Genomic DNA, 69,641 nt, shown 5'->3' on the forward strand with positions numbered 1-69,641 from the left:
CTTTGCAAAGCTAGAGTCAGTCAGTTTACCAAAGGCTACTCCCCTGCAGCTGAAAAAACGGCAAAGCATCCTAGAGGACCTGTTTCTTCTTTCCTCGGACCCACACGAACCCAACACCAGAAACAATAGTCTTCATATTGAGTTGTTCCCATAAACAGTATAAAGTGACCTTCTTTCCCCTGGCTCGCTACTTTTTGCTTTGAACTCTGTATTTCCAGGTATTAGGACAGTGACATCTGCTTGTCTTATCGATCCAGTTTACTGGGAACATCTTCTCCCACCCTTCTGCCCTCACAGTGTCTGTTTTGTGTGTGTGTGTGTGTGTGTGTGTGTGTGTGTGTGTGTGTGTGTGTGTGGCGTGTTGAGCTTCTTGTAGGAAACCAATAGATGGTTCCTACCTTATGATCCAGTGTACTAGTCAGGGTCTTTTTTTTTTTTTTTGTCTTTTTTGAATTTTCGAGACAGGGCTTCTCCGTAGCTTTTGGTTCCTGTCCTGGAACTAGCTCTTGTAGACCAGGCTGGCCTCAAACTCACAGAGATCCTCCTGCCTCTGCCTCCCAAGTGCTGGGATTAAAAGGCATGCACCACCACCGCCCGGCTTAGTCAGGGTCTTTTGATTGGGCATAGAGACCCCCCATGTCCACAGCTAGAATTGAAAGCTACTTCTTGCCAGGCAGCGATGGCTCAAGTCTTTATTGCCAGCACCACACGCCTGTGTGTGCGTGTGTGCGTGCGCACACCACATGAGTACCTGGTCACTGAGGTCAGAGGAGGGCATCAGGTCTCCTGGAACTGGAGCTGCAGATGGTTGTTAGGCTTCATGTGGGTGCTAGAAATTGAACCTAGATCTTTGCAACAGCAACAAGTGGTTATTAACTACTGAGCTGATTCTCCAGCCCCGGTTTCAGAACTTGAAATACACCATTCCAAGTTGTTCTGGCTTTTCAGTTTCAGGTAAATAATCTTGTGATACTCTGATGGATGAGGCTTTCCTTTTGAATTGGCGTTTTTTTTCTCTTGCCACTTCCACATGCTTTTCGCTGTTCTGTATATGTGATGTTTTAACTGTAATACGAGGAAGGGAAGTTCTGTTCTGATCTTGTCTCTTTGATATACTAAATTCCTACTGGTTAAATCTTGATTGACATCTTGCTTCTTATCTCTGGGAAATTTCCCGTGATTCTTTTGGAAGTGTTTTGCAGGCTGTCCTGGAACTCACTGTGTAGACTAGACTGGCCAGGAACTCAGAGATCCGTCTGTCTCCTCGTGAGTGCGGGGGTTAAAAGCACCACTCCTGCCTGGATGGTTATAATCCTATGAAGTTCACAATTGAAATTAATCATCAACCTCACTGGGTAGACTAAGATGGCCTTCAAATTCACGACAATCCTTCTACCTCAGCCCTCTGACTGAAAATGAAAAGTTTTGAAGTAGAATAAGGTAAAAACACCAATTATTAGATTCTGATTTGTTGATTTATCTGGTGATTTACTGTTTGTACCTACTTATTTGCCTAGCACGACTTCCCTTGCTACCTGAAACAGAATGACCTGCTGAAACAATGGGTTGTTGCTCTTAGCATCCTGCTGACTGCCATGTATGTACTCTTATGTAACATCTGGCTTGCGTGCCTGCCCCACCTGGTTTTAGATATAAAGCGAATATACAGTCTGGCCCCAGGATCGGAACCTTTCCGAAGCAGTCCCGGTTTAGGTTTACAGGGACACCTCCCCCTCTTCCTCTCTCATTAGTATTGGAGTGCTTATTCTAGAAGGATTTCCGCGACCATTGCATAAGGTGGTGCACACCGGTAATCCATCCATCATAGCGCTTACGAGGCTGAGGCCGGAGGGTCTGGGTCCAAAGCTAGTCAGTGCTGCACACTGAGACTCTCTTTAAGAAACAGTACACACACACACACACACACACACAAAAGATAAACAGTACATTGGGTGATTGCTGACGCACCCACCAGAAAGAGAAATTTTATTGTAAACTTTCTGAGTTCTGGTAGGCCAATTACCATCGAACTGGAGGCCCTGCCCTCCTGGGGAGATGTTAAAGAAGTAAGTTACATTACTAGGGGCTAAAGATCAACAGGGAAAGTAGAGTGGGAAAGCCTGCGCCCCTCCAGAGCGAGAGTGCGAGGGCTCAGTGGATCGTACATCGGCTGTGGTCTGTTTTAGCCTTTCTTTTTTCTTTTCTTTTTCTGTTTTTTTCGAGTTAGGGTTTCTTTTTGTAACAGTCCCGGCTGTCCTGGAATTCACTTTGTAGAGCAGGGTGGCCTCGAACTAAGATCCGCCTGCCTTTGCTTCCCAAGTGCTGGGATTAAAGGCACGCGCTACCGCGCCACCACCACCAGGTTTGTTTTAGCTTTTCTGACGGCAAAAGCTCGAAGGGAGCTGATGGCCGGAAGTCGGAAACCTGCCTTGAGGGGCCTGGGCCAACACGAGATTGCAGTTCCTCCAGATCCTCCGTTGCCGACCCACGCCTTGAGCAGAAGCACACCAGCGTTTCCAAAAGCAGGCGTCTCTGGCCACGCCCTTCACACAGGGCGTGGGCGGAGCTCCTGGCGGAAGGGCAAGGGAGGAGGAGGTGACGCGGAAAGCGGGCGCCGGTATCGCGCAGCGGCTGGCAGGAAGCTCGGCAGCCCCACCGGCCGCGAGCAGGCCGGAGTCCCGGTGGCTGGTCGGGCTTCTCCGGGTGTGGGCGTGGGCGAGGCAGCGGTCCCGGCGGCCGCAGCGTTCGTCCAGGCAGCGGGTTAGGTGCCGGGAGCCAAGCACCTAGGTAAGCGGGAGCGGGGCAGCCCCGGCGTCCGCGGCGCTGCTGACCAGCCCTTCCCCACGCCAGCTCAGCGCCGCCCGAGGCCCGCACACTTCCCCACGGCCGCATCGCAGGCCGCCTAGTGGGCGCTGGTCTCCGGGGACCGCGGCCCTTCTTCCTCTGTAGCCAGAGCCTTGAGATCAGACAGCTAGAAAACCCGCTCCCCGGGCCGCTCCTTCCGAAGCCAGGGGACGCTTTGCCTGTAGATCGCTGTCAGGCTCCCAGCTCCTGCCTTACGGAAGTCGAGGGGTTTGAGTTTATCCGACAGCTCTGCTTGCTGCTTGCTTTGGTTCCTTCCCATCACGCTTATGCATGGCATTCTTGGGCTTTAGGTTGGTGGGAGGCTACTTTTTTATTATATCCGGGCTGGGCAGTATTAACCCCGATTTCCACTGTGAGGCCATTCTGTTGGGGAAAGTGAGATGCTGAAAGGTCATGGGAGTTTGTACTTAAGAATCCGGAGAAGCTGAATTGAATTGCTAGTCTGCTATTTGGTACTGTTTTTAACTCACCGCCAGAACGTAGGCATGTTCTTATACCTGTACAGATTAGTTGGAATAATTGAATGACATTTTTTGAGGCTCTGGTTAAAGCGCCATTTAAGAATATTCAGGACACATGGTACATTCCTGATTATGCTTTTTGCCTTTTGTCCAGAATAAGCTTAGTATCGAGAAGGGTGCCAGGAGAGATACCAGGATCTTGTGTGGTTGGAACTTAGCTGCAATCTGTGCTTTGAGTGTGCAGCATCCAAGAAAGCTAGTCACTCAGATGCTTGTGCTTATCAATAGAGCACTGGTATGAGGATAAGTCATCAGTTTCTCCCATTCGAAGATAGCATTTGTGCTCTGGGCTTTGAGAGAAGACCTGGGAGATGCCTCATTTATGTTTCGTCCTATTTAGGAGTCCTTTGCTCCTATATCTCGGATTCCCGATACTCTGCTCCTAAAACATACCAGCTCAGGCTGAAAGGCAGTTTGCTGTGTAGATTATGCTGGCCTTGAATTTACAGTTATCCCCATCTCAGTTATCATCTCCCAAATGTTGAGATAACAAGCCCAGTTTATACATCTTTTCTCTCTCTTTTTTTTTTATTAAATTTTTTTTTTCGAGACAGGGTTTCTCTGTGTTGCTTTGGAGCCTGTCCTGGAAATAGCTCTTGTAGACAGGGCTGGCCTCGAGCTCACAGAAATCTGCCTGCCTCTGCCTCCTGAGTGCTGGGATTAAAGGCTTATGCCACCACCACCCAGCTTGCTCTTTCTCTGTTGCCCCCCCCCATCTTTTATATTAAAAAAGCGTGCATGCATATTTTGTCTGCATGTCTGCACCACATCTTGTTTGGCGCCTATGGGGAGCAGAAGAGGGCGTTGGATCCCCTGGAACTAGTGTTATGGGTGATTGTGAGGCACTGTGTGAGTGCTGGGGGTAGAATACGTACTCTTCACCACTGAGCCATCCACCCTGCCTTTCCATTTCGGTTTTCATAGTAACCTTTGCCTTTCTCTCCCACCTTTAATTTTACTATTATTATCGTTATTATTTGAATGAACCCAAAGCATCACACATGCTAGGCAAGCACTGAGCCTGGTTCCCATGTCTTTTTGGTTTACTCCCTGATTTTGTCCTGGTACTTCTTATCTTGTGGACTCTTTGAGAAAGGTATATGGGAGGTATATACTTTGATAAATCACCTGTCTGAAAACCTTTTTTCCCTTTTCAGTCATTAGTTCTTAGGCGGGCCTAAGATTCTCTTGTTAAATAATTTTCTGTCAGAACTTTGAAGCCTTGAAGGCATTTCTCCATTGCTTTCTAGTTTCTAGTCAAGTGGGGTGTGGCTGCGCTAACCTGTGTGGGGTCTCTTCCTGGACCGTTCTGCACTCTATGTATTGAGACAGAATCTCTCATTGAATGTGAACTGCCCATTTGGCTGGCTGGTTGACCATCAAGCTCTAGGGATCTGTCTTCTGCTACTACCCAGTTCTGGGATTATAGGAATGTGTTGTGCTCAGTTTTTATGTGGGTCCTGGGACCCAAAAATCAGGTAGTGTGGCACCTCCAGCAAGGGGCTGGAGATTTAAACACACACACACACACACAGACAGACAGACAGACAGACAGACAGACAGACACGGGCCATCCTTGAAACATGAATGCTAATTTTATTGTGTTCCTGGGCAGCTTATATAGGGCTGTCTTTGACTAATGGGCACGCCCTAGCTCTCAGGATTTTTCAGCTCCAAGCCCACCAGAAACCACTCCCCTACCATCAGGAACTCATGAGGGTCTCGTGCCCAGAGCAGCTGCAAGCCCGGGAAAACAAGTTGTTTACTCTGGCAGGCAAGGGGTCATAGAAAATTCAGGGTCTGAGGGTCTGCAATCCCCAACAGGTGGCAAGCATTTTTCCCACTGAGGCATCTCCCAGCCTCTACACCCCCAACCCCCACTCCGCCTTTTTTCTTTTTCTTTTTTTCTGAGATCTGAGAGTCTGGCTACTTGTGACCCATCTGCCTCAGCCTTCTGAGTACTTGGACTGTAGGAGGTGTAGCTACACCTGGGGCGTGGGCAGTCAGTTCTTAGCAGATCTTATTCTTTTCTATTTTTCCCATTCAGCCTGTTTTTGTGTTTGGTTTTTTGGGGCAAGGTTTCTCTGTGTAATAGTCCTAACTGTCCTGGAACGTACTTTGTAGACCAGGCTGGCCTCAAACTCAGAGACCCACCTGCCTCTACACCCCAGTGCTGGGATTAAAGGTGTGCGTCACCGTATCCTGTTCATTCTATATTTTTTTATTTGAAATTATGTATAAAGAAGATGTCTCTTCTGCCTGTTTTGTTACCCTTTAAAATTATACAGGGCATAGTGATACATGCCTTTAATCCCAGCTAATCTCTGTGAATTCGAGATCAGCATGGTCTTCATAGCAGGTTTCAGGCCAGCCAAGACTACATAGTGAAACCTCTCTCTGTGTGTCTCTCTGTCTCTCACTCACAGAGTATTTATGTGTATGTTCTGGCACCACAGTGACATTTCAGGTTCATAGGTTCAGGCTGGCCTCCCACTGGACTGTGTGACCATTGATGGCGTTGATTTCCTTGTGCTCCTGTCTCGGCCTCCAGAGGGCTGGAATTTCAAGTTTGAGTCACTGTGCTACTGTTTCTTTTGAAACCAAGGTCTGGTTGTTAGGGTGCTTACTTTTTACTGGGATTGTGTTGCTTCATTGACAGTCAAGAAATATTTATCTGTGTATGTACATTGCCATATCTGTATCTGCATTAAACTCTGAGCTCATAGTGGTACCTCCAGTTTTTCTCTCATCATTTCATGCTTCATTGTTTCTCTAGTGGTGGAAAGTCCAGCTTTAATTATCCACAGCATATTTTATTTGCTTAACCTCAGGATACCAATACTATCAGAATTGACTCCTACTTGTATGAAAAGACAGATTTGCTGTGCACTGTGCAATATCTGTATGCACACTTTGTCTTTCTTTAGCGCCCGAGCATGTTGTCCAAATACTGTTTTCTGAAGTTGTCTGTTAATTTTCTCCTTTTGTGGTGTAGTTGTATTAATCATTTGAAATACAGGGGCTAAGAGATACAACACAGTGGTGAAGCCGCCTGCTGGGCATTCAGGAGGCCCTGGTTTAATCTCCAGTATTGCAGAGAGGAAAAGCAAGCACGCCAGGTTCATTTTTTTTTAAAGATTTATTTATTTATTATGTATACAACATTCTCCCTCCACATACGTCCACACACCAGAAGAGGGCACAGATGGTTGTGAGCCTCCATGTGGTTGCTGGGAATTGAACTCAGGACCTCTGGAAGAGCAGCCAGTGCTCTAAACCGCTGAGCCATCTCTCCAGCCCCAACGCCAGGTTCATTTAAGATGTGAAGCATTAGGTTTGTCTAAAGCCAGACTGGCAGAAAAAGACATACAGAGAAACAGCCCTTCCCTCATCATTTCTTGCCCCTCCCTCCTTTGGAACTCATCTGAACTTTGCCTTCTTCATCTAAGGATGGATCCTGTAAATCACTGCATGCTGGTTGCTGAAGGAATCCTTGCCCCATTGAAGCTTCATTCAACCTGTAGATAAACTAGTTTATTCAACCATGCTCTTGCTGTGGGTAGTGGTGGAATATTTGCTTTTATAGACAATGTTGCAACATTGTCTTTGCCTTGTCATTGTCCTAGCTGCATTTTCTATTCAAGTTGCTTAAAGTAAGGTTGCCAGATCAAAGGATAAATACTTCTGTGGAATTTATGAAATCTTAACCAAATTCTCTTCCAAAATGATTACGTCAGTTTGGAATTCCATCAGCAAAGTTTGAAAATGCCTTTTTTAGTCAGGTGGCAGAAGCAGGAGGATTGCATATTTGAGGTAGGTCTTGGCTACAGAGTAGTACCTTGGAAACAAAGTATCTTTTGGCTAGAGATATACCCAGCTGTCAAGAAAGTAACTCGAGATCTCCAGGAGACTGTCTTACTGTTTTTCTATGTTTAAGGGCTATTTAGAAAATTTTATTTATGAATTGCCTCCTTATATATTTTTTCTCATTAGGTTATCAAGCTTTTTGACTTTTATTTCCTAATTTATGAGTTCTTTATGTATTAGCAATATTAGCACTTTATATGTCATGACTTTGTTAAGTTTTTTTTGTGTGTGTATATAGTTTTTTCTTTTTTTTTTTTAAATATTTATTTATTTATTATGTATACAATATTCTGTCTGTGTGTATGCCTGAAGGCCAGAAGAGGGCACCAGACCCCATTACAGATGGTTGTGAGCCACCATGTGGTTGCTGGGAATTGAACTCAGGACCTTTGGAAGAGCAGGCAATGCTCTTAACCTCTGAGCCATCTCTCCAGCCCTATAGTTTTTTTTTTTAACAGACTTGATTCACTTTTATTTTTCTTGTATAAAAACCCTTATGTGACAGCCACAGCTGGAGCCTGGGTCCTCTGAACAGAGACTCTGGTGTGGGTTTTCACAAGATGGTCAGTGAATTCCTGGTAAGGAGACACAGTCTCTTTCCAGAGGTCGGGGGTCAGGTAGCTGTAGGTCTTAGAGATGGCATCAAAGGTGGCCTTTGCAAAGTTGCCCAGGGTGGCAGTGCAGCCCCTGGCTGATGTGCAGCAGTCATCAATGCCAGCCATCATCAGTAGTTTCTTGGGCACAGGAGCGGAGACTATGCCAGTGCCTCTGGGGGCAGGGATGAGATGCACCAGCACAGAACCACAGCGGCCTGTCACTTTGCACGGAACAGTGTGGGGCTTGCCAATCTTGTTCCCCCAGTAGCCTCTCTGCACAGGGACAATGGAAAGCTTGGGCCAAGATGATGGCCCCTTGGACGGCATGGCTACTTCCTTGAAGCACTTAACACCGAGACCTACATGACCGCTGTAGTCCCCAATATTGATGAAAGCCTTGAACCTGGTCCACTGGCCTGCCCTAGTTTGCTTCTGCACTGGCATGATCTTTAGAACCTCATCCTTTAGGGAAGCTCCCAGGAAAAAAAAATCAGTAATCTCGGATTCCTTAATGGGCAGGGAGAACAGGTAGATCTTCTCTACTTGATTTTCATGTCCTTAACTAGGCGGCCCAGCTTGGTGATGGGAATCCACTCCTTGTTTTCAGCTTTACCTCTGCCAGCCCTGCGACCACAACCACGGGCAACCACGACCGTGGCCAAATCCTCCGGGAGCCCCTGGGTCCTCCGGGCCCTCCTGCTGCACTGGCGTCATCCACCAGTTAGTGTTTTCCAGCAGCAGCAGCAGCAGCATATATATATATATATAGTTTTTTAGAGACAGGGTTTCTCTGTAGTTCTGGCTGTCCTGGAACTCACTCTGTAGACCAGGCTGGCCTTGAACACAGAGATCTGCCTGCTTCTGCCGCCTGAGGGCTGGGATTAAAGGCACCACCCAGCTTTTTATAGAATTTTTCACTGATTGTATTTTCCAGGCTCTTAATCTTTGTGGTGGCCGTCACTTTGTGTTTGTTAGTGTGTTAGTTGATGGAAATGCATGGCTGGTCTTTATTAGAAGAAACATCATATCACATTCTGAAAAGTCAATGAAGTGGGCTAGCTGGGGCTCCGACGTGGAGGAATATCTGTGTGTTGACTTATGGATTTTCTTACAAACTAACCAACTTTTCTGGAGGATGAACCAGTGATTGCCACAGTCTCAGAGGATGAGTTGAAAAGAGTGCTTCTTACTGACTGTACCATTCTCCTTCAAACTGGCCTTACAGAATATCTGTTTTACCATTTTTTAAAAAAACATTTATTTTTATTTTATGTGTATTGGTGTGCATGGTTATCTGTGTGAGGGTGTCAGATCTTGGCATTACAGACAGTTGTGAGCTGCTGTGTGGGTGCTGGGAATTATACTTGGGCCCTCTAGGAGAACAGCCAGTTCTCTTAATTGCTGAGCAATCTCTCCAGCCCTATTTTACCCTTTTTGAAGGTTAAATTTCTATTCTTAGGGACGAAAGGGACAGTGCATTTCTTTGATGTCAGAATACACTGGAGAATAATTGTTTGGCCTTCTAGGGGAGCATTAAATATCTACAATCTTTAAATGACCTCTCTTGTCCTGATAGGAATTGTCTCATTGACAGTGTATCCTTATAAAGTGTTGGTGAGGAGGGCAAGTCCACAGCGTGAACTCATTCCTCTCAGCTTGCTCTGCACTGTGCTTCCTGATTTATCTTCGCCAAGAAAGGGAACAGCTTCTCTCTCAGGGCAGGAGGGAGGATCTGGGGTGGAACTTCCTCTTCAGACTTCCTGGGACCTTCCTTTTTCAGCTGTCCATATTCCTTACCTTCATAGGTATTTGTTTCCTCTAATTTGGGACCTTTCTGAGGTCATGTAGCTTACTTCATGGCATTGCCCTTTCTGACCTACTGAGTGTGTTACTCGTTCATCTGCTTTTGTTTTTTGAAACAAGGTTTTGCTGTGTGGCCTTAACTGACCTGGAACTTGTTATGTAGACCAGGCTGGCCTTGAACTCATTAAAGATTTGAACTTGGAGACAGACCCTCTAGTCTCTGCTGAGATTAAAAGTGTATACCACCTAGTGTGACTGTTTCTTTTACAAGTTTTTTGATCTTCTTTCATTATCTTTGTCTGTGGGGCTTTTACTCACTCATCAAGCACATGTTATTTTTGACAGGGTCTCATTGTAAATCACCAAAGCTGGCCTTTAACTTGTGAGCCATGCCTCAGTCCCCTGGCTGCTAGGATTATCGGAGGATGTGCGTACCTAGTGGGGTTTTGCCTTTTTAAAATCTAACTTCCAGCCGGGAGGTGGTGGCGGCACCTGCCTTTAATTCCAGCACTTGGGGTGGGTGAATCTCTTTGAGTTCCAGTCCAGCCTATTCTATAGGGCGAATTCCAGGACAGCCAGGGTTGTTACACAGAGGAAAAACCACCCAAACACACATGCACAAAATCTTTAGCTGTGCATAGTGGTGCACACATGTAATTCCAGCATCTGTGAAGCAGAGGCGGTAGGCTTGCTAATTCAAGGCCAGCCTGAGTAATTTAGAAAGATCTTGCCCCTCCCCAGTCCAGTGTCGAATGTATCATTGGGCTTTGGAGAAGAGACCAAGGTAAACATATATTTAGCCCTCCATGTGTTTTCCTCACAGGAAAGTGATGTATAGAAAGGTAACATTGAGGCTTGGCAGTTGATGCGCACATCTTTAATCCCAGCACTAGGGCCAGCAGAGGCAGGCGGATCTGAGTTTGAGACCAACCTGTTTACAGAGCTAGTTACAGGACAGCCAGGGCTACAGAGAAACCCTTGTCTCAAAAAATCACACAAGAGGGGGACGGGTAATGTGTGTGGGGGAGTGGAGAAGATGGGAACCTTTTCTTACTACATTGTTAGCAAACTTGATTCCACGTTATCTGTTGGTTTCTGGTTCATAGTGTATCATGTGTCATTTCTTCCACTCCTTACGGTGGCTAGTGTCTACAGAACTTTTAGTAATACGAGATATCATTAACTTCTGAAATCATGTGTTTGGCTTTTCTTTTTCGTTTTTTGAGACAGGCTATATACCCCAGGCTGACTTAGAACTCGTGTGGCTGAGGATGACCTGGACCCTTCCCTCCTCTTCCTTTATTTACTTGTTTCACAGTTTTATATACATAAATACAGTATTCTTTGACTGTATTCATCTCTCATTCTATTATCCCCCCTCATAGAACCCTTTCTTGCCTCCAAGCCCACCTCCTACTTCATCTCTCTCTTCTCTTTTTGACTTTTGAGAAAGGGTTTCTTGGGCTGAAGAGATGGCTTAGCCGTTAAAGGCTAGGCTCACAACCAAAAATATAAGAGGAAGGGTTTCTCTTTGTAGCCCTGGCCGTCCTGGAACTAGCTCAGCAGAGCAGGCTGACCTTGAACTCACAGAGATCCACCGCCTCTGCCTCCTGTGCTGGGATTAAAGGTGTGCAACCACTCTCTTTTTCTGGTGTCCCACTACATTTAGTTGTTGCTTGCAGGAGCATGGGGGACGGGTTATTACTTGAGAAAGAATAACTTAGCCAGTGGCTACTCTACTGAAGAATATGATTCCCCCTCCCCCAGTAACCTTTGATTGTCTAGAGCTCCTCAGGGAAGAGTAGGTGAGCCCTCCATGATGGAATGTTGCTGGGCCCAGTCTTGTACAGGTCCTCAGTAGACAGCCATCGCTGCCGTGAGTTCCTGGGCACAGACTCAGTAGACAGCCATCACTGCCATGAGTCCGTGGGCACAGCAGCCGGGTCACACCCACACAACAGCAGTCCACAGCATTTTATCTTGCGCTCTTCATTCTTGTCCCTTCTTCCTTGTTCCCTGAGCCTCGCAGGGTATATACGCTACCGATGTCCCTTTTAGAGCCAAGCATTCGAGTCACGTGTTTATACCGCTTTGCTCAGCTATGAGTCTGTATTAACTGCTGCTGACTCTGTACAGAGCAGCACCAATCTGTGGGTATAGACATAAATACCCAGAAGGCATTGTGATCCCATGTCCTTTCGTCAGAGCTCTACTACTTGTAGGGCTTGTCACCTGCCCAGCCCTGGGGTTTTGACCAGGTTTATAGTGCCAGGCGTGAATACCTTTCTGTGGGGGCAAGCCTCAGATCTCACTGGAATTGATTGGTGTCCTCATAACCTTTGTGCCACTGTTGCTTGTTGCTCCAGGCACATCTTTCCTGGTAGGTTGTAGCTTTCAGGGTGCATAGCTGCGTAAGATTGATGGCCTTTCTCCCACAGACCTTGAGCTGATCTTTCTACCTCATTTCCTGAGGGTTAGAGTTGATTATGCATGTGCGTCTTCATGACTAATGGTTTTATGTGGTTCTGAGGATTGAATCCAGGGCTTTGTGCAGGCTGGGCAAGTGCTCTGTCTCCAGCCCCAGTGTCTTGTTCATTGAACAGAGGCCCTTTGCAGGCTAGGCTGGCACTGACTGTTGTAGCGTTGTGTCTGGTTTTCATTCATCCTGCTCACTGCTCACCTCTGTCAGCTGTTCCTGGCATTGTGTGTGTGTGTGTGTGTGTGTGTGTGTGTGTGTGTGTGTGTGTGTGTGTGTTTGTCTGTGGCTCTTATAGTCACTTGAGAGCCAGTGTAACTGGGTGAGAGCAGCTGGCGAGGTGCTGTTCCTTACAGACAGACTCTGACTTGTGGAAGTGGAGCCTGGTCTCCTGAGGTTGATGGCTATGTGGACCAAAGATAACTTTCCCTTTGAAAAAAAAATTGCCAGGGGCTGGAGAGATGGCTCGAGAGGTTAAGAACACTCACTGATTGCTCTTCCAGAGGTCCTGAGTTAATTCCCAGCAACCACACGGTGGCTCACAACCATCTGTAATGAGATCTGGTGTCCTCTTCTGGCATGCAGGCAGACATGGAAGGAATGTTGTATACATAAATAAATAAATCTTTAAAAAAAATTGCCAGCAAGGGGCTGGAGAGATGGCTCAGTGGTTAAGAGCATTACCTGCTCTTCCAAAGGTCCTGAGTTCAATTCCCAGCAACCACATGGTGGCTCACAACCATCTGTAAAGAGGTCTGGCACCCTCTTCTGGCCTTCAGGCATATAGATAGAATATTGTATACATAATAAATAAACAAATATAAAAAAATTGCCGGCAAAAGTTGTTTTCCTGTTGGCAAATTATAAATAAGCTGATATGAATCTGTCTGAAGTGGTATTTGGTGCTTCTCCCATACTGTCTTTCACTCTGCCATGGAGAACACAGAATCTGAATGACATGCTTCAAGTCACTTAGCTAATGAGAAACAAACTCTGTGCCTAGCAAGGTGGCTCCAGTACTAAAAACTCAGAAATTCTCTTCTGATTCTGATGCAGCGGGCTGAAGGGACGACTCAGCAGTTAAAAACACCTGTTGCTTTTGCAGAGGACCCAGGTTCAATTCTAGGCACCCACATGGTAGCTTACAGCCATCCATAATCACAGTTCCAGGGGGTTCAACATCCTGTTCTGACCTCCTCAGGCAGTAGGCATGTGAGTGGTGCACCTACATACATGCAGCCACATACTCAAGCACATAAAATAAAAATAAATCACAAAAACTAGTATATACTGAGAAGTTTTGGTTTTTGCTTTGTTTTTTGAGACAGGGTTTCTTTGTGTAGTCCTGGCCGTCCTGGAACTAGCTCTGTACACCAGGCTGGCCTCTAACTCAGAGATCTGTCTGCCTTTGCCTCCTGAGTGTTGGAATTAAAGGCATGCATCACTAACCACTGCCTGGCAAGTTTTTTTGTTTTTTTTGTTTTTTCGAGACAGAGTTTCTCTGTGTAGCCCTGGCTGTCCTGGAACTTTTTATGTAGACCAGCTGGTCTCGAACTTGCTGAGATTCGCCTGCTTCTGCCTCCCAAGTGTTGGGATTAAAGGTGTGTACCACCACCGACCAGTGGTTTTTTGTTAAAGGTGTCACTCACTATACAGCACTGATTGACCTAGAACTCACTATGTAGAAGAGACTGGTCTACAACTCGAGATTGAGGTCCACCTGGCCACAGCTTCCCCAGTGCTGGTGTTAAAGGCATGTGTGACCGTACCCTGACAGTTCTTGAAATGTCCTCATCAGAGGCAGGTGTACAGAAAATAGGGCTTGTTAAATGTTCATGTTTTTTTTTTTTCTTTCCTTTTCTCCTTGCAGTGGGACCTTCAGTCAGGTAGGATTTCTTTATGACTGATAGAATAAATTGGAATGCATATGTTCTTTTTCATTTTTTCTGATCTTAGCTGTGATATGTCTTTATGGCATATTTACAGTGAAATCTAACTTTACATTTTTTTCTGTTTAGGTACATCAGTTCTCATTATGCATCAGAAAAATGAAAAAACAGAAGAAAATTCTATGGAAAAAGGGAATTCACTTAGCCTTTTCTGAGAAATGGAATACTGGGTTTGGAAGCTTTAAGAAGTTCTATTTTCCTCAAAACTTGTGCTTTCTGAAAGCTAAGCTGGGAAGGCCGGTTGTTTGGGGTCAACAGCTGAGGCATTTCCAGTGTAGTAAGAAGGGTCCTCACATCCAGAAGTCATGGATTCAGGATGTGCCACTTTGTGCAAAGGCCAGGTCTGGAGTGGCAGCTCAGAATGGTAGCACGTTGTATGCCAAAGTGAGCAGGAAGGACACCAAGCACTTCCTTTCTTCCTCAAGGAGCTTCCTGAAACTCCAAGCAGATAAGTTACTGTCATCAGCAAAGAACTTGGACCATGGACACTGCAGAGAGAAAAGGCTCCTGACGGCAGTCACTAGCTTGTCAACAAATACTGTCTTAGGTAAGGCCAGTGGTCACAAACCTAGGACAGGCCCACAGGCTTCAGACTTTCCCATGAAGTTCAATGGGGAGAGCCAAAGTCCAGGTGAGAGCGGCAAGATTGTGGTCTTGAACAAACATAGAAAGCGTGTCTGTTATGGCTGCTACCAAGGGCTAGAGCACCACAGGAATGGGAAACCCTTGATTCCGAAAAAGTTCCAACTTAATCAACATCGAAGAGTCAAAGTGTCTCTTATGATGCATGAGAAATTATCCATGATTAGATTTCGGTATAGGATTTTCAGATCCCAGCACTTCAGAACGAAAAACAGAGTTTGCAAGCTAAGAAAAGCCCAGAGGAGCTGGGTACAGAAGGTTGCTGGGGACCATCAAGAGAACCGTAGGGATAACACTGAGGCTGGCAGTTGCAGCCCGGTCCCTTCCCCAGAACCTGAGGACCCTTGTCAGTGTCAGCCATACCTTACAGACATGGATGGCAGTGCCGTGGTGAAGGGAAAGAACTCGCATGTGCCTGATGGTCACACTAAAGAAAGCCCTTTCTTGGACAAGGAGCGCAATGTAGATGAAGCCTTCCCTGAGCAACAGAATGGCTCTACCACATACGCCTGGGACCAATCACCCTCTTCTAAGTGGGAGTGTACAGAGCAAATCCACGAGATCCCTTTAACAGAACATCCTCCTAGTAACAAGCTCACTTCGGAAACGGAAAGAGCAGTTCCGACTCTGGGTCAGGAGAGTGGGACAAGTGCTGTCAGTGACGACAGAGTAAGGCTGCCGGTGTCTGGAGCAGACGCATCTGTGGGTGCTGTGGATGGGCCTGTGTCAGAAGCGCCTCCTCAGAACGAGCACTTCCAGATGGAGGAGGATGGGTCTGTCAAGCAGAACATCCTTAGTTCTAAACTGCTGGACCACCCTTACTGTAAAAGTCCCCTGGATGCCCCCTTGGTGTGCAGTGAACTCAAAGCAGAAAACCAAATGGCGGGTGGCAAGGGCAGTCAGAAGGCTTCTCTCGTGGATGATGAGCAGCTGTCAGCCTGCCTCTCCGGTATGCACTGTTCTTTGTTGCCCTCCATTATCCTTCCCAGAAGTCTTGGTTCACCCTCCCACACATGGCTTTCCCTGAAGGCCATTGGATGTTCGTGGTGCCCTTTACACTGCTCCCTTATGGAGATGTTGCTTAGCTCCCTTCTCGGTTTGCTGATGGACACTTGGATTGATTTTGCTATGAGGGTTCAATGAACTTTTGTACACAATTGTTTCTGTAAGTTAAATTGCTATTGAAATTGCTGGTAAAAGAATGTTGATATTCAAACAGTTTAAGAGAATGGCCAAATTACCTTTTAAACCTAAGTTTTAGCAGTCAGTCATACAGATTACAGATGAGAATTTTATAAGATCAGGTCTTTGTTTTTAGACAGAATCTTAGGTAAAATCAGTCTGGCCTCAAACTTGCATGCAGTCGAGGATGACTGAATTCGTGATGCTCTCAAGTGCTGGATTACAGGTATGTTATCACCATACGTGATTTATATGGGGCTGTGGATTGAACGCAGGGCCTTGTGCATGTGAGGCAGACATTCTGTCAACTGAGCTCTACCCAGCCTGATGACTTCTGTGTGTTTGGCTGCATTTGATTGGTACATAGTTTTTCTTTACCTAGTTCTCCTTAGGATTGTTTCTCTTTTATTAATATATGAGAAGCTCTTGTATACCAGCCAGAATTCTGGTATCTATGAATATAGGAACAAGCAGAATACAATGATCTCTGCTTCCATGGACCACCATATCAGTTTAGATATAAAGATGCCAAATTAATTGTAATTGCCAAGGATTGTCACTCCCAGAATATAACATTCTTTAGTGCCACAACATTGTTTGTTGTTGTTTAGACAAATTTTAAAGTTTTTGTTGTTGTTTCTTTTTTCTTCTTAACAGAGTATTATTTATTATTTCTTTGACAGTTCCATATCTGTATACAGTGGATCTTTTTCCCTTTAGTTGGGGTTTTACTGTATCTCTCTGACTGTCCTGGAATTTGCTATATATACCAGGCTGTCCTTGAACTCACAGAGATCCATCTGCCTTCCAAGTGCTGGCCTCCTCCCTCTTCTTCTTCTTCTTCTTTTTTTTTTTTTTGAGACTGTGTTCACTGTGCATCCCAGATTGACTTTGGACTTGGCATCCTCCTGTCTCATCTTCTCTGGTGCTGGTATTAATGGTATTAAAAGGCAAGAGCCACCATGCCCAGATTACACAGTTCTTAAAAGAGTCTGCTCCAGACTCTGTCTCCCAAATGCTGAAATTAAAGATGTGTGCCACCACGCCTGGTGTTATACAGTGTAACTTGATCATATGCAACCCCAACTTTCCCCCTGGCATCCCTAACACATCCCTCTTTTCCCTCCTTGCTCCTTCCATCCGTCCCCTCTGAGTCCTAATTGGACAGTGCTGTTGGGATGTTGACTGATTTTGTTGGTTGGCCTTGTGCTGGTGACCATAGCTGCCGTGAGCTCATGGGTGCAATGGTCATGATGTGTCCAGAAGACAGCATATCACAGCTCTTCTTCCCACCCTGTGGCCCTTATATTCTCTCTACTCACTCTTCCTCAGTGTTCCCTGTGAAGGTCAGAGGACAGCTTTGTGGAGTTCGTACTCTCTTTCTACCTATTCGATGCAATCTTTCAAAATATTAAGGTTTCCTGATTTCTCCATTCTTTCGTGTAGACTAAGACCCCTGTCTATTTTAATAGATAGCTATTAAAATACGAAGGCTGGGAATATAGCAGACATAAATACTCTTGGGGCTGGAGAAATAGCTCTATGATTAACAGACCTGGCTTAGGCAGAGACCCAAAATGACAGTTCACAACCATCTGTAATTCCAGTTCCAGAGGATCTGACACCCTGCTCTGGCCTCCTTAGGCATTAGGCACACATGTAGTACACAGACATAAGCAGAAAAAACACCCTTATACATAATAAAAACAAAAAATTTAAAAATGTTGTGTGCTTTATTCTTAGAACCTCCAACAGACTTGGGTGAAGAATCAGAGGTAATGATTTAAAAAACCTAGGGCTGGGCTGGGAAGATGGCTCAGTGGGTAAAAGGTGAAGGCACTTGCTGCCAGGCCTAATGACCTGAGAACCATCTCCCACGTGCTGTCCTTTGACCTCTGTTTGTGTGCTTTTGGCAGGTGTGCCTTACTGTACAGACACACACACACAGCGAATGAACGAATGGAATAAAAATAAGGAATAAAGGGCTGAGGTACATTCTGTGGTTTGTCCAGCATGTCTGGGGCCCTGAGTTGGGTTCCCAGAAAGTTGGGAGCCACTCTGGTGGGAGCTGAACAGGAGGAAATACAGGGTCTTCATCTTTCTCTGTGCAGCAGAGTTCTTTCCATTTTGAATTGACAGCCTAGCAGAAACCATGGTTTGGAGCCACAGAAGGAGCTGGTTATGGTTTTCCCATCATAGTCCAGATCAGCTGTTAGCCTGGCAGGCCATGGCTCTTCCTTCTCAGCACATCCCTTTGTGAGCCCCTGAGCCTTCCTCAGCTTCTTTGTTAGCTGTTTACAAGCAATGTTAGTTTTTTTTTACTGGAGACTTTGCTCAGTGGCCTTGATTGAAACCATTAAATTAATATATACATCAGTTGACGGCAGACGGCCTTATAATCTGGCTGAAATCCCTTTTGAAATTGTTGTAGCTCTGTTGGAAAAACTTTTTTTTTTATTTATTTATTATGTATACAATATTATGTCTGTGTGTATGTCTGCAGGTCAGAAGAGGGCACCAGACCCCATTACAGATGGTTGTGAGCCACCATGTGGTTGCTGGGAATTGAACTCAGGACCTTTGGAAGAGCAGGCAATGCTCTTAACCTCTGAGCCATCTCTCCAGCCCTGGAAAAACTTTTATACCACAGCTAAATAAATAATAAAAATTGTTTTTTTTAAAAATCCCTGTTGTAAACCAGGTCTCTCTAGAGCCTGGCCTGGTGTATAATCCCAGCTGCTGCTGGAGGTTGAGTTGGGAGGTCTTAGGCCAGCCTAGGCCACAGAGGGAAAGGCCTTGCTCAGTTACCCAGTCAAGCTTCCCTCCCCTCACGGGGCTATTCAAGCCTTGTGAGTAGTAGGTTTGCTCTGCTGTGTGGATGGAGCTGCCCTCAGACTTGCTACGGTCCTCCTACCGTTGCTGTCTCAATGATGGGATTGCAGGCATGTGCCACTGAGACTGATTCTGTGTTGTGTTAACAATGACTGAATTGAAGTAATACAGGGATGATGGTCTTAACCGATTTTAAAGGTTTTTTTTTTCATTTCTGTTTTTTGTTTGTTTTTGTTTTTAAAGAAATTAACTACTAGGGTTCCCTAGGCATATTTAACCAGATGGCTTGTTCTCATCCTCTTCCCTCCGTTCCCCGTCCTGTCTAAGAGATAACATCTTGTTATGCTACCCTGTTGTCTTAGTCACTGTTCTATTGCTGTGAAGTGAGACCATGGCCTAGGTAACTTATAAAAGAAAGCATTTAATAGGGGCTTACTTACATTTTAGAGGTTTAGTCTGTTATGATGGGGAGCTTGGTAGCACACAGGCAGACACGGTACTGGAGAAATAGGTGAAAGTTGTACATCTGATCTGTAGGCAGCGAGACACTGCTTGACATGAGCATTTGAAACCTCAAAACCCACCCTCAGTGACACACTTCCTCCAACAAGGCCACACCTCCTGTAACCTGTCATTCTTATTCAAGCCACACCTGGCTATCCCAGAATTCCTGTGTCCCAGTGGTCAGTCATTGGCTCAGCCTTTCCACTAGCTGAACCACAGGTTTCAAGATCACACTATGGAAATGTCTCTCTTTAGTCTTGACAAGCCCTCTAAGTGTCAGGAGTTTAAAAATACAGTATGAGCTGGGCATGGTGGCACACTCCTGTGACCATAGCGTGTAAGGAGGCTGATGAGGTTTAGACCCAACCTCTGTTCTGTATGGATGGACCCTGGCTAAAAAAGAGAAAACCACTCCCCAAACTGTTGGCACAGCTTTGGGTTAAGATCAGCTGAAACCATGAAAACCCAGTGTGAAGTGGCAGTTGGGGCATTTGTGAGTTGCAATGGCAAAGGGTCCAGCTCTAGCCTTTTGTTTTAAATGGCGTTACTGTGTTTTTGTTGTGTGCTCTAATAGATGTGTTACATGGTATGAGAACAACTTTGCTGAAAATTTCCCATGTTTTTCTTTTTCCTTTATGTAAGGATTCCTAGATGAGGTTATGAAAAAGTATGGAAGTTTGGTCCCACTCAGTGAAAAAGATGTCCTTGGGAGATTAAAAGATGTCTTTAATGAAGACTTTTCTAATAGGTATGTCAGTGATGTAAAAGTTAAGCCCGTAGTTACTGCCAAAAATGACTTTTCCCTTAAGAGAAAAGAAATAATTATATGTTGAAAAACGCATTTAACCTTTTCTTTCAAAATCTGTTTTAGAAAACCATTTATCAATAGAGAAATAACAAACTACCGGGCCAGACATCAAAAGTGCAACTTCCGCATCTTCTACAATAAGCACATGCTTGACATGGATGACCTGGCTACCCTGGATGGTCAGAATTGGTTGAATGACCAGGTTAGTGCCTTGTAGTTTTCAGGGTAGAAACTTGCACAAGATGTTGGCCAGTAAAACATACCTTTTGGGTTGGCTTTCCATTTTTCTTTAAAAACGGTCTGACTCAGGTTTTACTACCTTCACTACTATCAACGCAGGACGGTCAGAACTTACAGGACTAATCAGCGGGTTTCAATTTTACAGGTCATTAATATGTATGGTGAGCTGATAATGGATGCAGTCCCAGACAAAGTAAGTTCCTTTTTTTTTTTTTTTTTTTGCTTTTAAACAGTATGTAATTGTCTGTATTCTTTAGATTAAATGGGTTGGATTATATCTTTTTTTTTTTTTTTTGGTTTTTTCGAGACAGGGTTTCTCTGTGGCTTTGGAGCCTGTCCTGGAACTAGCTCTGTAGACCAGGCTGGTCTCGAACTCACAGAGATCCGCCTGCCTCTGCCTCCCGAGTGCTGGGATTAAAGGCATGCGCCACCATCGTCCGGCGGGTTGGATTATATCTTGACTCTGCATTTTAGACTTTGCCATATTTTCGATCATCATTTTTGCTTAACCTGGGTGCAGTTATACACCACCTTTTATCCCAGCACTTTGGGAGGCAGAGGCAGGAGGGTCAGAAGTTCAAAATCATGCTTGGGTTCATAGCAAACTTGAGGCCACTGTGGACTACATAAGACCTTGTTTCAGGAGAGGGAGGGTGGAAGGGAGAAAGAGAGAGCGAGAAATTCTTTTTTCCTTTTTTCTATCTTTTTTTCCTTTTTTTTTCTTTTTTCTATCTCTGTTTTTTTTTCCTTTTTTCTATCTCTGTTTTTTTTTTATTTGAGAAATTTTTTGCTTAAGAAAAAAAAATCAGTGTCCTTTTGGGTGGTGGTGGCTCATGCCTTAAATCTCAGCATTCGGGAGGCAGAGGCAGGTGATCTCTGTGAGTTCGAGGCCAGCCTGGTCTACAGAGTGAGTTCCAGGACAAAGTTATTGTGGTATTGCACAGAGAAACTCACCCAAATGGAGCTTACTACTACTTCTTCTTCTTTTTTTTTAAAGGTATCTTCAACAGGAGTTATAGATTTTAAATAAAACTTGGTCTTGGGGTTAGAGAGATGGTTAAGTGCACTTTTCTTTTCCAAGGAACTTGGGTTTAATTCCTAGCACCCACATAGTGGCTTCCAACTCTCTACAGTTCCAGGTTCAGGAGATCTGGTGCTCTCTTTTGACTTCTGAGTACCAGAGGCAGAGGCAGAGGGATCTTGTCTGAGTCCCAGCATAGCCAGAGATATACAGACAAATTCTGCCCCCCAAAATAAATAAATAATATAAATAGTTCTTAATAAATTAATCTATTAAAAAATGTAATAACAGCAGAATGGTTCTTTGTTTTGGATTTTTTTCTCTTAAAGTTCATGATTTTGTCATCTTCATAACAAGATCAGCTTAGAACTGAACCACTCTTCTTATTGCCCCCCAGTTAAAACTGTTTGCATCTCTTACTAGCCAGCATCCTCTTGGATCTGCAGTCAGCTAGCACACTCCAGTCTCAGCATAGTCTTCTTTGTAGTTTTACCTTTTTGTGGAAAATAAGTTTAGTCTGCCCACCACAGCCTCTGTTTCCTGTCATAACGCCGCTTTTCCTGCGCTTGTACTGTGGGTTACTTCGTGGGGTTGGTGCTTGCCACATTTCTTGCAGAATGTCTGGTGGGTCTTAGGAACGTTCATCATGTTGGCAGGAATGATATTGGCACTTGTTTTGGTTTTTGTGACAGGGTCTTGCCATTAAATCTTTGGCTGGTCTGGAACTCACTATTATAGGTCAATTGGCATTGAACCTAAGGCCATTTTATCTGCCGCTGCTGAAATGCTGGGGTTGTAGATGTACCCTGATGCACTCAATTCTTTTTTCTTTGTTTCTTATTTTGAGACAGAGCTCACTATGTAGACCAGGCTTGCCTCAAACTCAGAGATCCACTTGCTTCTGCCTCCTATGCCTCTTAGCTTTTTTTTTTTAGACAGTTTTCACTGTGTGCCCCAGATTAGTGTTGGACTTGGGATCTTCCTGCTTCATCTTCTCCAGTGCTAGGAGTAAAGAGAAGAGCCACTATGCCCAGGTTGCATTAAAAGAATTTGCTTTAGATTTAACCTGAAGGCATTTGAAAGCAGGCTGCTGTGACCTACCCTGGAGTTCCAGCTTTACTAGGTCTTAGGTGGGCCTAAGAATTTTGATTTTCACATTCCCAGGCGATGTGATTATTCTGGTCTGGTGACCACACCCTGAGATTCACAAGCACCCAGGGGGTGGACAGTTCTATCCTAGAAAGAGAGTTAAAGTTAGCAGGGACTAGAGCTCCAGCTCAGTGATCGGGCTCTTCTGTGCTAGACACAGAGCCTGTGTTCAGTCTCTAGCACCGAGTGAAGGGCAACAACTGTAATAAGTGCGAACGTCCCCAAATGAGCAGAAACCACTGTGAAACAGAGAGCTAAGCTTAGCATGGAAGACCTGCTCTTTCATTTGGCCAAGGTAATCTTGTAGATAGAAATGATTGTGCACGCCTTTAATCCCAGCCCTTGGAGGCAGAAGCAGGTGGATCTCTGTGAGTGAGTTAGAGGCCAGCCTGGTCTACAGATCGAGTTCCAGGCTGTTACACAGAGAACCCTGTCTCGAAAAACCAAAAAGAAAAAGAAAGAAAGAAAGAAAGAAAGAAAGAAAGAAAGAAAGAAAGAAAGAAAGAAAACCCCAAAAGAAAAAAAGGAAAAGAGAAATGAAAGGAAGGTGTTCATAGTTACTGGAGAGGAATCTCCAAATCCTCACACTTCAGATTGGGTAATTTCATAATTTCCACGCTGGAGTTTAAAGTAATCATTATTTCCTTTTGCTTGTTTATTTATTTATTTATTTATTTTTGAACAGGGTCTCTCTGTGTAGCCCTGGCTATGCTGGAACTCGCTCTATAGCCCAGGCTGGCCTTGAACTCATTGAGATCTTTCTGCCTCTGCCTCCCAAGTGCTGGGATTTAACGGGATGCTAATAATAATGTTAATAAAAATTTGGAATAGACTCTTCTGTTTACTGTGTAATATATTTTCTTCCTCTTGACCTACCTTCCTCCTTCCTTCCTTCTTCCTGCCTCCTTTCCTTTCTTATTTCTGTACTTTTGATAGAGAATCTCATGTAACTTGGACTGACCTCAAACTCTGCTATAGCTAAGGATGGTTTTGAACTTCTGATCGTCCTGGCTCTACCTTCTAAATGTTAAGATTACAGGTGTGTGCTGCCATACCCAGTTTTTGTGGTCCTAGAGATCAAATTCAGGGTTGTGTGCCTCTGAGGCAAGGACTCTTCCAATTAAGCTAGGCCTTGATTTTTCTTCTCTTTTTGTTTTTGAGACAGGGTCTTTATGTAGCCTTGCGTGGCCTGTATGTCACTATGAAGATCAGGTTGGACTCCAACTCACAGAGATCCACCTACTGTAACTCCTGAGTGTAGGATTAAAGGCATGCATCCATACCTGACCAGGCCTAGATGTTTAATAAAAACACTAGTCATAAAAAAAAGAAAGGCTGGGTATGGTGGCCCACACCTTTAATCCCAGCATTGAGGGAGAAGAGAAGGGGCAATGATGGGACAGAGGCAGGCGGATCTCTGAGTTCCAGGCCAGCCTGCTCTACAGAATGAGTTCCAAGAGAGCCAGAGCTACACAGAGAAATCCTATGTTCAAATTAAAAAAGAAAAAACTTTCATTTATCTTTTGTTCATTTTATGTTTTCAAATTCTTAAATTTCGGGGCTGGAGAGATGGCTCAGAGGTTAAGAGCATTGCCTGCTCTTCCAAAGGTCCTGAGTTCAATTCCCAGCAACCACATGGTGGCTCACAACCATCTGTAATGGGACCCTCTTCTGGCCCACAGACATACACACAGACAGAATATTGTATACATAATAAATAAATAAATATTATAAAAAAAACCAAATTCTTAAATTTCTATTCTCTCGTGAAGTTGAATCTGGGCGTGGCCTAATGTAACCTGGTTGATTGTGTTTGCTGTTCTAGGTCCATTTCTTCAACAGCTTTTTCCACAGACAGCTGGTAACCAAAGGCTATAATGGAGTTAAGAGATGGACTAAAAAGGTATTGTTTCCTTTATACTGAATTTGAAGTAGATGAGCGATTCTTGGGGGAGGATCAGAGCTGGAATGACATTATGGTGTTAGTAGAACCCTCATGTGACTGTTTACTGTGTTTTATCTTCATGTTTGACGAATAAGACTCTTGAGTGTGGATCTGAATGTGCTGTAAGGAAGGAGCTGCAGTCTGGGTGTTCATGACTGCAGCATTACTGTTAGCCTGCTGGGCCTGTGTGGAGAAGTCACTGCTGAGTGTTAGAATAAAAGGCTAAAATAGCTGACGTGCCTTCAGTGACGCTGTCAGAACGTGTTTATTGGTGGTGGACGAGGGTTGGAAGCCAGGGCCTCCCATATGCCAGGGAAGTACTCTTGTCCCTGAGTTACAACCCTAGCCGTGGTTTATGTAGTTCAGCTGGTCTTCAGCGCGTCATCTTCCTGGTTCAGCCTCCCAGTGTTGGTTACAGGTTTTCTTCATGACGCCTGAGTGGAAACACTTTTGAAACCTCTTGAGTTGATTTTTGATATTTTGACAGTTACCAGTAAATTCAAACTCCAATAATAAACATAGAAATAGTTTTGTTTTTCATTTGTCTTTTCAAAAGGCCTCAGACTCATGTAGCTCAGGCTATTCTGACGCTCAATCTGTAGCCAAAGCTGACCTCAAACTCCTGATGATTTTGCCTGGACCTCCTGAGTACTAGGCAGACATGTGCCGCCATTCCTGGCGTACTTCTCACAAGTTAAGCCGACTAGGAGGATTGGAGTAATGAACGTGAGTCCTAGCTGAACTTGTAAGCCCATGTGGAGGTAGAAAGACCAGAAGTTTGAGGCTAGTCGGAGCTATGTGAAACTCTTTTTTTTTTTCTTGTTGTTATTTTAAAAAGAAGCCAGACAAGGTGACACGTGCCTTTAATTCTAGCACTCAGGAGATAGAGGCAGGTGGATTTCTGTGAGTTCAGGGCCAAGTCTAGTTTAATAGCAAGTTCCACACCAGCCAGGGCTATACAATGAGATCGTGTCTCAAACCAACCAACAAACAAAACCAGGAATAACTCTTAAGTCGATGGAAATAGTATTTATTACTTTATTTAGACATTCCAAGCTGGCCTGGAATTCCTGCGTAGCTGAGGTTGAACTGAATGCCCGGTTCTCTGCCTCTGCCTCAGACTGCTGCAATTCCCAGTGTGAGCACAGCATCTCCTTTATGTATGCCGGGGATCGAATCCAGGGCTTTGTGGATTGGAGGCAAATACTTTACCAAGTGAGCCATATCCCCAGACCTGAAAATAATTTTTATAACAAGTACAGTGTCTGAAGTATACAAATCTAAGAGAGCTAGAATTCATATTCCAGTTTGGTGACTTAACTGGCTGTAATGTAAGCACACTTGCTTAACTATCCTGAAAGTCAGGCCCTCTGTAGAGGAGTTTACAGGTTTACTCTGTTGGGAGAATAAAGGAGATTATATTTAGCAAACCACTAAACACATTGTAAAATACACAGTAAATGCTAGTTGTCATGATATATATTGAAACTTACCAAATGTTCATTTCAATTTTTTGATGATCCAATCACTAGGTCTTTATTTTAAAGAAATCTGGAAAAAGAAAGATTTGTAAAAAGATGCTTATGAGATTGCTAATTTTAGTAAAATTAAATTCTCAAATAAATTGATACCTCAGCTTCATGGAATTTTAAGTCATTGGTAAACCTTATGGGTTTGTGTCACTATTTCTTATAGTAAATATGTATATATGGTGTGTGTGTATATATATGTATATATACATATGTTTTCGAGATGGAGTTTCTCTGTGTATCCCTAACTGTCCTGCCTGTCTCTGCCCCCCAAGTGCTGAGATTAAAGGCGTTTGCTACTGCCGCCACTGGGCAGTAAACGTGTTTTAAACTGACAAAATTCTAACAAAGCCAGAAATTAAAGGCATGCCATTAATTCTTAAGTGTTTTCTTTTTATTTTACTATGATTATTTTTAGTGGGGATGGAGAAATGGCAGTGGCCTAGGTTTGGTTTCTATGTCTGGCACCTTCTCTTGCCTCTGTGAGCACCAGGCATAGATGTAGTACACTTTAGCAGGCAAAACACTCAACACATAGAAGTTTTTTTTTGTGTGTGTGTGTGTATAATTCATGTCACAGGACATGTTTCTTTTGTGAAACATAAAACGCTTGACTCCTAAAAACTACCATCTTTAGTGTCATTATATAGTCATGATTGCTTAGAGACCATTGGCCATGGTCATAGGAAATAGTTGCAAAAAATAATCATTACTTTGTTAAGTGAAAATTATTCTATTCTCGGAATTCTCAAACTAGGATAACTAAAAAAATATTTCAGTCATATGCTAAATGCTAAGAAATTAACAAAACAGTATGAAAATGAATGTTTGAAAATAAATTGCCCTTAATCCCCAAACTCCCAGCACTCAGAATAAGAGACATGTGGATCGCTGAGAACTGGAGGAGAGCCTTGTCTACATCGTACCTTCTGACCCTCTCACACACCTACACTCACATGCTAATACATATGCATATGCTTGTATACACACGCTCAGACATACTAATAAAAATAAATCTCTTTAAAAAATACATCGCTAGTGGCAGATGTCTCTCATTTAGTAAACCTCACAGACAATAAGTAAGCTCACAAACTCAATACATTCAGTAGAACTGCATAGGTATATAATTAATAGATCAGTATACCCCGTCAAGAGAGTGTGTGGGCCAGTGAGACGGCTCCTGACAACCTGGGGTCAGTCCCTGGGACCCATATTGTGGAAGGAGAGAACTCACTCTTGAAATGGTTCTCTGATTACACGTGACCTTTGACGTGCATTGTCCACACACAATATATATAAATATTAAGATGGGGGGGGAAGCCAGGCATGGTAGAGCACATCTTAAATCCAGCACTGGGGAGGAAGAGGCAGGTAGAGTTTGAGGCCAGTCTGGTTTGTGTAGTGAGTTCCAGGATAGAGCTACACAGAGAGACCCTGTCTCAAAAAAACAAAACAAAACAAAAAATAAAATAAAATACAAAAAATAAAACGGGGGGCGGGTGAAGGTTATTTTTAAAGACCAGACCTAGCTGTGGGGTTTCTGGCTCCCCTTTATTCCCCATGTAGATATACAGTATGTATGTACCCAAGCTGGCCATAAACTTGCCATCCAAACCAGCTTCATTTTTTTATTTTTCTACCCAAGGGATATTTGTAAGAACAGATCATACACTTGGCCACTAGAAAGTTGTAGAGACATTCTTCTCTTATTATGAATCAAATTGAAAATAAGGGCCGGGAAGATGGCCCAGCAGGCAAAGGTCCCTGCCACCAACCCTATCTGAATTTGGTCCCTAGGACCTCCACATGGCACTCCAGAATAAAATATCATGCAAAAACTTTATTCCTAGAACTAGCTTTGTAGACCAGGCTGGCCTTGAACTCAGAGATTCACCTGCCTCTGCCCAGTGCTGGAATTGAAGGTGTGTGCCACCACTGCTCCGGTGCAAAAACACTTTTAAAAGAAAAAATTTAAAAACGTATATTAAAAAAACAAAGAAAAATAAAAATAAAAGGTGGCAGCAGGGAGATAGCGTAGTGATAAGATGCTCACAGTTCATGAACGAGGACCATGGCTTCAGACTCAGTACGAGACTCTCAAACAGTAAAACAGAAAACCAGTCGAGGGAAGGAGTGATGCATGCCACAGCACATGGAAGGCAGCAAACACCTTTGCGCTACAGGTCTCCCCTATAGGATCAGAACACAGCAGGCACCTTGACCTACACCATCGTGATGGCCCCAAACTTTTACTTAGAGCTAGGAATTTGTAGTTACGTAGGCAGGTCTGAAATGTGTGTTATTCTACTCTAGGCACGTGCCACTGTGCCCAACTTTGTGTTTATTTGTTTTGTAGATAGGATCTCTCACGCTAGCAGAGGGTAACTTTGCACAGTCTTGCTATCATCTCCCAACTCTGGGATTACGTGATGTGCTGATGCTCCACTACCTCACTTTTTATAGGTGTTTATGGACTGCCTACTACTTTGTTATCCTTTGGAATTTTTAATTACATCAGTTTATTGTGTGCGTGTCTGGGTACCCACATGGCATGGCTCACGTATGGAGGCCAGAGGACAGCTTTTTTTTTTTGAAAGTTTATCTATTTATTTATTTTTATTATTATTGATTTTATTGCTCCCCTCCTTTCCTCTCCCCTCCCCTTAAGCCCATGGTCCCCATGCTCCCAATTTACTCAGGAGATCTTGTCTTTTTCTACTTCCCATGTAGATTAGATAGTTCTCTTTCTACAGTGTTGGTTCCGGATTGAACTCGGATCATCAGCTGTGGGCAGGGGCCTTTACCATCTCCATCCATTGGAAGTTTGAGTGGAATAGCAATTTTTATAGATTATAAAAGAAGGGTTTTAAGAAGTGTTTGTCAGATCCCCTGAAACTGAAGTTACAGTTGTGAGCTGCCATATGGGTACTGGGAATTGAACCTGGGTCCTCTGGAAGAGCAGTAGGTACTTGTAACCACTGAGCCATCTCCAGCCCAAGCTTTGTCCATTTTAACATTGGAGCCGAGACTGTAAGGTTCAAGTGTGCTGAAACACATTAGTATGTGTATTCCTGTTCTCTTATTCTTTAGAACTGCATAAGGTAGGTACTATTGTACCTACATGTTACACTCTTAAGAAATCGGCATAAAAGAGCAAGTAAAACAGATAAAGCAAAAGGAAAAGAACCAATCTTTGAATTTAAACAGATTTGCTTGAGGTTGCATGATCTTTACTTTTTTAAACTTTGTTGTCTTTAGTACTATTTAATACTAGCCCTAGTGTACGCTCGGCTCCCTAGCAGTGCTCTAAAACAAAAGCCAGCACCCACGCACAGGTGGAAGAAGAGAGCCAGCTGCACACAGCTGTCCTCTGACACACATTATGCATGTGCGTCCTCATAGTAATAATAAATATGTTAAGTCATAGCAGACAGTTGACCAAACTAGTTTTTGTACATTAAGTGTAAAATAATATTTTACTATTTGTCTTACTTTTGAGCATTTTAATTTAGTAATTACAAATATGGCCTTTAAGATGAGACACTATTCACATTCTGCTTTACCACTTCCCCATTTTATGATTGTTAGCAGGTCAAAGGTCAGTAGATGGATGATGGCGTTGGCTCTGTGGTGATGGCTCTTTCTCTTCACCAGGTGGATTTGTTTAAAAAGAGCCTTCTGCTGATTCCTATCCACCTGGAAGTCCACTGGTCTCTTATTACTGTGACGCTCTCCAATCGAATTATTTCATTTTATGATTCCCAAGGCATTCATTTTAAATTTTGTGTAGAGGTAAGTTACTATTCTGCCTATTTTAATTTTTAATCTGTGCTTGACCATGACAGATCATAGCTCTAGACAGAACAGCTGACGTCAGCCGCTGCTTCGCAGTGTGAGAGGACAGCTGGCAGGGCAGGTGACCGAGCTGTCAGATCTGAGGCCCCCTTTGGAGAGGCGTGTCCTAGTTGGATTTAGCATTTTATTTATTATTTATTTTGTTTTTCCATACACGGTTTCTATGTCTAGTCTTGGCTGTCCTGGAACTCATTCTGTAAACCAAATTGCCTGTGAACTCGGAGATCTGCCTGCCTGTCTCCTGAGTGCAGGGATTAAAGGTGTGAGCCACCACCACCTGGCTGGATTCAGCATTTTTTAAAAATTTATATGCATTGGTGCTTTGCTTGCATGAGGTTGTCGGATACCCTGGAACTGGAGTTACAGACAGCCCAGCTATCAGCCTCCTAAGTCCTGAGATTATAAGTATACAGTACCATGCTTGGTGTTGAGAGGAGGTCTAATATAGCTGAGGCTGGCCTTCAACTTGCTGTGTGGCCAAGGATATCTTTGAACTCCTGGTTCTGCTCTTAGTACTCAAGTGCCAAGATGTTGGGTGTGTGTCCCCACATCTGGTTCACACGGTGCTGGGAAAGGAACCCGAGCGCTGTGCACGCTGGGCAAGCTCTTCACTCAACTACAGACCCAGCCCACTAACAGATGTGTGAAAGGCGTGATGGTCTAACAATTCATGTGCACAGTGAAGGCAGACTCCTCGGGTAGATGTCAAAGCATGTTATCAAAGTTTTAAAATATAATGTTACTTATATCAGCTGAGGAATATAGATTGATTGGAACATCCACTCTAAAGTATCCACCAATAATCCCCCCCCTCTCTCTGTGTGTGTGTGTGTGTGTGTGTGTGTGTGTGTGTGTGTGTGTGTGTGTAGAATTTAGTATATGGTAAAATTGAGAAAAGACAAATTGTTGAGCTGGCAAAATTTGCTATTTGGAAAAATACAGAGGATTGCATTAATACTATAGATAGAAAACATGAACATGCTGGGCACGGTGGTCCATGTCTTTAATCCTTGGGTTTGGGAGGCAGATAAGTAGATTTGTTAAGTTCCAGCTTAGTTAGGGCCACATAGTGAGACCCCATCTCAAAAGCAAAAAAAAAAAAAACCAAAACATGAAATCTTGGATAAAATATAGAAAATGTTTTATTCATTCATGGAGTAGGGAAGGCCTTCTTACACAAAAGGAAACACCAAGGAACCGCTTGATAAATTTAATTGTATTACAAAATCTGTGTCAGATTTGGAGTTATAGCTCAGTGATAAGAGTCCAGGCTCACCATACACATGGCCCATGGTTCAGTCCTCAGAACCACTAAGTGAGTGAGTAAAACTAGAAGTTAGCAGACGTGTGGTAGACCTGGAGAAAATGGTTAACTGCATCTCTACAAGTGAGTTAAGGGTTGGGAAAAGGCCTGCGAAATAGACAAGAGAGCCGGAATGTTCTTTGTTTAACTTAAGCTATTAATGCTTTCTGCCATGTTTCTCTTGTCTTTAGATATAAGACAAGGTTTCAAATGTAGCAAGTTGACCTCATAAAGTGAGGGTCAAGTCTTGAGTGCCTACTTCAGTCCAGATGTGACTGGGAGCCTGAAGGACAGTTCCAGCTGGAAACTAACAAGTGCCATGCGGTTGTACAGACTGCAGCTGTTCTTCCTTCCTTTCTGATTGGTCAGCTTCCATATTTTCACCAGCTAATGGAACAACATGTGTGTTGTGCTTTCTTTTTAACCAGAATATAAGAAAGTATTTGCTGACTGAAGCCAGAGAAAAAAACAGACCTGAATTTCTTCAGGGTTGGCAGACTGCTGTTACAAAGGTAAGTTTGACACAGCTGGGACTCTAGCCTGTGTGAGGGGGACAGTGGCTCAAGGGCGGTGCCTGCTGGGAGATCTGAAGAGTCCAGGCCAATCAGAGTAAAATCTTAGTACTTAATCATCGTGAGGCTCAGTTTCCCAGTACTTGCTGAGAATCATAAATCATGTCATCCTTGATGTAGTTAGTAACCTTGTGGTGTTCTAATTGGTGGAGGCCCTGAGGCAGACACAGCCCTCCAGCTGTTTCCTTATAATGGTCTCATTTGTTCCTTACAACCTGTGTGGCAGGCAGTTCTTTAGGGTTAAGAGGCGTCTTTATTACATACACAAGAAAACTGGATATTGGAACTATTGTTAGAGGCAGGTCCTTGAACTCAGGTCTGTCTAGGTTATTGGCCCAGTTTTATAGGCAGAGTTTTGACAAATGTTGAACCTAAGCCCAAAAGATCAAGATTAGTTCATCTTTTAACTGAACCAAATACTAGTCTTTAAATTTTTATTTTTTGTTCCTAATAACCTACATACTAGTTCACATAAGAAATGAACTTGTAGAATTTTAGTTTTTAAAAATTGTCTGATTTACTGATTTATTCATCTAGCTCGTCCAGGTATGCTACATCCTTTTAGAGTCTTCCATATTCCTGTCTTAGATGCAGTGACCAATTTTTTGGAAGCATATTCTTTGCCTTTATGATTTACTTCAAAGAGTCCAGCAGAATTGTATAATCTGAGGTAAAAAGTTAAGGCTATAAAGAGGAACTTTATTAGGTAATTGTTTTTTCATTGTTGTGATGAAATCCATGACAAAGAGGGGGGTCTAACTGTGGCTCCGTGGAGAGTATAGTCTATCACGGCAGGGGATGTCTGGTTGCATTGCATCACAGCCAGGAAGCACAGAGGATGAGCACCGGGCACTAGCGTATTCTGATCCTCAGGCCACTTTTATTCATTGTCATTGAACTGATAGCACAACTAATAGCTAGGTCTTTAAAGTGGTTTTTAAATTTGTTTTTCTCATTTCCCACATTTAAATTGTGGTTGCCACTTGAAAGGTCTTTTCATGTGGCCTCTCTTACAGGTATTTGAATAGTAGAGGTATAGATTAGTTATCTGGGAGTAGTGTTCCCATTTACCCACGGGAACAGTTTTCTTATGTGGACAGACACCTGGTCTATTTTAATGATCATCTTCTTTTTCTCTTCAGTGTATTCCACAACAGAAAAATGACAGTGACTGTGGAGTCTTTGTGCTCCAGGTAAACACTACTTTACAGTATGCCAACTGCTTGTTTTGTCTTGAGAGAAGAAATGGTGGTCCTGCTGTTTAGTGTTAGGGAAGACAACACTCTCCCTTTGTTGCTGTATTGCGGTTAACCTTTAGGAAGAACTGACTCGCAGGGGATCTTAGGAAGCTGTGTCAGAGGACATGTATTTATGGGAGAATAAAATGACACGTGAACGCAGAGATTTACATAGACCTTGGGAGGTAGCCCCACTGTACACCTCACACCTCATGAATTTTGGGGGTTTATAAGGAAACTTCAGTTACTTTCCCTCTGAGGTCCAAGTGCATACGGGCTCAGCAAACTGTACTTGGGCAGAGTGGAAGGATGCCTAGCTGTCCACTTGCTTGGAAAGCTGATTCTCATTGGAAGTCAGTGCTCTAAAATACCATGATTCTCAAGCTGACTTAGTGGCATAAGCCTTTAATTCCAGCACTTAGAAGCAGATCTCTGTGAGTTCAAGACCAGCCTTGTCTACAAACAGTCCCATAAGAGCCAGGACTGTCACACAGAAAAACCCTGTCTTTAGAAACAACAAACAAACAAAAACAGGATGATTTCACAAGACCCATGTTACTCTGCAGCTTCAGACCTAACTTTAGGGGTGTGTGTGTGTGTGTGTGTACACGTGTACGTACAGGGCAGTGGGTGGGAGCACTGTACACATGCCATCTAGGTGTCTCCGGGACAGAGCACATTTTTTTTTTCTTTTGCAGTACTGCAAGTGCCTCGCCCTAGAGCAGCCTTTCCAGTTTTCTCAAGAAGACATGCCTCGGGTACGGAAGAGGATCTATAAGGAGCTGTGTGAGTGCCGGCTCCTGGACTGAGACTCAGCAGGGACTCTGAAAGACTGGCCATGTTGGAGCAAATGGTTTGTTACTTGAATCTCCAAACACTTACTGAATTTTTACAGATATTTCAGATTGGTGGTATTGGGCCACTATTGTTACCTCAAATTATTTTTGCCCTTCTTCATTTCTCCTGCTATCATGTACTTTTTTAAATGTTTGGTTTAGTTTCATTTTAACTTTATGGATTCCATACATCCCTCCCATATTTAATATTTATTATCCAAACGCATGCATATAGACAGAGCATGCAGTAAAGAGTATTAAAAAAAAGCCTAGTAGATTTGGTGCAGCTTTTGAAACATAGTTAGATGTGAACTGAATACAGGTTTAAAATTTAACCCCAGAACCTAAAAATGCAAGATGTTTTTGATACAGTGTAGCTCAGAATAGATGTTTCCTATGGCATAAAGGGGTAGCTAGGAGTGGTTGTGGAAAAGCCAGTCATGTTTAAATGAGCGGCACCTTTTGCTGATGTCCCTCAGATGAGTCTCTGAGCATGAGATGCCTTCCTTCCAAGGGGAGATGGGACTGTTCTGCTTAGGGACACAGTGCTAGCAAGTACAGTGCTGATTTGAGAAAAGAGTTAAGGTATGAGAGAAAAAAAGAAAAAAGAAAAAAAAAAAAGCAGCATCCTTGGGGGCCAGTTACCTTAAAGAAAGGTTTCTTTTGTTTTGTTTTGTTGTTTTGAGACAAGGTCTCACTATATAGCCCAAGCTGTACTAGAACTCACAGTAGTTAGGCTGGTCTGGAACTCAGGCCAATCATGTCTGTCTCCCCAGGGCTGGTAATACAGGTGCATACTAATATACCTTACAGTAAGATTTCCACTTTGGTCTTAAGAATTATAATAATGGATTAAATCTCATAAAGGTTTCTTGGGATGCTAAACTTTTTTCTGGGTTTGACTTGTGAAAAAAAAAAACAACTTAGCATCCACCAAATCAATGGTTAAATGAAAATTAGGCTTTTCATAAAAGTAATTTGCTAGTTATCACCTCTCTCTGTTGCCTTCCATGTTCTCCAAGGTATTACAGATTTACCAAAAATGTTTCTGCTTTAAGGTGTCTGAGATACAAACATTCAGAGTAGAAGACTGGCGAGGTCTTGCACATAGTGGGAGAAGAAGGGAGGCAACACCGAGGTCTCTAGGAGAGCACGTGAGGAATGTTTTTTAGTCTTCTCTGGTGGCTCAGCATCTTGAAGGGCTGGCTCTATTGGCTTCTGTAAGAATAATCTGAATCCCGTACTCAAAATCTCCATCCTCTGGGGACAGGCTGTTCTGTTAGGAGGAAAGTGGTGATCTTGCATCTTTAGGCTGGCCTTTTGTGACATGTTCTAAAGGAAAATAAGTAAGATGCATAGTAAGCCTAACTAGTTATTTTTTCTGAATTGAAGGAGGCAAGAGTAATGAACTTGTGCAGAAAAATACCAAGTAAATGACAGAAGAAAACTGACAGTTTTCTTCTTGTTGTTTGAAAAACAAAAAGGTAAAATGTCTGAGAGGGACTTACTGCTGCAGTAAGGGTTGACCCTCTATAGCAGTATGGACCCTGGGCAGTAGCCTTAGCTCACTCCTCTCCTTAATCACCCAGCCTCAAAAGGCCTAAGCATAAAACCAGGTCAGCATTTCTTGTGCTTCAGGTCATTAAAAGAGAGTAGAGGCACTTTATGTTGTCACAGATAAAGGTTGTGTCACCACTGGGGATGATGAAAAGTTAGAGGAAGATAAACCTCTTCTGTTCTTGTGGTTCTGGGGACTGTATGTTAGGCAAGTGCTCTACCACTGAGCCTCCTTTGTGCTTTTTGAATTTCGAGACAGGGTGTCATGAAGTTGTCTACGTTGGTCTTGAATTTACTCTGTGGCTAAGTCTGGCTTTGTTTATACTCCTGACACCCAAGGAGCTAGAATGACAGTCAGCCATGTCAGGCCAGACTGCCTAAAGATCTCTTATGAAGGGGTTTGGGGAGCAGGGTCTCAAGTGTAAGGCTAGCCTCAAACTCTTTATGTAGCTGAAGATGACGTTGAATTCCCAGTCCTCTCCCAGATGCTAGGATTATAGGTCTGTGTCACCAAGCTAAAGATATGGTCCTAAGATTTTCAGACATAATTACACCAGCATGAACTTCTTTAAAATTTATAGCATGGGTTTTGTTGCTGTGCCTCTACTGTTTCAGCCAGCGATGAGATGATTGACTCAAAATGTCTCCAACTTTTAAAAATCTTGTGAGGAATTATCTCACTTCCTCAGTAACAGACCTTTCATAGAGACGTTACAGTTGTGTTCGAGAATCTTGTTGAAATAGGGTCTTTGTTTACCCCAGGCTGGCCTCAAACTTGCAGTCCTTCTGCCTCAGCCTCCCTGATGTTTGGGTTACATGGGTGCACTAGTATTTTCAGTGCCTGGGAGAACCTTAATGTCCAGAGCCTGAGTTGCCACTTCTCCAGTCTGAGAAATGGTCACGTCAGCACGGAAACATGCAGGAATGAACAGAGACTCAGTTGTCCAGGTCTAAGTAGCTACTCTTTTCCTTCTAACAAGATCAGCTTCAGATGGACTGTTGAGCTTGCTTTAGCCTCAATGCTGGATGTTCTGAGTATGTTCTAAGTCTGTTTTTGTCATTAGTGAGCCTTGGTTTTAGAATACATAGTTGCTCTTTCTCCTCTTGTGATTACATGTAAACTTCTGTTTAGCTTTCAAGTCCTAGATTGCAGAATTTTTTGTCTTGATGTTTACAGCAATGCTTTGCTGTCACTGGCTTGGCTCTGAACTGTTGATGCCCATAAAGTAGGCAGACTTTATGTCACTGGGATGAATGTAAACCCTGCACAAACTTAAAGCTATTCATATATGACGAGCCTTCAATAAGCTGCCCAGTCCTCCTGGCAAACTTATCTGGCTGTATTTGCTTCTTTCCAGTGTTCTTTCTTTTTGTTACATTTCTAGTAATGAATATAGATTTAATGCATCTTTTAGTTTTCTTAGGCAATCATGAGAATTAACTTTCGGTTCGCTGCTCAAGGAAGAGAAAAGCAGTTGCTGCCAATAATTTCACAGTGCGTTTGGCTTTGCACTGTATTTTGTGTTTACTATTGAATATGAATATCATGGTTATCTTGAATTTATGGTTGGAGTACAACAGTAACAGACCTAACTGGGGACACAGCCAGTACTTGCATAATGTAAGTTGTCCCTTTTCTCTGCCGTTGTGGTTCACTGTTGCCGTCCCCGTATTAGAAGCAATGGGGGTCTGAGTGGGTCACGGTGAGAAACAGTGAGTTAATCTGCAGAGATTATCTGCTCTGCTTCATATGTTAAGAGACCAGGTTAATCTTATACAGCACAACTTCTGCTGTGTGCTAGGCTCTGCCTCTTGGCTGGTAGATAACCTAAGATCTGGGGAATAGCACCCAAGAAGTGCTATTATATTTGGGGTTACAAAAGCAGACCTAGACAAGTTGTTCGCTTGAAAGATTATGATCATGTAAAATTACAGTCAGTACTCAACCCTTCTAGCAAAATATTTTTTTGAAAAATAAACTAAATGCCTTTATAAACATGTGTTCTTGTGTTGAGTAACATGTATTGTTAGGTGGCTACTATCTCCTAGTGTCTCCAGTGGTAAGGCTCTGAAGAACAGTGGCGTCGGAAGCCTCCCTACTCTGCTGAGCTGTGCAGTGCAGCAGGAGCTCTTCCTGGGTGGGCATGCTCTAGTTTATCTCATACCACAGCTAATGGCCAGCGTGCGGCTACTGAGTACAGACAGTGCGCTTGGTGTCACTGAAAACTCAGGCTTCAAATTCTCTTTTTTTCTTTTTTGGTTTTTTTGAGATAAGGTTTCTCTGTTTAACAGTCTTGGCTGTTCTAGAACCTGCTCTGTAGACCAGGCTGGCCTTGAAGTCACAGAGATCTGCCTGCCTCTAGCATATGCTACCACTACCCAGCTAATTTTATTCTTTTTATTGCGATGTGTGGTGGCATACACCTTTAATCCCAGCACTTAGGAGGAGGCAGAGGCAGAGGATCTCTGAGTTCAAGGCCAACCGTGTCTACAGGGTGAGTTCCAGGACAGCCAGGGATACCTAGAGCACAGTGTCTCAAAACAGCAAAGAATTACAACATTCATTTATTTTGGTTTTTCGATACAAGGTTTCTCTGTATAGCTGTGGCTGTCCTGGAACTCAATTTCTAGACCCATCTACCTCTGCCTCCCACTAATCCCTAGAATAAAAAGAAAAAAGAAATTTATGCCCTGACAATGCTGAAGCATGCATGGGCAGCCCATATATGGCAGTTCTGTTGAACTTGTCCATATTGAGTGTCATGGTCTAAGTTAAGTTGATGAGGACAAGACCAGGTCCTCTTCCTCAAGAGGGCACCGTATTTCATTACAGATGGTTGTGAGCCATCATGTGGAATTGAACTCAGGACCTTTGGAAGAGCAGGCAGTATTTTTAACCACTGAGCCATCTCTAATCCCTAGAGCTGGGACTAAAGATGTGCAGGACCCCGTCTGGCTAAGAGTCATTGCTGTTTACTTAGGAGTGTTCTGCCTGCATGTAAGTGTACCATGATGCATGCGTTCATACTCATGGAGGGCATTGGAGCCTATGGAACTAGGGTTGCAATTAGTTGTGAGCCACCACATGAGTGCTGGGAAGTGAACCCAGGTCCTCTGGCAGACAGCAAGTGCCCCTGTGCCATTGCTCCAGCCCCAATTTTATTATTTTTAAGTAGCCACATGTGGTGTCTAACCACCATATCAGGTAACAGAACTCTAAACCAAGTCTCAAGTTTTCTACCTCAGCTTACAGTACATAGGAAGCTAATGATTCAGGTCCCAGGATGGCTGCTCTCATTCTTCACTCACACATCCGGCCTTCCTGTCTCTGTGGGCTTTCTAGTTTTTTTGTTGTTATCTGGGATAGAGATGGGCTGTGCCTTTTGAGTTCCATCCTTAGCTAGTCTTTTTCCCTCAGTCTCCCAAGTGTTAGGATTATAGGCATGTGTCACCACACCAAGCTTAGCACACATCTTTGAGAGCTCACTTTCTTTAATTAAAATGGGGGTATAGTTCAGATATTATGCCTGAAATAAGAAAGTAGAGTGTGGTGTTTGGAAGAAAATAGCCCCCTCCACCCCGTAGGGAGCAGCACTGTTAGGAGTTGTGACCTCGTTGGAGGAAGAGTGTCACTGTGGGGGCAGGCTTTGAGGTCTCTTGTGTTCAAGCTATGCCCATTGCGGAACAGTCTCCTGCTGCCTATGGATCAAGACTCTCAGTTCCTTCTCCAGCACCATGTTTGCCTGGATACCACCATGTCCTGCTATAATGACAATGGACTAAACCCCTGAAACTGTAAACTAGACCCAATTAAATGTTTTTCTTTCTAAGAGTTGCTATGGTCATGGTGTCTCTTCACAGCAATAGAAACCCTAAGACAAAGGAGTGTATGAAAAGAGACCTTCAGAATTAGCATCCTCAAGCCCAAGAACTATCCTAATTCAGCCTCGTTTCTTTCCTGTCCATTATCTGGACAACTAGCCTCTCTGCACTGCCCCTTCAGTAGTGGTTGGTCGGTGCATCCTGTGTTTCACAGGGTGCCCTCCTTTCCCCTTCATGCACTGCCATAGCAGTTAGCTCTGAAGCGGACATACCAATTCTGTACATTATTTAGACTCTGTTCCAGGACATAGGGGCCCCAAAACATGTCCTTCTTTATAGGCAAGGAAGTATACACAGAATAAGTTGGTCTAAATTTATTGAAACTTGTTACAGAAGATAAAATTCCCACGGTTTTGGGTCATAAGACTGTAGAAATCTAAGTTATATTTTACTACAAAAGAATATAAGATAAACAGTTCAAACTACAATATAAAAGCTTTATTTTAAAACTCAAGTATCTCCTCATTAAGTGTTTGCTTCCTAAGTTGTTCCATTATAGTTGTTACAGCTCCAAGAAAACCATTTTTAATGCAGCCTCACAGGTGTTCTGCACAAACCTTGAAAAACTAGTAAGAAAAAAATAACAGATGAAAGATTTCCCTTTAATCATGAAAAATTATTCATATGCAATATTAGAAAGAAAACGCAAAATTTTCTAGACTCCCTTTCTAAAGACCTCCAGCTTACTATGAATGCATGGACCACGGCAGGCACGATTTGAAGGAAAAAGTTCTGGCCGGGCTGTGGTGGCGCATGCCTTTAATCCCAGCACTCGGGAGGCAGAGGCAGGTGAATCCCTGTGTGTTCGAGGCCAGCCTGGTCTATAAGAGCTAGTTCCAGGAAAGCTAGGACTGTTACACAGGAAAACCCTGTCTCAAAAAACCCAAAACCAAACAAACAAAAAACCCAAAACCAAACAAACAAAAAACCAGACAGTTCCTGGAAGAGGCTTTCTGTTCTTAAACACTTCCAGTTCGCAAACTCTTGAATTATTTAGGCAGTCGTGAAGACTAAACCTAGGACCACTCAAATGAGTACTTAACCACCGTGCCTTGTATCTCCCCCTGCCCATTTTCTGTTTCTATTTTGAGGCAGACTCAAAAAGTTCCCAGGCTGGCCTTGAACTTGTGATTTTCTTGCTTCAGCCTTTCAAATAGCCAAGATTATAGGCCTGGCTGAAGCCCCTTTTTAAAGCCCGATTAACTTGAAGGTCATTTTGAAAGCAGGAAGAAATAACCTAAGGCTCCAAGAGCAGTTTCCATGTCAAGGCGGTGTCTGAACTGTCATCCCATTGCCTACTGACAATGTCTCCCCCTTCCCCCACTCCTTAGGACAGCAGAGGCTCTCCGCACAACAGTGTCCTTGGGGTTTGGGGGTTTGTTTCTTTGTTTTAGGGGGTTGTTTCTTGTTTTAAACTGTCAGTGAAACATTTGTAAATTTTGCGGAATGTGTTTAGTGAACACTTCAAGTCCTGACATACAAAGCACAGAAGCAGACAAGACAACTTAAGGCTTGACTTTTGTGCCAACTATATTTTCAATATAAAAAGCAAATCCAGCCGGGCGGTGGATTTAATCCCAGCACTCGGGAGGCAGAGGCAGGCGGGTCTCTGTGAGTTCGAGTCTAGCCTGGTCTATAAAGGGAGTTCCAGGACAGGCTCCAAAGCTACAGAGAAACTCTGTTTCGAAAAACCAAAAGAGAAAAAAAAAAAAAAAAGCAAATCCAGTTGACAAACACCTGTTCCAATTTAGAGCAAAGCTACAGACTATAGCAAAACCTCAGCAATACACATGCAAACTTAAAATCATTTCACTTTCCATGAAGATTACCAACCTACTTGTAAAGTCAAATCTGACACTTTCCAGTCTCCCTAAAGGGCGTGTGGTATCCGGCTGACAGTTTAATTGGCACAGATTGAGTCTGTTGCCCAGGATTACGGGTTTGACCTAGTAACAGAAAAATCAACCTAATAAGACTAGAATTAAAGGCATTCTTTTGGATTCTGTCTTTAATAGTTCAGAGGAAAACCAGAAGTGGCTTCCAGTGCAACAGAGATACTGCTCAGACCTTGGGTAATGTTCATCAACAGAGTGAGCTGTGTACTTGGGGCTCTCACCACTCACTGTTTTTGTGCCAGCTTGCCATAGCCGCCTCTCCCAGCATCGTAGTCCTCCCGATACTCATCTCGAACCTTAATTGAAAAAAAAAAAAGGCACCGTGGGATGTTTGTTAATCCTACAGTCATGCCAGTAGTTAAGGTTTACAGTAGTTAAACCTTTTCGGGTGTCCATGAACAAACAAGGCATAAACATTAATACTCACTTGAGTGTATTTTGCTTTTGTTGTAGGCACTGTGGCAGGGGGAGGGCCCCTAGCATGAGTTGAGTTCAGTAACACTTAAATGTACAGAATATTTCAAAATCTAAAATTTCCTTATCATCGGTCCTGATGTGCACTATCTGTGATTTCAACATTCAGGAAGCAGAGGCAAGAGGATCTCAAGTTTGACGCCAGATGTCTTAGGAAAACCCCCCAAATCCCATCAAAACTCAAAAGCAAAAGCTCATACAAGGAATAACCACAAACTGACAACTGGAATCCCAGGCAGGTTAGCTATGCCCTTGTAGCATACCTGACCCCCAGACCGTCCACGTCCATACTGCCTGCCCTCCTTAAAGCCTGCATCCCAGTCTGTGCGTATGATCCGGTCATCCAGACGGGTTCCGTTTATGTACCGCATAGCGTTCTCCGCATCTGCTCTCGAGTAGTATCTTATGTAAGCATTAAGGGACACCAACAGCACTTAGGAGCACAGAAAGGACAGGAAAACGACATTTTGTCCAGACTATGTCAGTCATGATTTCCTATATATCTGCTAATAATTATTTGTTTCATGTTTTGATTTGCAAATAGAAAAATATGGTCAATGTAATTTTGGACCACAAACCTCTTATGCAAGAACAATGATAAAGTTCAACATAGTGACTCATGTTCATAATCCTAGCACTCAGGAGACTGAAGTAGGGGGATTGCTGTGAGTTTGAGGCCAGCCTGGACTTCATGCCAAGATTCTGTCTCAAAACAAAAACAATGGCATGGGGGAGTGGGGGTGGCTGGAGAGATGGCTCAATGGTTAAAAGCAGTGACTGCTCTTCCAGAGGTCCTGAGTTCAATTCCTAGAATCTATATGTTGGTTCCCAGATCTGACACTGCCTTATGACCTCAGAGAGTATCAAATATGCACGTAGTACAGACATGCATGCAGGCAAAGCACTCCCATATAAAAATATAAAATGAACAAATATAATAAAAAATTTAAGAATCACTAACACCAAAAAGGAAAATCATGCATAAACACAGACATGCTTATATATAAATAAAAAATCCCAATTACCGACTTAAGCAATTATAATTGACACTGGACTTGCAACATGTAGTGAAATCCCAGCACTGACACCCAGACAATGCCCAGCAAACAGCAGGCATCTAATGACTTTTGTTCCATGAACGCTTGACAGAGCAAAACCAAGGAGCAACAGTGAGCTTGCTTTTGTAACTTAGCAAAAATGTTGAGCACATGTTTGCCAGGCAAATGGAAACACTCTGGTTCTTAAGGGCCTTTTTATCTTTTGCCCTGTCGTCCCTGTGAACCCTTTTACGTTACTGCTGCTAGGGTACAAAACTTTGGTCCTTTATGTCTAGGGGAAGAATGAAAGAAATGTGTTGGGCTCCAAAATCAGACACCAAACATTGTGGTGGAATGGGCCTTTTTATGCTCAGTGGCCTGGGGACTTTGGCCCAGGGGTGGAGAGCTAGTCTGAACAACATCACAAGATTCTTTTTTTTTTTTTTGAGGTGGGGGGAGGGTGTGTGTGTGCAAGACAGGGTCCATGTAGCTCAGGTTGTCCTGGAACTCAATATATAGACCAAACTGGGCTCTAACTCACAGAGATTCCCCCGACCCTGCCTTGAGTGCTGAGATTAAAGGTGTGTGTTACCACACCCGACTAGAACACTTTTTGATTTTTCAAGACAGGGTTTCTCTGTATACCCCTGGCTGTCCTGGAACTCACTGGAACCCGAGACCACCTGTCTCTGCCTTCCAAGTGCTGGGATTAGACACTTTTTTCTTTCTTTTCTTTTCTTTTTTTTTAATATTTTACTTATTTATTATGTATACAATATTCTGTGTGTTTGCCTACAGGCCAGAAGAGGGCATCAGACCTCATTACAGATGTTTGTGAGCCACCATGTGGTTGCTGGGAATTGAACTCAGGACCTTTGGAAGAGCAGGCAATGCTCTTAACCACTGAGCCATCTCTCCAGCCCCCTAGACACTTTTTCTTAAAGACTCATCTGTGAAGTTTCTGAACAGAGAACACCTATCAGTTTCCCAGTTCACAGAGTATGACTCAGGAAGAACTGAGAGAAAAGTATAGGATTATAGTAAGTTAGTGCCTTAAAAACAACACCCAGGAGGGACAGGCTCCAGATGAGCCAGGGCCACAGGGTGAGCCCCAAGAAGGATACTCCACAAAACAGAAGCCACAGGCCGTTTTCTTCATCTTATCCAGACCCATGATGATCTTCTTTATATCACCACTCTTGCTGAAGAGCTCATAAATCTGTTCTTCAGTTGTATAAAAGGAAAGATTTCCAACATATAATGTACAGCTTTTCTTCAGTAATTTTTCTTGTTCTTCATTGTCCCCCTAGAATTTCAAATAGAGACCAAGTGAAACATTATAACCTCAAAAGAGATGTGCTTAGGGCTATAGATGCCCAGCCAGTAAAGCGCCAGCTGTGCAAGCCGGACAGTTGAGCTTGACCCTGGAACCCTTCCTAGTGAAAAGCTGAATGTGGTGTCTCGCATGGGCAATCCCAGCACTCCTACAGGAGACAGGGCTGTGAGATGGGACAGTCTCCTTGAAGCTTGAGGCCAGCCTCGCCTGGAGTCCACAGTGCAGAGCAGAAACAAGAGTGAGTCCTCAGAGGTGAAAGTGAGGGGCACTTCCTGACATTTCCTGTGCCCTCCACAAGCATAACACACACACAAAATGAACGAACTTGAAAACTAAATTCTAGAGCCTGCTTAAAGTTACAATCTTAAAGTTACACAATGCCCCTTCTGATCTGGAAATTAAAGCTTTGCATCATCCGACCCCTGACATACTCGTCCTTGCCATAAGAGGCAGTTCTGAAGCTGGGCGGTGACGGTGCACGCCTTTAATCCCAGCACTCGGGAGGCAGAGGCAGGTGGGTATAAGTGAATTCTATGTCAGCCTGGTCTACAGAGCGAGTTCTTTCCAGGACAGGCTCCAAAGCTACACAGAGAAACCCTGTCTAGAACCGCACCTCCCCCACAAAAAGAAAAAAAAAGGTGAGTCTTTTTTTGTTGTTTTGCTTTTGAGACAGGGTTTCATGTAGCTAAGGCTTTTCTGAACCTACTATGTAACCAAAGATGACACCGAATTTCTGATCCTCCTGCCTCCACCTTCCAAGTATTGGGTTTACAGGCATTCACCACTCTGGGTTTATGTACCGCTCAGGGTGTACCTGAGCACTTCCTGCCTGCATGCTAGGCAAGCATTCTACCTATTGAGCTATGTCTACGTAGCCCAGTTACTTTGTTTTGCTTTTTGAGATAAGACCATAGCCCAATCTGGCATCAAACTCGTGACATTCATGCTACTACCTCCACCAAAGGCTTCAGTAACAGGAATGGATCATCACACCCATCTCCCAAGTTATAGTTTTTTTTTGTTTTTTGTTTGGTTTGGGTCTATTATTTTATTCATATTGGTGTCTTGCCTGCCTGTATGTCTGTGCACCGTGTGCATGGCTAGTGTCTTCGGAGACCAGAAGAGGGCAGCAGATCAGCTGGAATCAGCTACAGATATTGTGAGCCATCATGTGGGTGCTGGGAACCGACTCCAAGTCCTTCAGAAGAACAGTCTACGTTAATCTCTGAGCCATCTCTCTGACCCTCCTAGCTACAGTGTTAAAAAGGAAGAACGTGGAGCTATAATACGCAAGTGATTTTGCCTGCCCCTGTGAAGGCACAAAGGCCTGCAGGTGAGAAAGCTACATTTAAGTTTTCTTTAATTCTCAGAACTATGATGTGGTAGGTCCTAATGTATTATTCCCATTGTACATGTGAGGGAAAACAGTTTCAGCTAAGGGAAAAACACAGGAGTTATATCCAGAATTCAAACTTAGTTTTGGGCTGAGCATGGTGGAGTATACTCTTTTAATCCTCTGGTGAGTTCAAAGCCAGCCTGGTTTACATGAGTTCCAGGTCAGCCAGGCTATAAGTGAGACCTTGTCTCAGAAAGCAAAATAAAGTAAAATTCTGGTCTTATATCCCCACTGCAGCACTGCCTTAAGATCACGGCAGGTCTGAACAGGTGACATCTATGGAAAAGTAGTCACTGTGTGCTCGAACAAATAAACAGCCGGATGATGGGCTTTCATCCCAGCGTTCCTGAGTCTGCCACAGGCGGATCTGCAGGGGGATCCAGGACAGCCAGGGTGGCTACACAGAGAAAGCCTGTCTCAAAAAACAACCCCAAAACAAACAACCAAAAACCCAAATGAGCCTCAGGTTTTAGAACTTTAGACGAGCCATTAGAGAAAACAATCACTTCATTTCTTTGTACAGGTGCAGGCGGATCTCAAACTTGTGATCTTCCTGCCCCAGTCTCCAGAACAGCTAGGACTTCAGATGTCCCCACCACACCGGGCTAGCGGATTCACTGAGGACTACAGATGTCCCCACCACACCGGGCTAGCGGATTCACTTTGTACTGCTGCTCTTTTCCCACAAGTAAAATCCAGTCTACTGCTTCAGCGTAATGTAATTTCCCACTCAGTACAGCCCTGATACATTCCATTTAGAAGACACTTGAAAATGCACATGACAGAAATCATTACTGTTCAAAGGGAGCTACAGGCTTTTGACAAAAGAGTCCTTTCCTGGTTTTACCCAGGAAGCTTCAGGTGGAAAACGGTTAGGCATTAATGTGTAACTGTTCAAAGTAGTGAGACCTGTAAAAAGCGGCAGAAACTCTTATCAGACACACAGGAGACGTTTTCAAATTAGGCTAATTTTCTTTTCGTTTTGTGAGCCAGGGTTTCTCTGTGTAGTCAATGGCTGTACTGGATTTTGTCGTCCAGACCTTGATGTGACTCGTGTGGCTTGTCTATTTCCGATGCCCGACAGACAGCAAAAACAGGATTCAACTTTGAGTCTCCTACTTACTGCCCACTTTGTAGGATTGTCTTACAAAACAAAGGGCTGTAGTGCCAAACGGCAGTGTTTGGCTGATTATTAAAACCAAAAACGGAGCCGGGCGGTGGTGACACACGCCTTTAATCCCAGCACTCGGGAGACTGAGGCAGGCGGATCTGTGAGTTCGAGGCCAGACTGGTCTACAAGAGCTAGTTCCAGGACAGGCTCCAAAGCTACAGAGAAATCCTGTCTCAACAAAAAACAAACAAAACCCGGCAATAATGTACGGAGCCATCGTAGGGATACCTCCTTTTTCATTTCAGTCACTTTCCCAAGCAGGACAAGCCCATCCACAGCCACCACACCCGGACCTCCCTGCATCGGTGCTGGTAAGCGCAGCGGCAGTAAGAGAATGTTAAAAACAAGTCTCAGGTTCCCTAGGAGCGAAAGGGCTTCAGTGATATCCAAACACCGCTAGGACCCCATTCGCACTTTAGGACCCCAACAAAACAGGCAGGAAGACACAATAAGACAGGTGCAAGCCGTTCCTCAGCATTCGGACCCAAGGCCTGACCCTCTCGTGGCCCGGCCGCCTCACCCGGAAGTGCTGGTCCCGGTACTCGCTGAGCTCCACGTAGGAGTCGCTGCGCAGCGCCTTCAGGAGGCCACCGGACATGGTGCGAAGACACGAACCACGACGCGGCCACGGCTGGAAGAACCTGGCGGCGGCGGAAACGGAAATGTGCGCGGCGTGCTGCAGTGGGCGGACGTGGTCGGGTCCAATCCTGCCGCGGCTGTGTCGTCATCAGGAGGCGCCGACTTGTCCGTCGTCCGGTGTGGCCGGTAGGAAGGCGAGCGCGGCGAGCTCCGGGTTCCCGGGCGCTCGGAGGACGATGATTTTCCGGCGGCTGCTGGCTGCCCTGCTGCACAACCCGCAGTTGGTGGAGCGGCTGTCCGAGTCGCGGCCCATCCGGCGGGCGGCGCAACTCACAGCTTTCGCCCTGCTGCAGCTGCAACTGCGCGGCCGCGATGCAGCCGGACGCATGCGAGCCCTCGCGGGTCAGTCCCCGGGCTCCTTGGGGCGCCGAGTCGCGCGGTTCAAGGACACATTCACTCAGGAACTCCGCCGCGGCCTCCGGGAGCGTCCAGGACCACCCCCAGGTCATCAGAAGGGCCCGGGCACCAAGGCGTAAGCACAGACTGGATTCTGCCAGGCCGAGGTCACGTCCCCTCCTCCCTTCAGTGATCTACACCGACCTTTGCGTTCAGGAGTCATCTCGGGCACGATGCACTGCTTCGAATCCTGACTCGGATTGTCAACATGCAGGTGCCTACGTTCAAATGGACATGTGCTAGTCCTATGACTGGCAGGACATAAAGACCCCGAAGGCCACCAGAGATAAAAGAGTCTAGACCTGAACATTGCACTACTGAGAGCCATGGCCAACCATGGCCTGCTCTCTACAAGCGGGACTGAAGCTGAATAAATGCTGCTGCATCTACGTCTGGAGCAGAATAACAGGGAAGATGGTGGATGGAATGATAACCCTGAGGTTGCCACAATCTTTGATTAAATGTGTAAGCTGATTGATAAGTCTGAAGGATCTTGCTAACTTAATAGTAAACACATTGAGTGTCTGTTGATATTTGCTCTTACATTCTGTGTGGTTTTTGACTTAAAACTTCATTCGTGTGAGGATGGAGGCTATTTTTCGAGTAACTCAGAAGCCTTGCAGAGTGAGGAGCCCAGGCATGTATCTCCAGGGTCTGTAGTCTTGATCACCCCCCTACTCTTCACAGCATCTGTGCTACTCAGAGACTGCCTTTTCTGTCCCCTCTGATACCGTGACACACGATATTTGGCTTCCTCTTCTTGGTCTCGAGGGTCTGCTAGGGTACTCACTATGGCCAGCTAACTGAACTGTGATTGGGAGACCCATGCATGTAACCCCCCTGTCTTTTTGAAGCTTCTTAACTCAATTTCTAGACCTCTATTTAAGCCACTCAGTTACCGTTGGCATCTGGAAGGCTTGAAGCTGTTGGAAAAGCTTTTAGACTGGGTACCAGATTCTGAGCAGTCTGTGTTCTCAGTTCCCCCTGGGGCGGGCTAAGAGGGCCGCACGGCAGCACTGAGGAGGGAGAGCACCTGGGTTCTTCATTCTGGGAGAGTGATTCTTCTTCTTGGTGCAGGGGGTAGTTCCTACAGCTTTGAGCCTGCTAAATAGGCACTCGTCTCCTGAGCTACATTACCCAATCTTTGAGAGAATGGCTGGGGAAATTCCACCACTGCTCAAGAAAAGGAGTAGGAGAGGAGAGGGAGGCATTTTCTAGAATGGCTTGTTTTGGTTCTACCCAAACACGGCGTCTGCAGGCACCACAGTGCTATGAAATACAACACAACTACGGCTTCCTAGAGAAAGAGCCTTGTGGAGACATGCGTATCCAACCATGGGACGTGAGCTCACACTGACCTCAGGATCCTCTCATCCGTCAGGGTGGTGGTTGGCCGAGTGGAAGGGACTTCCTTCACGTCAGTTTGTGAGTCACAGACTAGGGACTAGAGCTGTGAGGCTCCTCTGTCCCCACTTCACACTGTGAGATTGGAAATGATGGTAGCAAGAAGTCAGGCATTGTCAGAAGTTGGGCAGGGCCACTCAGGATGTCAGCAGCAGTTCATTGTCTTTGATAACCAGGTGCGACTATATATTTTAGACATTACAGCAATCGGAAGTAATGGCATAGAAATAGACACGTGCCAGTGGGTGTGCTAGGTTTCTTTGGGGACCTTGGCATTGGGACCATGACTGGTCAGATCTTTGGTGTCTCACCTAGAGGAACAACCTGTCACTGTGCCCAGAAGAGCCAGCAGTGGGAGTCTGTTCCAGTGTCCCAGCCCAGCAGCCTGTGTAGAAGGTGGGGTGGCACCTTCCTTCTATGGCTGAATCCTGGGCCATGGCTCCTTTGTCATGACAGGGCGTCTTCCAGCTCTATGATGTGAAGACTAAGGTGGGTCCTCCAAGCCTGACTGAGTAGGGAGGACAGGGCTGGAGGGTCCTCCAGGGTCAAGTGGGGAAACAGGAGGGTCTCATTCTTGAGAGGAAGACCGCACTTCTCCAGAGCATGTCTGTTGGTCCCTGGAGTTACTACAAAGAGGCGGCAGAGCTGTGGCCCGCCGGCCAGTCGACAGGCTGGTTGTCCGCTGAAGTTGTTCAGGGCTTGGCACAGGAGCCAGTCCTCAGCCCCGCCCATGTCTACCACCTCCACAGGCGATGGCAGGCCTGAGAGGTGCAGGAGGTGCTGGGGAGGCATGTAGGTGTGAGTGAAGAGAAGCATGTAGTGTGTGGTCGTGCCCGGGAGGGCGGGTGCATGGACTACGTGTTCCAGATACTTCAGGCCGGGTACCAAACCTCCCTGATGCAAGCAGCCAAAGATGAGAGCACCTAGGGCATTGAAGAGGACCAGGGTGCCCTTCCAGGGTATAGGCTGGGTTTGTGGACTGCAAAGCAGGACTAGAGGGACTATGAGGGGAATCAGGAATCTAGGCTCTTGGTGGCTAAAGGCAGATAGCAGGACCAGGGGTGTGAAGTAGAGGAGAAGGAGATGAGACTTGGAGCTAGACAGTAGGCCACGGGCACCCAGCATCCCCAAGAAGCCCGTTTGCGCAAACACACGGAAGCAGCTATGGAGTTGTTGCCATGCAGCCTGCAGGGCTTGAGCATGCAATACCCCGAAGAGCAGGAAGCCATTGACTGCCAAGTGAGTGAGCCGTGCATGTGTGCCATGCCTTGCGAGGTTTTGGGGGTCCAGATTGTAGTACAAGAAGTTGAGAGGTGTGAGAACAAGGCTACTGGATCTGGAGAGGCTGGAGAAGTACCAGCTGTCCACGGTTATAAACAGCATTGCAGCAAGAGCAGCCCCTGGCAACAGCACCAGGGCCTTCTGGATCAAGGCCGTGATGCTAGGTTTCAAGGTTCTGTGGATGCCCCAGAGAGAGAGGGGAACCAGAGCAAAGGCTAGAAAGGTTGGCCGATTGAAGAAGCCGGCAGCCATGACAGCACCAAGAAGGCAGCTATGGCACCATGGGCCTGGAGTAGGCTTCTCTGATGTGGGATTCCATGGCACATAAGGGGACACCAGCACCAGCAGCCATGTGAAGAGCAGTCCCTCGATGGTGTTGGAGAAAGTCCTTGTGTAGAAAACCAGGGTGACATAGGACCCAGACAGCAGGCACATAGCATTCCAGCGATCTGCCCCCCACAGCGGGGCCAGGTAGTACACAGCCCAGTCCAGGGCAAAGGAGAGGGTAGTGAAGAGGAGTCGGGGCCCCACCAGCAGCACATAGCCACTCACCAGACCAGGCCAGAGCCCCAGCTCTTCCCAGAACCTGAGCAACCAGAAGGTAGAGCCAGAGGTCAGCAGTGGGAAGACCACAGTACGGCAGGAGCTGCTGGGGTAAAATTCCCAGGGCCGTGAAGCCTGCACACCCAGGATGTCCTCTGCAGAGAGAGAGGCAGGGGTGAGCCAGTTCCAAGTTTAGGCTTGTGTCCGGAAGAGTTAGGGGTCAGCACCAAGATTGCAAGGCCTCCTAGTGGACACTTCCAGCACAACCCCTGGGCTTGCACCGGGTGGTTTCCTGCTTTGGTAAAGCTACTTTGTGGGAGAGTCTCTCAGGTGGCCTGTCTTCTCTCCCCAGCTCTTGACCAGCGGAGACCATCCTGGATGCAGAGGACACAGGCAAGGAAACAAAGCAAGAGAAGGATTGTATGTGTCCCGGCTGGTTTAAGGATGAAAGGGCCTTTGACCACAATGTGGGGGACCTCCAGAAACGGCAAGGAAAGAGCGAACATGGTTCCTTCCATAAGTGGGGTGAATAAGATTCTGCCGTTAAGAATGAGCTTGGAAGCCAGGCATGGTGGCACCTGCCCAGAACTCCAGAACTTGAGAGGCAGAGGCAGGAGGATCAAGAGTTTAAGGTCAGGGAGTTTGTGCCTATGCACATGAAAGAGACATCTCAGAAATACAGGGAGGAGACTGAAATATCCACCTTACAGTTCAAATCTACCTCTTGAGCTGGGTGGCAGAGTTAGGCTTCCCATGCCACGATCCTAGTCCTCAGGCTGAGTGTGCTAAGGCATTTGGTTTTGGTTTCTTTTGTTTTGTTTTGGTTTTGGTTTTTCGAGACAGGGCTTCTCTGTAGCTTTGGAGTCTATCCTGGAACCAGGCTGGCCTTGAACTCACAAATCCTACTGGTACGCACCACCACAACTGGCTGCTGGTGCACTCTGAGTGAGAATGCTACAAATTTGAGACCAGCCTTAACTGTATAGAGAGATGCTATCTTAAAAGGGCAAGAAAATCAAACCGCCAGGTGGTGGTGGCACATGCTTTTAATTCTAGCACTCGGGAGGCAGAGGCAGTTCGAGGCCAGCCTGGTCTACAGAGTGAGTTTCAGGACAGGCTCCAAAGCTAGAGAGAAACCCTGTCTCAAAAAAAAAAAAAAAAAAAAAAAAAAAACCAGAAAAAGAAAAAAGAAAGAAAAGAAAAGAAAATCAAACCAAGCGTCTTTGAATCTTTCTCCTTATCTCCTTCAGTCTTTTAGCTGGGCACGTGGCCAGATATAAGGGCTTTGTTTCCCAGCTGTTTTTATGACTGATGTGGTCATGTGATGCAGTCTGACCAGTGGGCTAGAACTGTATAACAGTCAGGTGGTGTGGTGACTCTCACACTCAGAAGCCTTGCTAGGAGCATTGCTATGAGTTTAAGGGCAAGCTTGGGCTGCAGTGTGAGCCCCTGTCTCAAAAAACAAAATAATCGCCTGCCCATTGTGCACAAAATCCTGGGTTCAATCCCAAGCACAGCATAAACCAGGCATAGCGGCACCTGCCAGTGATCACAGCACTCTAAGAGTGGGGGCCAAAGAATCAAGTTCGTGGACATAGGCAGTTCAAAGCCAGCCTGGGCTGCATGAGACCTTGTCTCAAAAAAGAAAAGATGGTGAGTCTGGAATAGTGGTGAACTCCTTTCCTTTAATCCAGGACTCGGGAGGCAGAGGTAGGAGGGCCTTGCTGAGTTTGAGGCCAGAGTGAGCTCCAAGACAGCCAGGGTGTCATAGAGAGACCATGTCTAAAAAAGAAAAGGACTGGAGAGATGGCTCAGCAGTTAGCACTGGCTGCCCTTCCAGAGGACCTGAGTTCAAATCCCAGCAACCATCTGCTGGCTCATAGCCATCTGTGATGGATGCCTTCTTCTGACATGCAGATAGAATATTCATACCTAAAAAATTACATAAAGAAAAAAAGGGGGGCTGGAGAAATGGCTCAGTGGTTAAGAGCATTGCCTGCTCTTCCAAAGGTCCTGAGTTCAATTCCCGGCAACCACATGGTGGCTCACAACCATCTGTAATGAGGTCTGGTGCCCTCTTCTGACCTACAGATATACACAGACAGAATATTGTTTTTTTTTTTAAATGTTTATTTATTTTTTATGTATACAGTATTCTGTCTGTGTGTATGTCTGCAGGCCAGAAGAGGGCATTACATTACAGATGGTTGTGAGCCACCATGTGGTTGCTGGGAATTGAACTCAGAACCTTTGGAAGAGCAGGCAATGCTCTTAACCACTGAGCCATTTCTCCAGCCCCCAGACAGAATATTGTATACATAATAAATAAATAAATAAATATTTTAAAAAAAAGAAAAAAAAGGGTTTGTGCGTGACTACTAATCTTGGTCTCTCCTTGAGCCTGCACGAGACAACTTCACAACTTCCCTTATGTCAGGCAAGCTTCCCTAGCCACCAGGAAAGCCCAACTATGAAGTCATTCTGCTGACACGTCCAGAATCACATGCTGAGTGATCTGTTGGCCCAAGGAGGAAAACACGGAAGAGGCAGTTTTTTCATTAACATCCTCCGGAGGGTGAAGAGAATGTCCATTCCCACCTCAAGTTCTAACCCCGGAGAGGCTGCAGCTCTGCCTGCTCATTCTCCCCCACCAAATGTCAACTGCTACCCCAGTCTTACTAAAATACATGGGGGTTTTACCTGCCATGACCTCGGGTGACTGGAAGAACTCATCTGGGTGTATGTAGCCAGTCTGGGGAAGGAGACACCACACGACTCGAAGCAGACCAAGGCTCCCCCAGATCACCCTGGCGGCCATCTTCACATCAGATCAAACACAGGGCTGAAAGCCTGGGATGATGTCACAGCTGTCACGGGTGCCACTCTGGAGATCAACATCTGGGAGGATGACATTTGGTGGTTACTGTAACGTGGACTACACCGCACAGCAACATAAAAACGATAACTTGATTGGCACACATCTGTAGCCCCAACATGGGGGAGGGGGACAGGTGGACACAGGAGGGTTTCGAGTTCCAGGCCTGGGACACCGGAGAAATACTGTCTCAAAACAAAACAAAAACAAGGCCAGGCGGTGGTGGTGCACACCTTTAATTCCAGCACTGGGAAGCAGAGGCAGGTGAATTCCTGTGAGTTCAAGGCCAGCCTGGTCTACAAGAGCTAGTTCCAGGACAGCTAGGACTGTTATGTGGAAACCCCATCTTGAAAAGCCAAAACAACAACAAACACACAAACAAAGCAAAAAGTTAACACGTGGTAGTGTATCCAGTAATCCCAGTACTTGGCAGACATAAAAAGATCAGGTGAAAAACCAAACTAAAACAAAGAGCAACCATGTTACAGTTAAGATGAATGTTAGAGGGGGCTGGAGAGATGGCTCAGAGGTTAAGAGCATTGCCTGTTCTTCCAAGGGTCCTGAGTTCAATTCCCAGCAACCACACGATGGCTCACAGCCAACTGTAGTGAGGTTTGGTGCCCTCTTCTGGCCTGCAGGCATACACACAGACAGAATATTGTATACATAATAAATAAATTTAAAAAAGAGAAAAAAAGATGAATGTTAGAGGTGGTTAGGAGCATTTGTAGCTCTTGTAGAGAAGGCAGATTGGATTCCCAGCACCCACAGGGTCGCTTACAACCACCTGTAGCCCCAGTCTCAGAGGGTCCAAACCCCTCTTTTTTTGTACGTTTGTTTTTTGTTCTTTTAAGACAGGGTTTCTCGCCAGGCGATGGTGGCGCACGCCTTTAATCCCAGCACTCGGGAGGCAGAGGCAGGTGGATCTCTGTGAGTTAGAGACCAGCCTGGTCTACAGAGCTAGTTCCAGGACAGGCTCCAAAGCCACAAAGAAACCCTGTCTCGAAAAATCAAAAAAAAAAAAAAAAAAAAAAAAGACAGGGTTTCTCTGTAGCCCTGACTATCCTGGAACTCACTCCATAGACCAGGCTGGCCTTGAACTTGCAAAGATCCACCTGCCTCAGCCCCCTGAGGGCTGGGATCACAGGCTTATGTCAACACCACCCAGGTTCAACAGGTATGCACATGCAGGCAAGACATTCATACACATAAAATAATAAATATTTAAGAAAATGAAAGTTTGGAGCCTGAAGAGATGGCTCAGAGGTTAAGTACACTGGCTGCTCTTCCAGAGGTCCTGAGTTCAGTGGCTCACAACTATCTACAATGAGATCTGGTGCCCTCTTCTGGCCTGCAGGCATACATGCAGGCAGAATATTGTATACATAATAAATAAATCTTAGGGGGAAAAATAAAAGCTAGAGTTAAAATGGCAAGATTGGTAAACTGAGAAAGATAAGTAAGAGGGCTTGTATAAGACAGGTCAGGTAGGAAGGACAAGGCTCTGCCCAGCAGGCTCTGGAGGGATCCCAGAAAGTGCCACCCCCAGAAGAACCCCGCCTCCAGGAGCAGGTACAAAACATCATTTTCCTTTCCCTAGTAAACTCTGAGCTTTTGAGATAGTTTTGTTTTTTGTTTTGTTTTTCAAGAGAGGGTTTCTCTGTGTTGCTTAGGAGTTTGTCCTGGAACTCACTCTGTAGACCAGACTGGCCCCAAACTCACCGAGATCCACCTGCTTCTGCCTCCTAAGTATTGGGATTAAAGGGGTGCGCCACCGTTGCTTGACTGTTTGAGATAGTTAACCCTTGCATATGTTCTTCAAGAACCCTTGCTCTTTCCATAGTCCGTCTCTCAACTTTATGGCTGGTTGCTCTTTTGCACATATTCCTGTAATTGTGTCTGACTGAATTACGGGAAAGCATGGTTGTAGTAATAAGGAGCGGCGGGGCTGCGTCCCCAACACCCCAGCAGCCTGCTTGGCTAGCTTTTGCCCTGAAATAATTACACGGACACTGTATTCTTTTAATCACTGCTTGGCCCTTTAGCTCTAGCCCTTACTGGCGAATTCTGACATCCCGATCAACCCATCTCTAATAATCTGTGAACACCGGTCTTACCGGGAAGATTCTAGCCTAAATCCATCCTGGGTCGGAGCTGGGGCATGGCGTCTCTCTGGTCTCTCTGAGGCATCTGCCCCCAAGAGGAGAGCTGTGGAGTCTGAGCTCACTTCCTCTTCCTCCTAGCGTTCTGTTCTGTTTACTTCACCTACCTATGTTCTAACCAATAAAATGGGCCAAGGCAGTTCCTTTATTAGCCAATGACCTTCCTCCATCACATGGTTTCTAAAAAACCCTCCACCTCTTTGAGGAAGCCGTCCCCCAAGACAGTCCCAGAGATGGGCAGTGGGATTTGCAAGTCCCAGCACAAGAGGCAGCCCTTTTTGTGGACTCTGGGCTGGGTCCGCCTTCCACTCTTGAGAGTGCACCATTCTGCTGTCTCAGATGCTGAAGTAAACCCTGAACCTGGAGAAACTGAATCCCCAGTCTTGAGGGGCACCTGCTGTGAACATCGGAAGGGGGGGGGTCTACTGTGAATGTGATGAACATCAACTGTAAAGGAATGGAACCCCAAACATCGGAACATAGCTGGTTGTGAGTCGCCTTTGCTGGAAAGCCCTTTTAGATGCAATTTGGCACTCCAACCACACCATTTATTTTGTTTTTGTTTTTAAATATTTATTGATTATGGATACAGTGTTCTGCCTGCATGGGGCACCAGATCTCATTACAGATGGTTGTGAGCCACCATGTGGTTGCTGGGATTTGAACTGCAAATCTGCAAGAGCGGCCAGTGCTCTTAACCGCTGAGCCATCTCTCCAGCCCCTCACCATTTACCATTTATTTTTTTACAGCTCCTCTATTCTGAGACATTCTTCAGAGCTTTTTTGCTTACTACTGCTGCCATTGCTTGTTATTCTGATTGCATAGAGCTTAAAAGCAGCTGTGGCATCAAGCAACGTGGGGTTCAAGTTCCTACCCTGTCACTTGCTGGTGTTAAAACCAGTCTCAAAACCAATTTATTTCTCGGCTGTAAATGAGTGCCTACCTTAGCATTGTGGGGAAAAGAAAAAAAAAGATAAAAAAAAAAGAGGCAGATGTAACAAATAGTTGATTTCAGTATCCATTTTTCTTCAACTCTAAGGATCTTGCCTTGCCAAGATCCCTGTGAGGCACCCTGCACCCCAGTGTTCTGCCAGTCGCCTGATCCTTTCTTACCCTGCTGGGCTGAGATTCCCCCGGGGCTAAGATCCACTGGGCTCCAACTTAGACTCAGTCCAGAGTGCAGATGACCCATTGAGGACATCTGTCAAGAATAACAGAAGGTCCCCAAGAGGAGGTGGCAAGATGGGCGCACTGACCACAAATGCCAGAATCTCCCAGCGGCTCCCCCGGTTGGTGCCAGGTGACAGAAGCCCTCTCAGTGGTCTCCCCCCCGCAGACAACCTAGGGGGCGGAGCCAACACCCGTGTCTGTGTAGTGGGAAATGGCAAGTCTCACCCAACCCGGTTTAGTTTGCTGGTTCAGGCAATTGAACACACACATCTGCCCGAGCTCTGGTCCAAATCTTGCGTCTCCCGCAGCCCCCTGCCTGTGAGTCTCCCAGAGCCAGGAGACATGCTGGGTGAAAGGGACCACTCCCAGGAGGTGGTGATGAGACCAGGGCGAGAGAGTGGTGTGAAGCCCGAGAAGATGGGGATAACCGGCGCACCAAGGTGGGGTGGAGTGGGGAGGAAGCTGGGGGACCGGACATCTGTGGGACCCGAGAAGGGAGAGGCTGCCCGCTGAGTCAGAGGCCTGGGTCCACTTCCTGGTGCCTGGTGTTTCTCTGATGCTCAGCACTTTACCTGCTCTGGGGGCTGCAATTATGTGTGGCTCAGTGTAGTAAGGAAAGTCCCTACCTTCAAACTGAATCTTCCAGTCATAGCTGCTGGGTCCTTGCTAATGGGAAGGACGGAGGTCCTTAGGATGGATCTTCTTGGATCTAGCGTTTGACGTTTGGAGGGATTTCAAACGCCACGGGAGAAGGGCCCCAGCACTACCAAGAACTAAGAGACTAAGTCAAGAACTCGCTTAGTCTCCAGGATCCTTGTTGGACTTCGCAGTGACTTCTAACCCTGTTTTCCTGCTGGCTGGCATTTCACCCACCCTTACCTTGACCCTGAGTCTGCACTGAATTCTTCAGGGGACTCTACCTTTCAAGCCTCCTTTTTTGGTTGCCGGAAGGGAACTGTTTGTTCTTTGATTGACGTAGAATATAACAGCCAACCTTAAATGCATCAGGAGAGTGGAAGGGAGAGGGCAGCTGGGGCATACCATTAAGTTTACCACAACCTCGCAGTTCCGGGCCATCAAATGGGAACTTTGCTTCCTACCAGAAAAAGCCAAGGCCCTGACCATCATTCCCACCCCCACCGCCACCCCCAGACAGGGTTTCTCTGTGGCTTTGGAGCCTGCCCTGGAACTCACTCTGTAGACCAGGTTTGCCTCTAACTCACAGAGATCCACCTGCCTCTACCACCCGAGTGCTGGGATTAAAGGACCGCGCCACCACCTCCCGGCGGTCCCTGACCATTTTGACAGTTCCTTTCCATGGTTTGAGGTAAAAGTGTCTGGAGGAGATGCGTGACATTTGAGGACAGGGGAAGGATGTTCTCTTGACTGAAAGCAACTGTCCCAGCCACCCACAAGAAAGCTTTGTGCTGGCGTACAGGGTCCCCTTTTCTCTTTCCCTTTGCCCCCATGGGACTCCTGGGTCCCGTTCTCTCAGGGGGAAGGCAGTCTATTTTCCTAGCTAAAATCAGGGTATCTCTTGGTGCACACAGACATCTTTCGCCACACTTTGAAGCGTTTTAAAGTTTCATTTCCACTGGGACCTTGCTGCTGTGCTATAGATGGGGATACGGAGACTCAGTATGGCTGTGGAACCGCCTAGGACCCTGGCTCTCCGAGAGGCAAGTCTGGTAACAGGAGAGGATACAAGCCTAGACCTTCTGGGCCCTAAGCCAGTGCTCTAATATGGAAAGTGCCCAGAGCCTCCCTCCCCAGCAAAATGTCATCAAAAGTTCCTTGTTGTCCCCTAGGTTCTCTGCCGGTCAGCGTTCTCACATCCTGCAGAGCAGTTTGGGGGAAAGCTGCGGGTGAGCGCTACTGTTCCCCTGCTGGTCTGTGGGCTTGGGCTCGGAGCAAAACTAAAGGCGGATCCCCGTTGCCTGCCCGCATTGCGCCCTCATCCCGTCCCCAGCCACTCTTCCCAGACTGGGACTGACTCACCCACGCGCTGCCTCGGGCTGCACCTGCCGCGCTGGCTACCAGGGTCATCGGGAGTGAGGGCCTGCGCCCTAGGCTCTAACGCCCTGCGCCTGCGGGACAGAGGATTGCAGGGTGGGGTGGGGCGATGGTTTCCCTCTCCACAGCCGGCTCTGGACTTCCACCAGGGAATTAGGCCAGAGATCAGGGAGAACTCGCTCGGCGGGGCGGAGAAGAATGGGGACAATTGTGTGCGCCCCCGCCCCCAGTCCCGCAGTCTGCCGTGGTCGCGGTGGGGACTCCTGAGGAACTGATCCTACTTTGCCAGTGCCGTGAGCGCATTCTGTCAGCAGCGCCTCCTTGTAAACCCATGCCAGATTAGCTTCCTTTTTTAGTACTAGCGTAGTCTCGCCAGACTGTTTCTCACTGTACATTTTGCTTGCTTGTCTTGAGACAGGGTCTTGGTGGCCTCGAACTTGCCATCCACCGGCTCACCCTCTCTAGAGCTGGATTACAGGCGTGCGCCACCACACTAGCTTTCAGTCACACACTTTTGTCTTTCGAAACAGTCACCCTATGCTGGTGTGTGTGTGTGTGTGATTATTTCTCCGTGGTAGGGAGCTAGTCTAGCATGACTGAGATCCTGTGCTCGTCTTTAGCCCCTAACAAAAGCAAACCCCACTCAAACCAAACCAAACCAAGATGAACGCAGAGGAGGTTCCTGTGCCAGGGGCGGAGATCGACTAAGGGAGTGGGACAGGGAAGTGGTCCTTCTGCAGCCGGTTCCGTTCTCCCGGGACGCTGAGCTCTCCAGGCAGTTGCCGGGGGCAGCGCCTTCCAGGCTGACGTAGGCTGTCCCTTTGTGCATGGTGCAGGTGCGGACCGGCTACTTGCTGGAGAGCGAAGGGTAGCAGAAGTCTTGGCCCCGCCCCAAGAGTTGTGGGGCGGGGGCTTCGGGGAGGCTAGCACCAATGCCTTTGCGAGAAGGGCCGTGTGCAGAGCGGAGCCACGCGAGGCGGTGCCCACCAGGCAGGGACACGTCACAGCCCCGTCACAGCCCACCTCTGCAGATCTATGCACCACTCCGGAGCCTGTAGTTTCCACCGGTCCTTCGTATCCCCGCCTACTGCTGGAGGGGCTTGTGGCTCGCTGGCTGTGAAGCTGCCCCCTGGTGGCACGACGTTTCCCTAAAGCTTCTCCGGTTACTAAGTTGGCAAGGTGGAGAAAGGCTTGACTCTTCCAAATCCTGATTTAGTAAGATCTGGACAGAGTCACTTGTCTGTACTCCCTCAGGCTCCACAATAGTGTTCACATTAAAAAACAAACAAACAGCAAAGAAACTAAAGAACTACTATATGGAGATATTATTATTATTATTATTATTATTATTTTGGTTTTTCGAGACAGGGTTTCTCTGTGGCTTTGGAGCCGGTCCTGGAACTAGCTCTGTAGACCAGGCTGGTCTCGAACTCCGATCCGCCTGCCTCTGCCTCCCGAGTGCTGGGATTAAAGGCGTGTGCCACCAACGCCCGGCTTGGAGATATTATTTATATACAATAAATGCCAGAAAGTGTTTCTATTGGCTGAGACCTGAGGCTTTTGGCAAATGGAAGGTCAGACTAACTACTGCCCCAGTTCAAGAAACATATTTTCATTTCCCCCAAAGCTCCCTTCTAGCCTCTTTCCAGCCTTTCGACCTCTTCCACAATTCCAGACATGTGCTGCTCTGATTTCTAATACTGTCCCCCGTTGTTCCCAGAATGTCCTCTAAACAGAAGCAGTCAGCCACTGCTCTCGTGTGCCTGGCTCTTTTCACGGAGCACAATGCCTTTGAAGTCCACCCCAGTGGTCGAATACAACAGACGATTGTATTCTCCTCTGACTCAGCACTGAAGTCTGTCACTGGACAGAGGTTACATACCTGACCTTGGCTGGACAGAGCTCCTGACTTGGACTTAATGTTTACAATGTCTCTCTCCTGCTACAGATGAGTGGAGGGTATCAGCTGCCTAGGTGTGTGACCTATGACCACACATCCCCTGCACAGGCAATTTGTTCCCAATGGCAAGTTCACAATGCATGGCTCTTCTCTTGTTGGTGTCTGAATTATTCCTAGAAAGACAGTCCTCCCTAGAAGAAACCTAGCCCCCTTTCCCTCAAAATAACAAAAAATTGGGCTGGGGTGTTAGGCATGTGAGCTGAAGAGCAGATGACCCAAGGAAACACACTGAATACGGCTGGTATATTATAGACCCCATGGAAGGCAGGGATGGCTGGGGCCTTTCCCCCTCACTGTCCTCAACCAGCTGCTGGGGATCCAGAAGGAGATGGGCCAGGGACTTCACCAGAGCCAAAAAGACACACCAAAACAACTTCTAATTGGTTTGTTTAGTTAAAGCAAGCAGGTTTGAGGCAGGTACAGTGTAGGCTTAGATGTCTGGACCTTATTAAGAAGCTGGGAGGGGACTGGAGAGATGGCTCAGAGGTTAAGAGTATTAGCAGCTCTTCCAGTGGTCCCTAGTTCAATTCTCAGCAACCACATGGTGGCTCACAACCATTTATAATGAGATCTGGTGCCCTCTTCTGGTGTATAGGCATACAGGCAGGCAGAACCCTGTATACTAAATAAATAAATAGGCTTTTAAAATAAAACAACAACAAAACCCAATGTGCATAAAATAAAAATAAAACTTTAAAAGGTATATTAAATTTAACATTGAAAAATAAGAACCTGGGAGGGGCAGAGCTGGAAGCTGTAAAGATGATTAATCTTTGCTCTGGCAGCCAGGTGATGGTGGCTCACACCTTTAATCCCAGCACTCGGGAGGCAGAGGCAGGCGGATCTCTGTGAGTTTGAGGCCAGCCTGGTCTACAAGAGCTAGTTCCAGGACAGGCTCCAAAGCTACAGAGAAACCTCAGAAAGGAGTCAATGCTGAACTCAAAATGGCCTCTAAGGCAACATACACTCTCTAGTCCTTGACAGAGTGTGTACCTATAGTGTCCCCCTTGTCACTGGGGTTTTCCTCTGCATGGAGATACTGCACAGTCTTACCCGTTAAACAGTCCGGGCACCCTCACAGAGTCCCAAAGTTGTTTCCAGCTGGGGATACTGTGAATAAAAATGACTTTCATATGTCTCTAAAACTCGTGTGCAAGCCGGGCAGTGGTGGTGCACGCCTTTAATCCCAGCATTTGGGAGGCAGAGGTAGGCGGATCTCTGTGAGTTCGAGACCAGCCTGGTCTACAAGAGCTAGTTCCAGGACAGGCTCCAAAACCCACAGAGAAACCCTGTCTCGAAAAACCAAAAAAAAACTCGTGTGCATATCTGTTTTCATTTCTCTTGGAAAAATTCCTAGAAGTGGGTGGGCTGGTTTGCAGGAGGGTGGAGTGCGTCTTCCGCTGCAGCGCTGCCTGCTGAAGGAGGGCACCGCGCATGCTCTGGCACTGAGCTATCAGCCACCACCACCCCTTTAACTTTGTATTTTGAGACAGGGCATCACTGAGTTGTCCAGGCTGAACTCATTCTGTAGCTCAGACTGGCCTTAAATTTGTAAGTACTCCCTGTAAGTCTAAATACGGGCTCGAACCCGCAGACCTGACCAGGCTAGCCCTTCTTTGCCTTTACAGGAAGCTGTGAACTTGTTTTGCAAAGTAGTTACACTATTTCTTTTAAAGTCATGGCTTTGAGTCTCTGTTCATTCACATTCTCTACCTATCTACCCATCTGTCTGTCTGTCTGTCTGTCTGTCTGTCTGTCTCTCCAGGATCTCACCTTGCCCAGGGTGGTCTTGAACTCATGACCATCCTACCTCCATCTGAGTATGGGGTTACTGGCCCTCAACACCATGCTCGGCTCACTTCTCGCATCTCTCTCTGTAAACATCTTCACTGCTAGGGATGGAACCTAGGAACTCATGCATGCTAGACAAACACCCCACCACTGAGATACACTCGTGAACCTCCATTTTGTGTCTTCTCAACAGCGACCCTCAGAAAGCCAGATTCCAACTGTGACAGCATTTAATGTGTTAAAACTTTCCAAGCTGGGTATGGGGGTACACGCCTGTAACTTCAGTACTTGGGGAGGGAGAGACAGGAAGGGTGGCTAAGCCACATTTGAGACTGGTTTGGGCTTACCCCAAATAATTTGTTTTCCCTTTTTGGCTCATGCTAGATCTGATGTTGGGGTTGAATACCTGCTAGGCAAGTACTCTACTACTTAGCCATACCCCTGTCCCTTAAAGTGGGCGTGTACACGTGTGTGTGTACTTACATGTTCGTGTACAGTGTGTGTGCCAGAGGTCAACCTCTGGGATTGTTGGTTCGGAGCGGTGGTAGCACATCCTGTGGGAGGCACTGAGGTTCTTGTACTCACAGAAAAGGACAAAGAGAACAGGAATGAAACTAGTCATGAAGGGTGTCTCCTCAAAGGAGGAGATAGAAATCAAATACCCAAATTTGATCCAGAAAATGAGTGGATTTTGTTAATGACCTTTGGCCATCTGCGGAGGCAGACCTCACCCACCTTGTGCTATAGAGGCAGACCTGAAATCCCCCAGAATGATGACCCCAGACTCTTCCCTCCCTGGACTGTCACCCATCCTTAGGGGAGGTGTCACAATACTCTATGGCCTGCCGACCTCTATGCTATGGTCAGAGACCACACCAGATTCTAGGCCTTTTAGCTACAGAACCCACCCTCACGGTCACATGTACTTTATAAAGGAGTTTCTGTGTAGTCACGTCTTAAGCTTCATTGTGCACCTGGAATTGGGCTGACTGTTGCCTGGAGACCTTTCCCAGATTGTACTGTGTTTAAATATGCGGACAGTGAACCGCCTGGCATTAGACTCCCAAAGTCTGATCCAGGTTGATGAAGTCAGTCTGCACCGGGTTTCATTCTTATTTCTTTGCACGGTTCTCTTCTCTGATGACATCTGCAGGGCCCCCTCAACACGCCTTTAATGCTAGAGCTAGGGAGGAGAGGCAGGCAGATCTCTGAGTTACAGGCAAGCCTGGGCTACAGAGCAAGTTCCAGGACAGCCACGGCTACACAGAGAAGCCCTGTCTCTAAGAGAGAGAGAGAAGGGGGGGGGGCAAGCTTCGCATCTTGTTTTTTGAGGTAGTTTGTAACTGAGTTCTAGCTCAGCCAGAAGGTTGGGCTGGGCTAACTGGTCAGGAAGTCCTAGGGACCTCCTCTCCCCCCCCCATACTCAGGGACCTCCTCTTTGAACCCCCCTTTATGGTTTTCTGACTCTTTAAGAGACAAGCCACGCCCACTCCCCCCCCATCCACTGAGGCAGGCTGATCTCCAGCTTCTGGCCTGAGCTCGCTCTCTTTTCCATCTTCCTCTCGGAGAGGCAGCTTTGCTTCTGCCTCTCTCCCCACTTCTCCGCTTCACCCTTCTCTGTCTCTCTCCTCTCTTCTCTCTCTCTCTCTCTCTCTCTCTCTCTCTCTCTCTCTCTCTCTCTCTCTCTCCTTCACTCTTTCCCCTCCACAACCCCCTGAAGAAACATTCAACCTCACTCTGCAAGTCATGTCTATCCATGTCTCTGTCTCCTGCCCACCTGCCATGTATCCCAGCCATTGCTCAGGGACCAGCAGCCGTCTCTGCCTGGGGCCCACTGCCTGCTGCCACATGGCCCGCCACCACTGCTCTGGGACCAGCAGCTGTCTCTGCCTGGGTCTGGCTGCTCCCAGGGCCTGTTGCCTGCCGCCACATGGCCCGCTACCACCATTTGGGACCTACAGCATTTCTGCTGCTTACTGCCGCCGGGGTCTTGCAGCATTTTTTAAAAAAGAATATTACCCGGTACTCAGGGACCTCCTCTTTAGACCCCCCCCACCGTACTCAGGGACCTCCTCTTTGCCTCCCCAATACTGGAATTTCAAGCGTATACACCTGATTTTCTTTTCTTTTTTTTTGGGGGGGGGATGTGTATTGTTGAGATAGAATTTCCTTATGTATCCCTAGCTGTCTTGGAATTTACTGTGTAGATCAGGCTGGCCTTGAACTCACAGAGATCCGCCTACCTTTGCTTCCCTCTGTGAGTTCGAGGCCAGCCTGGTCTACAAGAGCTAGTTCCAGGACAGGCTCCAAAGCTACAGAGAAACCCTGTCTCGAAAAACCAAAAAAAAAAAATGTGATCCCCCCCCCCACTTCTCTCTGACAGGGTCTCACTAGGTTATTTAAGATGCCCTTGAAGTCACTTTATAGTCCAGGCAGGCTTTGAACTGGTGCTCCCCCTCCTTCAGAATCCTGAGTAGCTAAAATTATAGGTTTGTGCTTTCAGGCCTGGTTTGGACCATGTTTTTTGTTTTTTTTTAAAGATTTTATTTATTATGTATACAACATTCTGCCTCTGTAGTAATAAGAGCGGCTTCGGGGCTGCGGGGTTGAGTCCCCAAAACCCCAAGCCGCATGCCCGGCTAGCTTATGCCCCAAATAATTACACGGACACTGTATTCTTTTAAACACTGCTTGGCCCTTAGCTCTAGCCCTTACTGGCTAATTGTCACATATTAATTTAGCCCATTTCTAATCATCTGTGTAGCGCCCCTAGGTGCGCTTACCGGGAAGATTCTAGCCTAAGTCCATCCTGGGTCGGAGCTTCATAGCGTGCGTCTTCCCTGGAGCAGGTAGCATGGCATCTCTCCTGCGTCTGCTCCGGAGAGCAGAGCTGTGGAGTCTGACCTCACTTCCTTTTCCTCCCGGCATTCTGTTCTGTTTACTCCACCCACCTAAGGGTGGGCCTATCCAATGGGCCTAGCAGTTTCTTTATTGCTTAGCCAATGAAATCAACAGATTGATATATGACACTCCCACATCACTTCCCCTTTTTCTGTTTAAACAAAAAAAGGAAGGCTTTAACCTTAACATAGCAAAATTACATATAACAAAACAGTTAACAAGTAAAAGTTACAATAATCTTTATCATAACTAAGGAAAACTATAACTAACTATTCTTAACTCCATCGAAGACTCCAGAAAGATACAATACTATCTAAGCAAACAAGAAAAAAGCAACTTTTAAAACTCTAGAAATGACAGAGACATCTTGCTGCCTGGACAGTCACCCAAAGTTCCTCTGTACCGTTGGGGCATCCATCTTCAGCCTTCAGGCCCATAGTTTGCAGCAGACATTTCCACAAAGCAGGAAATTTCAAAGGCAGTCACTATCTGCTTGTCCTGAAGAATGTCTTGCAGACTCTTTCATGAATCAGGAACCCCGAAAGATCATCTCACCTTAGGCAAGTTCAGTAGTCCTCTCTCTGCGGGTTCTCTTTGTCCAGTTTATGCAACAGTCCAGGCAAGAGCAGTTTCTTGTCCAAATGGCTATCAAACTCCATAAGGATCCTCTTCGATGCCCATCTTCTTCTTGAAGTAGATTGGTGCTGCCAGGAGCAGTGTCTCATTGTCATGAAAAGTCCTCAGTTATTAAAACATTAAATGTCCTATTCTGTAATCTTTGAAAGACATGAAGAATGTCTATCTAAAATATATCTCTATATATCTAGAAAATCTAACGAACATGACTACAAGCTTTACTATTATCAATGCTATCAATAAAGCAAAATCTATACTAATGCAAATTATTCATATCTATATCATATCCCCCTTTAAATGTAAAAGAACATTTATAAACATTTTTTGGGAATATGGGCGCAGTTATTTCTCTCCAAACTGCTTCCTGCCGAATGGGGGCGTCGTTAATTAGGTCTTTCATGGTATAACCTGTGTGCTAGTTTCATCTCAGTTGGCAGTTGAGCAAAGCAATTTTCTGAAGATGTTCACAGCAACCCTTCAGGAGGACGTGGTCCATCATACCAAATCGGAATTGAAGAAATGAACAGGGTCTCATCCTCTGTGAAAACAAAAGAAGACTTTCTCCAAAGCATCATATCCTTAGACCCAAATTCTGAAATCGTAATACCCTCATGATATCCGTTCTGGTTCCACTTGGCAGCCCATATAATGAAATGTCTGTCTGTACTTAGCTCCTTCACAGTCAAAAATTTTAAAGAAAACACAATGTACATAATCCAGACTCTCTGTGAATTTTCCATTTTTACGCGGCTTATTTTTCTTTATTTCTTTTAATCTCTTAACTATCTGTACTCTGTCTCTTTAAAGACTTTACTTTTACTTTTTTCTTTTTAAACCATTAACTTTATTCTCTATATTCCTTTTCTTCTCTCTCTCAAGCCTATGTACATTCATCCAACAGTGTGACTCATTTGGTGGTCTGAATCTGTCCTATTGTGCATCTGCAATTTTTTACTATCCAGGAGCACTTTTGATCTACGCCTTTAAATCACTAGGCGCTTAAGAATCTAAGCTGTGACATTTCTAGGTTAACTTTTTGCTTTTTGAGCGGCTGTCTTTGAACTCTCAGAGATCCGCCTGTCTCTGCCTCCCAGGCATTGGGATTAAAGGTGTTTGCAACTACACCTTGAACTCACAGAGATCTGTTCGTCTCTGCCTTCTAGGCACTGGGATTAAAGGCGTGTGCTACCACACCTTGAAGTCACAGAGGTTTACTTTAAGAATTTTAACTTTTAGTCTGCATATATTTTTAACACACTTTAAACCATTCAGAAATTTTCTCTGTCTTTGAATCTCTCTTTACTGTATCTCTCTCTGTTTTTCTGACCACATGAGTCTTTAGTTTACCAAGCAATCTCAGTAGGACTAAAGGCGTGGCTTTGCCAGCTAGATCCATTCCATTCCTTAGCTTTCCAGCCTCATGGCGGATATACAGGCTGCAGCCATGTTTATAGCCACAACTGGCATTTCAAGGTACCTGCCAGCTAGAGAGCTACAACAGACAACACTCAAGTCCTCTCTCGGTAGCTGGCCCTCCTGCCTCAAACAGTCAGAGTTTGCCCTGGCAGGATGGCCCAAAAAGCTGGCATTTTTAAACGGCGCAGCTTTTTTCCTGCTACAGCTGAAAAACCGAAAAGCATGTGTTCAGCTTTTCATCAACACTGTTTAAGTGTTTTGTGGCAGGACCTCTTAATGAGCCGCAGGGTTTTGCAGCTAAAGCTGAGTCAGGAAGCCTCTTGGGGCTACCAGGTAGGAGCGGCACTCAGCACTTTAATTCTGAGACTGAGCGTGCAGCACAGAAATTCTTTTCATCCAAGTTACATCCAAATCTGACACGCAGAGCACTACGCAGTCTGAAAACACATCTCTGTATGGCAGCAGGAATCTGCCATGCTCTTCCGCCTGCCTAAGCCTGATTCTGCCTTTTGCCCAGGGGCAGGCAGGGAGCTCTGAGTCATCGTCAAGGTCTCAGAGCACTCTCCTTCCTATCCCAAGCGGGAATACAAACATAAAGCCAGAGTTTGCACTGGGGGCACAGCCCCAAGAAGCTGTGCTTTAAAATGACACAGCGTTTTTTCTGCTGCTGTTGCCGAATCAGGAAATCTCTCTACAGCACGCCACCAACAAACAGCAAAAATCTGTGTTAAATGCTCTCTCCCTTATTTTTAAGCCTTCTCAGGTTTTTTAAGTGGGTTTAGTTAGCCACACGTCTGGGCGTCATTTGTAGTAATATGAGCGGCTTCGGGGCTGCGGGGTTGAGTCCCCAAAACCCCAAGCCGCATGCCCGGCTAGCTTATGCCCCAAATAATTACACGGACACTGTATTCTTTTAAACACTGCTTGGCCCTTAGCTCTAGCCCTTACTGGCTAATTGTCACATATTAATTTAGCCCATTTCTAATCATCTGTGTAGCGCCCCTAGGTGCGCTTACCGGGAAGATTCTAGCCTAAGTCCATCCTGGGTCGGAGCTTCATAGCGTGCGTCTTCCCTGGAGCAGGTAGCATGGCATCTCTCCTGCGTCTGCTCCGGAGAGCAGAGCTGTGGAGTCTGACCTCACTTCCTTTTCCTCCCGGCATTCTGTTCTGTTTACTCCACCCACCTAAGGGTGGGCCTATCCAATGGGCCTAGCAGTTTCTTTATTGCTTAGCCAATGAAATCAACAGATTGATATATGACACTCCCACATCATGCCTCCATGTATGCCTGCAGGCCAGAAGAGGGCGCCAGAGCTCATTACAGATGGTTGTGAGCCACCATGTGGTTGCTAGGAATTGAACTCAGGTCCTCTGGAAGAACAGTCAATGTTCTTAACCACTGAGCCATCTCTCCAGCCCTGGACCATGCTTTTGGATCAAAGAAAGTTTTGCCTACTTTCCGGTTTTCCTCCTATGTTTTGGTCTGTAATTGAAGACATTGTATCAGTGTGTTTGGGTGTCTGATACATTCAAATTAATTTTTCCATACTCTAGGAGGTCAAGAAAATCTTTTTTTAATGAGGTATTTTTATTTTATATGCACTGGTGTGCTGTCTGCATGTGTGTCTGTGTGAGGGTGTCATATCCCTTGGAACTGGAGTTACAGACAGTTGTGAGCTGTCATGAGGGTGCTGGGAATTGAACCCAGGGCCTTTGGAAGAGCAGCCAGCGCTCTTAATTGCTGAGCCATCTCTCCAGCCTCTCTGCCATCTTCTTATAGAGCCACTGGTGTCTGTGTGGTGGCTCACACCTGTAATTCCTATAATCTGGAGGTTGAGGCACAAGGATTGCCATGAGTTCAAGGCCAACATTAGTGTCTCCACCACCAGATTGGCCTATGAGACATTTCCTTAAATGGTGATCAATATGGGGGGGCCCAGACCATTGTGGCAGGTAGTCCTGGGTTGTATAA

At 45.7% G+C, this 69,641-nt stretch overlaps 4 protein-coding genes and 1 pseudogene across 7 annotated transcripts; 2 read left to right on the forward strand and 3 right to left on the reverse strand.

The window, feature by feature from the left end:
• The first annotated feature begins 2,616 nt into the window (after nt 1-2,616).
• Nucleotides 2,617-37,288, forward strand: Senp5 (SUMO specific peptidase 5). Its single transcript, XM_075966984.1, has 10 exons — nt 2,617-2,787; nt 14,147-15,668; nt 19,880-19,985; nt 20,109-20,247; nt 20,431-20,478; nt 24,281-24,358; nt 29,584-29,721; nt 31,516-31,599; nt 32,802-32,852; nt 33,596-37,288. The coding sequence occupies exons 2-10, from the start codon at nt 14,177-14,179 to the stop codon at nt 33,704-33,706; spliced, it is 2,247 nt and encodes a 748-aa protein (XP_075823099.1). The 5' UTR covers nt 2,617-2,787; nt 14,147-14,176; the 3' UTR covers nt 33,707-37,288.
• Nucleotides 7,738-8,563, reverse strand: LOC142839411 (small ribosomal subunit protein uS5-like; annotated as a pseudogene).
• On the reverse strand, nt 25,410-47,153 carry Ncbp2 (nuclear cap binding protein subunit 2). 4 transcript variants are annotated; one of them, XM_075967029.1, is made up of 6 exons: nt 47,002-47,153; nt 43,703-43,884; nt 41,805-41,943; nt 41,296-41,363; nt 25,894-25,951; nt 25,410-25,795 (listed from the first exon to the last, which is right to left on the reverse strand). In XM_075967029.1, the coding sequence occupies exons 1-5, from the start codon at nt 47,077-47,079 to the stop codon at nt 25,942-25,944; spliced, it is 477 nt and encodes a 158-aa protein (XP_075823144.1). In that variant the 5' UTR covers nt 47,080-47,153; the 3' UTR covers nt 25,410-25,795; nt 25,894-25,941. The 4 variants fall into 4 exon arrangements, with proteins under 4 accessions (XP_075823144.1, XP_075823127.1, XP_075823136.1 ...); XM_075967012.1 differs by lacking the exons at nt 25,410-25,795; nt 25,894-25,951 and adding an exon at nt 39,472-39,738; XM_075967021.1 differs by lacking the exons at nt 25,410-25,795; nt 25,894-25,951 and adding an exon at nt 40,965-41,118.
• Nucleotides 47,154-47,204: 51 nt separating this feature from the next.
• On the forward strand, nt 47,205-47,744 carry Ncbp2as2 (NCBP2 antisense 2 (head to head)). The gene has a single exon (XM_075967052.1). It carries the CDS (start codon nt 47,297-47,299, stop codon nt 47,594-47,596), a length of 300 nt encoding a protein of 99 aa, XP_075823167.1. The 5' UTR covers nt 47,205-47,296; the 3' UTR covers nt 47,597-47,744.
• A 978-nt stretch (nt 47,745-48,722) lies between these two features.
• Pigz (phosphatidylinositol glycan anchor biosynthesis class Z (Gwada blood group)) lies at nt 48,723-59,236 on the reverse strand. The gene is made up of 3 exons (XM_075966997.1): nt 58,951-59,236; nt 53,445-53,642; nt 48,723-50,899 (listed from the first exon to the last, which is right to left on the reverse strand). Exons 2-3 carry the CDS (start codon nt 53,560-53,562, stop codon nt 49,368-49,370), a joined length of 1,650 nt encoding a protein of 549 aa, XP_075823112.1. The 5' UTR covers nt 53,563-53,642; nt 58,951-59,236; the 3' UTR covers nt 48,723-49,367.
• Between the last annotated feature and the right edge of the window lie 10,405 nt (nt 59,237-69,641).

Source organism: Microtus pennsylvanicus, chromosome 1, assembly GCF_037038515.1.
Source record: "Microtus pennsylvanicus isolate mMicPen1 chromosome 1, mMicPen1.hap1, whole genome shotgun sequence".
Lineage (NCBI taxonomy): Eukaryota > Metazoa > Chordata > Mammalia > Rodentia > Cricetidae > Microtus > Microtus pennsylvanicus.

What these genes read in the sequence shown, in the direction of transcription:
- Senp5 (XM_075966984.1), top strand. Translation starts at nt 14,177, where the DNA reads ATGAAAAAACAGAAGAAAATTCTATGGAAAAAGGGAATTCACTTAGCC. An exon ending in TGGATGCAGTCCCAGACAAA is followed by an intron (nt 20,479 to 24,280) that starts GTAAGTTCCTTT and finishes TTGCTGTTCTAG; the next exon opens with GTCCATTTCTTCAACAGCTT. An exon ending in ATTTTAAATTTTGTGTAGAG is followed by an intron (nt 29,722 to 31,515) that starts GTAAGTTACTAT and finishes CTTTTTAACCAG; the next exon opens with AATATAAGAAAGTATTTGCT.
- Pigz (XM_075966997.1), bottom strand. Translation starts at nt 53,562, where the DNA reads ATGGCCGCCAGGGTGATCTGGGGGAGCCTTGGTCTGCTTCGAGTCGTG. An exon ending in GTCACCCGAGGTCATGGCAG is followed by an intron (nt 50,900 to 53,444) that starts GTAAAACCCCCA and finishes CTCTCTCTGCAG; the next exon opens with AGGACATCCTGGGTGTGCAG.
- Ncbp2as2 (XM_075967052.1), top strand. Translation starts at nt 47,297, where the DNA reads ATGATTTTCCGGCGGCTGCTGGCTGCCCTGCTGCACAACCCGCAGTTG.
- Ncbp2 (XM_075967012.1), bottom strand. Translation starts at nt 47,079, where the DNA reads ATGTCCGGTGGCCTCCTGAAGGCGCTGCGCAGCGACTCCTACGTGGAG. An exon ending in GTGGACGGTCTGGGGGTCAG is followed by an intron (nt 41,364 to 41,804) that starts GTATGCTACAAG and finishes TTTTCAATTAAG; the next exon opens with GTTCGAGATGAGTATCGGGA. An exon ending in GGCAAGCTGGCACAAAAACA is followed by an intron (nt 39,739 to 41,295) that starts GTGAGTGGTGAG and finishes TTTTCTTACTAG; the next exon opens with TTTTTCAAGGTTTGTGCAGA.